The sequence below is a fragment of the Plecotus auritus genome (assembly GCF_963455305.1).
Source record: "Plecotus auritus genome assembly, chromosome: 12".
Lineage (NCBI taxonomy): Eukaryota > Metazoa > Chordata > Mammalia > Chiroptera > Vespertilionidae > Plecotus > Plecotus auritus.
The window spans coordinates 35681933-35753525 of NC_137778.1; the positions used below are offsets into that span (position 1 = coordinate 35681933).

At 47.1% G+C, this 71593-nt stretch overlaps 1 protein-coding gene and 1 long non-coding RNA gene across 3 annotated transcripts; one reads left to right on the forward strand and one right to left on the reverse strand.

Annotated features, from left to right (window-relative positions):
• Positions 1 to 1487: 1487 nt before the first annotated feature.
• Positions 1488 to 42864, reverse strand: SLC22A15 (solute carrier family 22 member 15). 2 transcript variants are annotated; one of them, XR_013959406.1, is made up of 13 exons: positions 42739 to 42864; positions 33204 to 33416; positions 25593 to 25725; positions 24610 to 24774; positions 22129 to 22258; positions 19486 to 19701; positions 15249 to 15389; positions 13225 to 13310; positions 7960 to 8080; positions 5942 to 6014; positions 3834 to 4022; positions 2561 to 3288; positions 1488 to 2269 (listed from the first exon to the last, which is right to left on the reverse strand). XR_013959406.1 is itself a non-coding variant. In XM_080647441.1 (12 exons), the coding sequence occupies exons 1-12, from the start codon at positions 42823 to 42825 to the stop codon at positions 3202 to 3204; spliced, it is 1641 nt and encodes a 546-aa protein (XP_080503567.1). In that variant the 5' UTR covers positions 42826 to 42864; the 3' UTR covers positions 1524 to 3201. The 2 variants fall into 2 exon arrangements, 1 of the variants encoding a protein (XP_080503567.1); XM_080647441.1 differs by having other exon boundaries at positions 1524 to 3288.
• A 54-nt stretch (positions 42865 to 42918) lies between these two features.
• LOC308237055 lies at positions 42919 to 49828 on the forward strand. The gene is made up of 3 exons (XR_013959407.1): positions 42919 to 43158; positions 46073 to 46183; positions 46538 to 49828. It is a non-coding gene; the product is annotated as an uncharacterized lncRNA (long non-coding RNA).
• Positions 49829 to 71593: the final 21765 nt, after the last annotated feature.

A 71593-nucleotide genomic window follows, 5' to 3' on the forward strand; every position in this document is an offset into this window, starting at 1 on the left:
CATAGAATATGCACATTTTCAACTGACTGCTATTGATACTTTGTTGAATACATTTATGCTTCCATCAGGAAAATAACTATATTATTGTCTCTATATCTTCACATTTTGATTTTATGACTCCCCCCAATTTTACGGCTTTTAAATATTTTTATGTTTCAACTTGCATTTCTCTGATTCTCCAGGGAGGCTGAGGAATTGCCTAGCAGTATTTTTTTGTGAGCTTTTCTTTCTGATTTCACTAATTTTTAATATAACCTGGATATTAATCTTTGTCTCTTAGAGAAGTTGCAAGTATTTTTCCCAAATCTATTGCTTTTCTGTTAACTTTGAGGTGTGGTTAGTCATATAGAAGGAAAATTTAAAGTTAGATGCAGTCAATCTATCAATCTTGTCTTTTTTTTAAAATAATTTGTAATTTTTTATTTCTTTTTAAAAAATATAGATATATTTATTTATTAATCCTCATCTGAGGATGTTTTCCCATTGATTTTTAGAGAGAGTGGAAGGGAGAGAGAGACAGAGAGAGAGAGAGAAACATCGATGTGAGCGAGTACATTGATTGTCTTTCCACATGCCCCGAACAGGGCCTGGGATGCAGCCTGCAAGCAAGGTACATGCCCTTGACCAGAACTGAACCCGGGACTCTTCAGTCCACAGGTCGATGCTCTTTCCACGGAGCCAAACCGGCTGGGGCTGATTTTTTTACTTCTCGCCTGAGAAATCCATCTATCCCCCAAGGTCTGTTATTCTCTGATATCGCTTTTAAATAGTTTTAAAGTTTTGCATTCTTTTCATTTAGGCCTTCAACTCATTTGGCATTTATTTTTGTTATGGCGAGAACCTAATTTTATATTCTTTGTTATAGAAACCCAACTGTTGCCACATCAATAATGAGCTGTCAGCTCTTTTCCCACTGATTTGTCATACCATCTTTAAAAAATGGTTTGAGCCCTGGCCAGTGTCCTCAGTGGTTAGAACATCGGCCCTTGCCCTGAAGGGTCATGGGTTTGATTCCCGGTCGAGGAAATGTACCTGGGTTGCAGGTTTGATCCCTGGCCCCGTTGGGGTGCATGCCAGAGGCAACCAATCCATGTGTCCTCTCTCAACAACAAACTGTTGTATAGCTTGGTCTTGTTCTGGGGCCTCTATTATGTCCTACTGATTACCTGTCTATTGCTGTGCCAATACTATAGCTTCAGAAATTGTAATATATGGGGATTCAAATCCTTCTGCTTGCTCCCAGAGCTGGGGAAGAGGACACCCGGGGACAGAACTATGGACTGCTCATCTGTTCAGCCAGGGGCAGAGGGAACCGCAGGGCCAACCCAGAGACAGAGTCCTAACTGGTCTTCAAATGGAACCACGTCAACACTGGCTGTCGCTGGGTACTGAGCCTATGAGTAAGGCGTTCTTTAAATTCTGGTTTCCCACTGCTCTCTAATGCGATGTGTTACTCTCACAATGCAAAGAGCGGGCGCCAAACGACTGCAAACCACAAGTGTCTTCGTTTGTTGTTTTATTTTAAATGCCCGACCATCGGAGAGCTCCTAAGTGTCCTTGCACATCCTTCCTCTCTTCCTCTCAGGTGGTGGGCAGGGTCCTTGTTTCCAGAGAAACGTGAACAGGACTCCCCAGCCTGGGGGGTTGGGTCGCATCTGCCCCGGCTTTACAACACTGCGCGGAGTTCCGTAACTTCCCTGAAGGCGAAACAGTGACTCGTACTAGTCCTTACGGCATCCAGGCCCACATTCTGGGCGCAGCAGAGAGAGAGAAACGTGGTTGAGGTGGCCCTACCTAGGAAGAGCGCAGTACATCACCAGGGGCATAAGGAACATGGAAACACTTCAGCAAATACAGAGGGCAGACTGATACCGTGCGAACCAAGAGGTTGGCGCTGAAGAACAGGCGAGTCCAGGAGCCGATGCCTCTGAGTTTCCAGAATCGGTCGCGGTGACATCACCTCTTTACTTCGAATGCAGCTTCTTTCTCTCTAAGACAGTAGTAGAGATGGCAATTCTGAAAACACAACTTTTCCTGGGTGGGAAAGTGATTTGAGGTCACATGCAAGTTTCATGGGGGCACAGATCTTTTTAGTGCATGATTTTAGGGACCTCAGCATGATTTTGATTTTCTTGAAAGTTAGTGAAACACCAAGTTTTCCTATGAAATGGCTGTGCCTTCCACTTGACCACACGGGGAAGGGCGGACCTCGGACTAGAAGGGTTCGAGTTCTTCAGCGTTGCCCCAGTCCCTCACTGCATGCATGACACTGGAAACAAAGCAAATTTAAAATTTGTGGAAGGTCACTTTCTCTTCTTCCTTATTAAAAATGGCGCCTTCCCCCGCCCCCCCCCGCCCACTTCCAACATCCAAGAGCTCAACATGTCATTTTTGTTAAGTGCCCTCCCCCGATAAAACCCCGTCACGTGCTGAGCGTGATTCTGAAGCCACTGCTGGCACTAGAATCTGAGGTGGAATTTTCCCAGAGGAGCACACAGTAGGAACGGAAGAAATGCCACATCGGAGTGTGGAGGGGGCTCACAGGGAATTGCAGGCACACCTCTGGCCGAGAACGCAGCTGGCTTTTCCTGGAGGATTATCTGTGGGACTAAAGGCACGCGGAGCCCAAGCCACCAGGAGGCTGCAAACCAAGCCGAGGACGCAGATTTCGGGAGGGGGCCTCGGGCCACACAGATGCTGGGCTTTCCTCTGCGCAGACCAGCGCGCCTCCCAGATTCCTGGCGAGGAGTGACCGGTAAGGGGAGAGGTCAAATAGGTACAAAGATGAATCGTAAAGACCTAACCCATGAAACCTTAAGGGTGTTTATCTTCTGTTACTAAAACGGTGAGAAAAACTTTTCACACATCTGCCTTTACGTCCTGATGAAGCAACAGCAATCCGATCGGACTTCTAGAAACAAGTGCGTTTGCCACTCTGGCTGTGGATTGGAGCGTCTGGCCAGAGGTCGTGATTCTGAGCTAAACCTGGATTTTGGACACAGTAACATCTATTTCCTCAATGCAATGATGGCCTCGCTCATGAAATCTCTTCTCCAGCTCGCTCTGTGCCTGAAAGCAGTCCCAAAGCTGAGCGCCTTCGGCCTGTGTCCGAGCCCAGCTCTTTTTAGTTCCCGGCAGGACCTGCCTTCGCCGGAGGCACAGAAGATGACCTCCTGCTCCGGAGGAGGAACCTGGGGCCTCTCACTTGATCATGTGAGTCCCTTCGTCCGCATCATAAAATTCTTCCTCTTCACTCTCACTCCCCGGAGCGCTGCCTTTGTCCACGGACTGCAACAGGAGAGGAGAGCGGCGTGAAAGGATGTCATGACGTTTCCAAAGTGAAAATTACTAACGAGTGTCTAACTGACACATGTCTTTCTGTGTTCTCCTAAGAATTAGCCCCAAGGTGTCCTAAGAAAGCTAATGAACCATCGATCATCTTTATTTCTCTGAAAAGCAGCTGCTATTACACCCCACCTTTGTTTCCAGCAGTTTTGCTCAGATCTGTTTCATCTAACCAGACACACTTCCCTCTCCCCCGCCAAAAGGAAAATTACCATCATCGGCCCAGCCCGTGTGGCTCAGTGGTTGAGCGTCAACCTATGAACCAGGAGGTCACGGTTGGATTCCTGCTCAGGGCACAGGCCCGGGGCTGTGGGCTTGATCCCCAGAAGGGGGCGTGCAGGAGGCAGCCGATCTAAGATTCTCTCTCATCATTGATGTTTCTGACTCTCTATTCCTATCCCTTCCTCTCTGAAATCAATAAAAATACATGTTAAAAAAAACTATCATCATCTAAGTGGTGATTCTGAATGCTTACAACACGGCCATACCTGTGGGACGTCCAAGGTCTGCAAAGACAGAGCTTCCTCCCCCAGCCTCCGGTAGGAGTACACCTGGAGGTCAGAAACGGTCTCTAGCAACGGGGCGTTAAGGGTTTCTGGCAATAATAGACTCAGCAGGCCCGAGGTCAGGCCCGTGGCTCCAAAGACAATGAAAGGTAAAGACCACTGCACATATTTCTGTGGGGCAGGGAGTGGAATGGAAACAAACAAAAAGTCAGCATTAGTTTCCCTGGAGATGACCTGCCCCGCCCACACCTCCCCACGGAATAACTGCAAACAAGTCTCTGCCCCGGAGAATGGCCCTGGGGCTGCTGCTCCCTCAGGCGCAGAGGGGAGTGAGAGTAACAGCACCGGGGCTCAGAGCAGGCTGTGCTCTGCGTGGGGCACCCACTGTGGGCGGGGCAGGCCAGCCCTCACAGCCAGAGTTCTCAGGGAACCTGGGGCTCAGCTTCTGTTCCAGTGGGGGCAGCTTACAGCACAGTGACCTCCACATACGCTTCCCTTAGGGAGACGCCCCCGATATTTGCTGCTGGCGAACTTGAACGTTCTCAACCCTGGAATCAGCCAAGCCATCCCTACATGCTCACGGGTTCACTCTGCACCGTAACTGAGGGCAAAGGTACAGACATCCTGAGGCGAAAGAGAAGCCGAGAGCACCCCACGCGTGCACGTGGCTGGGAACTGCCTGCACCGGACAGGGCGAGGGCCAGGGAGGGATGCGAGCCCGTGTTACGGAGATCCAAAAGACCAGCTCTGGAAACCCTGGAGCTTCTTTACAGGCACACAGGCTCAAAGACAACAGCGCAGATAAAACAGTGCTTGGGGGGCTGCCCGGGCCATGAATTCCTGCCCAGGGGCTGCTCGCATCAGGGCCTTGGGGTTGGGCTTCCTCGTCCTGAGGGCAGGACCACTGCTAGTGAAGGCGCCTCTCGGGTTACAGTTTTGCTGATTTTTCAAAAGTGAAGAGATGGAAAAGGAGGAGGGGGGAGGGGAAAGGGAGGGGGGACAGGACAGGGGAGCAGCAGGATCTCTGACCTCTGGCCGCCTCTGGGCAAACACACGTCCAGCACATGGACGTATTGCTCAATCAAAGTGAACGCACTCTCGCCTCTTTGCTCGGCAGGAGCCAACAGAGACCCAGAGCTGGTCTCCATGCTCCAGGGCAGCAGCTGAAGGTGGGTCTCTTTAAACATAAACCCCTCACGTCAGGCACGCTTTACAGAAGGGAACTCATATGAGTCCTTCGAAAGAAGGGTCTTGTAACCTCAAACGAAGCATGAGGCACGGAGAGAGATACGCAGAAAAAGCAAGTGCATTGAAACTCAAAACAAGGAACAGCTACGGTGCGTTTCAGAGACGTCCGGGACTAGGAAGCGGCGGGTGGTGAACAGTTGTCCACAGAACATCCACAAGCGCCGCCCCAAACCTGTCCCCCGGCGAGTCCAGGCGGGGAAGTCCTAGGTCAGACCCGGCAGAGAGGCCCGGTTTCCGCGGGCTCGAGCCGAACCTGAGCCCTTCCTGGCGGGAAGGATTCGGGCTGTCATTTAATTCTAACTCTTCGCTCTGACTGTTACGTTTAAAGTATTAACAGACACACTGCGAGGCGTATTTCTCTTCTGAGTTTCTTTTCCAAGTGCTGTGCCTTGGGGGAGGTATGCAACCTCTTCCTGCTGCACCCTCACCCTTCACGCAGGGTCGCCCGCCGCCCGCCGCCCGCCGCCCGCCTCCGTGTCGCTGTGACCGCAGGAACGACATACAGAGGGCGCTGAGCACGGAGCCGCACACGGCAGATGCCTCATAAGCGTTCGCTAACGGACTAGCTTGTGAACGGGGACAAGAAGGGACAAGCTGGCTTTTGCTGAGTGTCCGGCGAACACGGATGAGCGGAAAATCAGAGCGGGGTGGTGGGGGGGAGAGGTGAAAGCATCCCGGGTAGGAGTCCATCCGCCCCGCAGACCCTGCCTCTAAAAGGCACAGGTTCCTGGTACGTCGGACTGATGTTAAATGGCAGCAGTCCATGACTCTTTCTACCCTAAAGCACAGGCATTTCCAAAGCAGAGGGTCAGGAGAAACAGGGCGAGGAGGAACAAACCCACCAGAGAGGGGATGAAGGGAGCAATGATGCCACCGATGCGGGAGAACATGGAGCAGGTGCCAAGCCCAACGTTCCTGAAAGGCAGAAGAAAGGTACAAAATTCAGTGAGTTCTCGGGGGACAATTTGAAGACCCTGGGGTGTGTATGTGAGGGGGGGCACGGCTAGTGGGCCTAGAATAACATCCTGCAGTACACACGTGGGGTCCTGGAGGGCAGTGCCGCCCACGAGCCCTGTGGTGCTGCCGGTGTCTGCGGCTGACCGCCCAGCGTGGACGCCACTAGATGCAGCTACGGAGCGCTCCGAGTGGGACTGAGTATGGGGAACGGAATTTGTAACCTTTTTTTCCATCCTCACCTGAAGGTATTTTCCCATTGATTTTATTTATTTATTTATTTTTAGAGAGAGAGAATGGAGGGGAGGGAAGAGGGGGAGAAACATTGATGTGAGAGAGACACATCCATTGGTTGCCTCCCACACACACCCCTGGAAAGTGCTGACGGAGGGAATCCGGACCAGCTCACAGAGGCAGTTCTGTGAGGACTAAGATGCACCCGGCCCTTCAAATTTGTTTGTTTGTGATTTCAGGCCTATTTTAGGTGGGGAAACTTGGGGTGGAATGTGTTCTTTTTAATATAAGCATGTCCTACTCATTAAATCCACCTACTATGTATAGCTAATATTTACTTATTACTCTATGGGGTCGTCCTCTTTAAAATTTGTATATCTTATAGTTATTAACCAATGTTACCCCAATAAATTTAATTTTTAAAATATGTGTATTTTGCGCTAAAATGTAGGCTCTGTGAGAGCAGAGACTTGGTCCTCTTGCCTGTCATGTAGCTTGACACGGGATGGGTGACTTTATTAAGAAATGAAGTCACCAAAATGAGTCGACATCCGAGCACTATTTGAACGACCGGACATGTTCAGAGCACAGTCCTCGTCTCACGACTTCCATGAGAGGATTCAGCTCAAGTTAAGCTACAATTTCTTCACCAAGGAGCCGAGAGCCACCACACAAAGTTTCTGAGCTCCCCCTGCTTGCTGACCTGCCGCTGTCCGCACTGGGATGCAAGCATCTGGGCCACAAGGCAGGCTGTGTGTGGGACAGGCTGTGTGTGTGGGACGGAGGCTGTGTGTGGGACGGAGGCTGTGTGTGGGATGGAGGCTGTGTGTGTGACCGAGGCTGTGTGTGGGATGGAGGCTGTGTGTGTGACCGAGGCTGTGTGTGTGGGACGGAGGCTGTGTGTGTGGGACGGAGGTTGTGTGTGTGGGACGGAGGCTGTGTGTGGGATGGAGGCTGTGTGTGTGACCGAGGCTGTGTGTGTGGGACGGAGGCTGTGTGTGTGGGATGGAGGCTGTGTGTGTGGGACGGAGGCTGTGTGTGTGGGACGGAGGCTGTGTGTGGGACGGAGGCTGTGTGTGGGATGGAGGCTGTGTGTGGGACGGAGGCTGTGTGTGGGACGGAGGCTGTGTGTGTGGGATGGAGGCTGTGTGTGTGGGATGGAGGTTGTGTGTGTGGGACAGAGGCTGTGTGTGTGGGATGGAGGCTGTGTGTGTGTGTGGGACGGAGGCTGTGTGTGTGGGATGGAGGTTGTGTGTGTGTGTGGGACGGAGGCTGTGTGTGTGGGACGGAGGCTGTGTGTGCGACGGAGGCTGTGTGTGGGATGGAGGTTGTGAGTGTGTATGGGACGGAGGCTGTGTGTGTGGGACGGAGGCTGTGTGTGGGACAGAGGCTGTGTGTGGGACAGAGGCTGTGTGTGGGACGGAGGCTGTGTGTGGGATGGAGGTTGTGAGTGTGTATGGGACGGAGGCTGTGTGTGTGGGACGGAGGCTGTGTGTGGGACGGAGGCTGTGTGTGGGATGGAGGTTGTGAGTGTGTATGGGACGGAGGCTGTGTGTGTGGGACGGAGGCTGTGTGTGTGGGACGGAGGCTGTGTGTGGGACGGAGGCTGTGTGTGGGACGGAGGCTGTGTGTGTGTGTGTGGGGGGGGGGATCGGTGCTGGGGGAGGCGTACCTGATGACTGTAGGGTAGAGCTCAGAGGTGTAGATGTACACAACGTTGAAGGCGGCGCTGATGGTCAGCTTCCCCAGCAGAGACAAGGACCGACTGTTCACCACGGCGAACACGCCCGTGTCTGAGGAGCAAAGGGTGACACACGTGAGGTCGTTGGTGGAACCAGGCTTTTAAAAACGACAGCTCGTTCTGAAGGAGGGAGGGGCATTAACGCGATCTCGAACAGCCAGGAGGGACTGTCACTGAACCCGCATTCGGAGGGTTAGCTCACTCCACACGCATGCAGTGTTTCCCACTGTGCGGCTGCCCCCACGGTCTCACAGGCTGAGGTCACCCTGTGACCAAACCCGCACTCCCTCCTGAAGGACAGGGCTCCCCGAAAACGTCCCCACTGGAGGAAAGCAAGCCTCAGGGAATGGTCCGGTCCATGGACCACAGATGTTAACTGCGTCTCCTTTCTTCCCAACCTTGTTCAACAATCAGCCCCGTAAAACGGTGGTCAGGCCTGGCCGGCGTGGCTCAGTGGTAGAGCATCGACTTATGAACCAGGAGGTCATGATTCGATTCCCCGTCAGGGCACATGCCCGGGTTGTAGGCTGGATCCCCAGTGTGGTACGTGCAGGAGGCAGCCGATCAGTGATTCTCTCTCATCATGGATGTTTCTCTGTCTCTCTTCCTTCTCCCTTCCTCTCTGAAATCAATAAAAATATATTTAAAAATAAAAAATAAATAAAACGGTGGTCAGAACAAACGCTGGCAGTGAGCGTTCAGGCTGACAGAGGAGATGAGCAGGGGTGAGGGCTGAGGGCCAGGAAAACACCTCTTTCACTGGCTATCCTTGGCGTCCCATTGCAAAAATAAGGAATAATCCCATTAAATCACTACCAGAGTATGAAACCTTAATGTTCGGGAAAAAACGAGAATTAAATATAGAACCACTTTCAATCCTTCCTCCTTCCCAACTTAAACTTGAGTTACTAATCAATGATATTTGAGTTTCTTAATGTCCCGTTTTCACTAACATGAAGAAATACATCTTATGCCAGTTAACTTCTCTATGGAAAATACAACCCATTTTCCTGTGGTTCTTTCCTTTATTAGCAATACCCCCTCTGGGACTTTATAATTTAACTTGAGGCCTGAGGCACGAAATTCGTGCAAGGGGCTCAGCCCTTACAGCCCCGGGCGGTTCAGGAAGGTCATTCCGCGGTCCATTCTAATTAGCATATTAGCTCTTTATTATACAAAGTATATCCTATTGCATAGAAAATCTCTCATGCTCCATAATTTATATATATATTTTAATTTTAAGAGGTATTTTGTATATATCGTTCAACTAGCATTTGCTGACAATTGAGTGCGGTATTAAAAATATAGGATTGTTCCCTTTCAAACATAGTTACCCTCTTCTCTTCAACTCACCAGCTCCTACCTTCAAAATAACATATTTCTCCTGAGAGAAGAAAAGATGCTCATCATCTCTGCTGTACTTTCCCTGCTTCACTATCAAACGTCTCCAGTGAGTGACCACCCTCCACTTCCTCAGAGGCAGCTGCCCATCACTCACCACACCTGGCTCCCAATGCCATCCTCCCCTGAAATGCTTGCTGCTCTTGAAGGTCAAGAGCGAGGTCCTGATCACCAAGGTAACTGCCTCGCATCTCCTTGACATTTCTGCCCAATAGAACACGCCTGGCCCCTTCCTTGGGACTGCATCATGGCTCACACAAACCACTGTTCCCTTAAATAACTCAAATATGCAATGTCCTCTCCTTCCTTCGACCTTCACTGCCCCCATTTACCAATCCACTCAACTGGCAAGCTCCAGGCTCTCTCGTAGGTGCTTGCTCTTCCATCTGGTCTGCCCACAATATATTTCAATTTAGCGCAGGCGAAGGCGGGATCTCGTTTGCTCGCAGCATCGCCCTTAGTAAGATGCTCAGTGATGCTCACTCTGTATTTGTTGAGCGAATCGGTGGAAGGACCATGACAAGGATTATTGTTTTTATGAAGTTTTATTTTGATAAAAGAAATCCTGTAGAGGTTATTTTTCTTGTAAAGTTTTCCTGGAGTGGCCCTTAAAAGGCAGTTCCTTCTGTATTTCAGTATTTAACAGAATGTAGCAAATACTTATTTTGTTGTTGTTAATCCTCATGCGAAGGTATATTTTTCCACTGACTTTTAGAGAGAGTAGAAGGGAGGGGGAGAGACAGAGAGAGAGAGAAACACATCGATTGGTTGCCTCCTGCATGGGCGAGGGATGGAGCCTGCACCTGAGGTACATGCCCTTGACTGGAATTGAATCCGGGACCCTTCAGTCCACGGGCTGATGCTCTATCCACTGAGCCAAACTGGCAGGGCTGCAAATACTTTTACCTAGCACAGTGGTCGGCAAACCATGGCTCACGAGCCACATGCGGCTCTTTGGCCCCTTGAGTGTGGCTCTTCCACAAAATACCACGGCCTGGGCGAGTCTATTTTGAAGAAGTGGCATTAAAAGAAGTTTAAGTTTAAAAAATTTGGCTCTCAAAAGAAATTTCAATCGTTGTACTGTTGATATTTGGCTCTGGTGACTAATGAGTTTGCCGACCACTGACCTAGCAAAGAAAAAGTATATCCTACTGCATAGAAAATCTCTCATTTTCATAACTTATTTTTTTAATTTTAAGAGGTATTTTGTATATATTGTTCAACTAGCATTTGCTTACAATGAGTGCAGTTTTAAAAATATTACTTGCCATGCACTATTTAATCCTCACGAGAGGGACTAATTCAGAGAAAAGAACCCGTGTGAGGAGGAGGCCTGTCATTCCCTCTATTCTACAATATGTTTCACCTCCGCTGCTTGACAAGGAAATAAATCTTCATTTGCTTTAAAGATGGCGCCCTGCACACCGCGGCCCAGCACTGCCAGCCCGACCATCTGGGCTTCTCCTCCTGCCAGGCTCTCTGGAAGAAGCTGTTTGCGATTTGAAGTACTGGCTATATTATGTTAAGCCTCGAGGTGCTCCTGGAAAAAGATTCCTGCCTCTCTGCATCTACCCCGAGTTCTGTATCTGGACTCTTGTTAGCTAACAACTTCAACTAAACCAATAGTGCGGGCGGATTAAATCTTCAATTATTTTCCAGAAAACGGAGTGAGTCAGGAAAAGGTATTGGGCGGCACCGAAGCAAACAGGAATGTGCACATGTGCCTCATTGCCAATGACTCTGGGTCTGTTTCAACCCACACCAGAGGGCATCTGTCAGAGCTGTATGGAGACACACTACCCTTTCACAACAGGCCGGGGGCTGCCATACTGAAAATGGACATCACAGACAGCTTATCATCTACACACCCACGAGATCCAAGGCTGGACGAAGTGCCCCTCCCCTGTGAGGCTCCGGACACTTCCAGCTGTGGCGCATCTGGGGAGCCTGGCTCAGCCACATGGCCACACAGCATTTCCATCAGCCTGCCATCATTTGTTGAAAGATTACCTTTTCCTCAATGAATTGACTTATCTTTGTTAAAAATCAATTAACCATGTGTATTTCCTCTATGTATAACGGGATAAAATATTTCCTACAGGTGAATAAAATCTCAATCTCATCCTCAAAAAAAATAAATAAATAAAAATCAACTGGCCATATACGTGGATCTATTTCATACTCAATGCTGTTCCATTATCTATACAACCAATCCTATGCCAGTATCATACAGTCTTGATTAATGTAATTAGTAGCAATTTTTTTAATCGGGTAGAGTAAGTCCTCTAACTTTGCTTTGGGGATTCTAGCTCCTTTGGATTTCCATAACATTTTAGGTGTCAGCTTGTCATTATCAATCAACAAAAAGAAGCCTGCTGGAAATTTTATTGGGATTGTGCTGAAAATGGATTTGGGGAGAATGGATATCTTTTTTTTTTTTTTTTAATATATTGTTATTGATTTCAGAGAGGAAGGGAGAGGGAGAGAAAGACAGATGAGAGAGAATCATTGATTGGTTGCCTTCTGCATCAGGGATCGAGCCTGCAACCTGGGCGTGTGCCCTGACCAGGAATTGAACCGTGACCTCCTGGTTCATAGGTTGACACACAACCACTGAGCCACACTGGCCAAGAGAGAATGGGTATGTTAAACAATATTTTCTGATTCTTGATCATGGTAATCTCTTCATTTATTTTATTATTATTACCACCAGTTCATTTATTTAGTCTTTATATCTTTTCAATGTTTTACATTTTATAGTTTTCTATAAGTCTTACACATATTTTATAAAATATTTTCCTAAATATTGTATATTTTATTTTATTATATTATATTATTTTGTTTCAATTTTAAATTGATTGTTGCTAATATCTAGAAATAACATTCATTGTGTGTCACATGACTTTGCTATACTAATTAATTCTAGATTTTTTGGGGGGTGTATTCTTAAGATTTTCAAGGGAGACAATTGTGAATTAAGAGACTTCTTTCTTTCCAATTTGGATCCCTCCTCATTTCTTTATACCACCTTACTGTATTTGCTGGCAATTTCAGTACTATGCTCCATAAAAGTGGTAGAATGGACATCCTTGCTTTTTCCTGAACTTAGGGAGCATGGCTCAGGTATGCTAGTCCAGAACACAAGTGAGAGCAGCACTAGCTACACAATTTCTACCCGGGCCCGGGTAAGGTGAGATAAAGATGCCTCAAGGGACCTTTCTGGAGCTGTGTTTGCAGAGCAAAGTTCTCAGTATATAGAAGTACCAGTTTCCCGAAAATGTTTTCCTCATACTTTATCTGAGACTCAGGCAATGCCCATCGTTACCAGCAGCGCATGTTCTGCTTTTTGTTGCTATTCTTATGATTGGGAGTATTGATGGAGATACGGAGAGATGCCAAAGCCACCTCTGACCACCACCGGTGACTCCGAGGTCCCCGCTCGTGATGGGCTGGAATGACTGTAAGATGCTGCCCTGGACGGAGCTCCTTTCTGTACCGAACTGAGCGGTCCCCCCTCCTCAAATCTGCAGCCCTAACAGCACAGTGCTGCGGCCCAGACACCCCAGATGGTAGCTTAATCGCCTGAAAGAATTAATAGTGCACCTCGAAGCACATTATTCACCCGGAGAGCAGTTCAGGCGAGGGAAAAATCTGGCCTATTATACCCCACACAATTGCTCTGTAACATGCAATCACAGGAATGAAGCCTGGCATATGGTAATCTCCCGGCTAGATGGAGATTCATTGTCATCAACGTGCTGTTCAGAGCCCTTCAGTGGGAACCGGAAGGCCTACCTTTCTTTTCTGGAAGAAACATTACAATGAGACAAGCCAGTCCTCCCAGGCACAGAAATGCTGCTAAAGTCCGCCTCCGACCAAACCTGGATAAACAGAAAGCGATGGCCTGTTTCTCTTGAGGTCATGACCCACTCATCTGCCTCTCTCCCCAGCCTTCCTGTTAAACGTCCTGTTTCATGACACACGCTCATCTTTTCTTGAGGAGTGGGCGGGCGGCCAATGGGACTGCCCAGGACATAAAATAAACAGCCATCGTAAGACGAAGGGAAAGTTGCTGGGCGGCAGGACTGAATAATGTGTACGGGGAAGAACACCATTCTATTTGTGTGTGCACAAGGTTCTGGACACTGTTTTAAAGGCTTCCTACCTGTGCCCTTACTTAATCCTAATAATAAGCCACAAGGCATGTACTGCTTGTTCCATTCCCCCCTCTCAGAGAATGGAGCTACAACATGGGAAATGTAGCCTATTTTGCTGCTCGCTGTAGCTCATAGGAGTCCTGTAGCTCACTTCAATTTCTGGTTACTGGAATCTTAAGCAGTTCACGTTTTAAACACTGTCCTTTCTCCCTCTTAGAAATACAAACAGAAAAGTTTTCTTGTGGGTGGGTCAGAATTAAGTGACATTTATTGCCCATTTATTGGGAGAAGCAATTTCCAAATAAGGGCTCTAGACTTGGGAGAAAGACGTTCAGATAAGTAAGACCCCTGTTCTAGGGGCTGCAGCTTGCGAGGTCCTCCATCGGGAAATGCGGTGTTGCCTGTAGTTTTCATGACACCTTCACCAGGGGATGTTACAATCCCTCCTTTAAGGATGAGGACATGGAGGCTCAGGGAGGTAACCCGTCAAGGTCATAGGACTGACATAGGACTGACACATGGCTGAGCCTGGATTTGAACTCCGGCCTGCCTGACCCCAAAGCAGCAGCCCTTCCGCCTGTCCCCGATTTCAATCCTGACTCTGATGGCAGGAGCCGGGAGGCCGGGAAGGATGTGAGTCTCCCGGTCACCTGGTGTAATTTAACAGTCAGCGTCCAACGCCTTTCAGGCGACAGGCCCCGTGCGAGGCAGGCAGTAGGGACGCAAAGACACCTAGGATGCCCTCGTGGACAGCGTCCTGAGAACACTCTAAGTGGCCGTCAGAGGCGCGCACAGGAAGCCAGAAAGCGCAAAGGGGGGTGGCTGGCACGCTGGGGATGCTGGGACAGATCTCTGAATACGCTGCCTAACCCGGCTCTTGGACCACGATGAGCATAAGCTTCTTCACGAACAGAGTGGCAGCGGAGAACAGCTTTCCACTGAGCCGAACCTAGTCCCCCCATTCCCAATGTGCTGCGCCCACTCTCCGTGCACCAGCGCCAAGTGCACGGCGAGCGGAGTGCTGCTTGGGTGAAAGGGACGTTTCTGGAGAACGAGAAGCGGCACAGCCCAGCGGATTCCCAGCTCACACCGGCGGGCCTGCTAGTTGCCCTGCTCAGGGGCTCCGTGACAGGAGGGATCCGAGAAAAAAGGAGGAAAGGGTGCTCTACAGAAGAACTTTAAGAAGTATTTCAAACTGTGTCCACTAACAAGGAGCAGCAAAACAGGCTATATTCTTCCCCTCGACCAAGTCACGTGCGTCTTACGAGGTGGGAAACCCCTTTCAGTTCCTCCAGTTCTTTGTCCTGAACTAAAGGACAGCGATGGGGCTGGTGGGGTTCTATTTCCATCTACACGGAGCCACCAACCCCACTGCTGGGACGACCAGGTCACGCAGAGATGACTCCAAAGCCGTCAGGATATGACGCCTTTGAACACTGGATGGCAAGCCCCCATAAGCACTCGAAGGCCTAGAGATCCTGTACAAACATGAATCCTGACTGTGTTGGGTCAGAAGAGAATTCCAATCACTGTGGTATAATTCCCAGATACTATATGGTTGGCAAAGAGTCATATTTAGGGATATACACATGTGAGTGTTTGTGGGGGGGGGGGAAGAGAGGGGGGGCAGGGGTGGTACACGTCAATCTTCACCATACTCACCATCTGTGGTTAATCAAGTAGATGCAGAGAGGGTAGGAGGGGATCTCTATGAGGCCAGACAGGGCCAGGTTGGCGTAGAGGTTCCCGCCCAGGTCCCCTGCACTCAGAGTCAGGCCGTAGTACACCAGGCTGCACACGAACCTGCGGGAGGAGGGAAGGGACAGAGGGAACGCTCATGGGAATCTGCCGGGGATCCCAAGGCCGGTTCAGTACGCTGCCATCGGCCCCGAGCAGTGGGTCTGACTCTCCCACTCACGTTCCCATCCCGATCTACATTTCTGAGCTGGGAAACGACGAAGAATAAAGGGCCCTGGAAACCACTTGTGCAGACGCTGGTCGAAGCAAAGGCGCAGCTTGCTGAGAGAGAAAAGACCGTTTGGCCTCTCACCAGCATTTCTGCACCGAAGAGCAGACAGGGGCTCCAGTCTTACTTTATCTCATACAAGTTATAGGACACTTGCCTTAGGCCAGTGGTCGGCAAACTGCGGCTCGCGAGCCACATGTGGCTCTTTGGCCCCTTGAGTGTGGCTCTTCCACAGAATACCATGGCCTGGGCGAGTCTATTTTGAAGAAGTGGCATTAGAAGAAGTTTAAGTTTAAAAAATTTGGCTCTCCAAAGAAATTTCAATCGTTGTACTGTTGATATTTGGCTCTGTTGACTAATGAGTTTGCCGACCACTGCCTTAGGCAATTGCGTGAGATTATCAAAATGACTAGCAAAGAAGTCCCAGGAGAAAGCCGACAGAGAGTGGCGTTGAGGACGTGGGCTGGGAAGTGACTGGATCGCCAGCGTCACCTGTGGGCCAGAAATGACTGGCACTCCAACCCCTGCCAGGCCCTCAGCCCCACCCGGCCCTCAGCCCCACCCGGCACTCAGCGGTGCACGTGCTGCGGACACAGGAGAGGAGAGGAACGGCCAGGGGATGGTGGAGGCAGATGACCCGCTGGGGAACGGCCCTTTGGAAAGGTGTCTTGCTGCCCTGGCCGGTTTGGCTCAGTGGATAAAGCGTCGTCCTGTGGACGGAAGGGTCCCAGGTTCGATTCGGGTCAAGGGCACATGCCCAGGTGGCGGGCTCGATCCCCAGGAAGGGGCATGCAGGAGGCAGCCGATCAATGATTCTCTCTCATCACTGATGTTTCTACCTCTCTCTTCTCCTCTCCCTTCCTCTCTGAAATACCTCCTAGGTGGAACTGCTGAAACACCTCCGAGGTAGCAGGCACTGTCCCCGCCCTGAGCCCACCTCCCCTTCCCAGGAACCAGAGCCAGGCGCTAAGCCACGGCACCATCCCGAAGCCGCAGGTCGGGGCTTCCTCAAGCACAGGGAAGGGAATCATGGCAACGTTTGTGTCTAGGAAACTGCATTCTTAAAGCAAAATAGAGCAGAACAAACAAAACACCCCCCTGGAACGAGGCTGCAGGACACGTGCACACGTTCTGTAAACCGCCCATGCCTCTGCACGCAGGGCAACACTGGGCTGTGCAAGGTCGCCAGGTGGTTATGATGTCGCAATTCGCTCTGACAAGTGTTGATTACGGGTAAGTTCTCACGGGCTCCCTCTGGCTTTCCTTAGACAAAGTCTAATGAGCTGCGGCTCTGATGAGATCAAAGAGAAAGGGAAAGCTTTCTTCCCATCCCTGCCAACATGCGGAGTGGCCCAAGTGCCCTGGGCGACAGTAACAAGGGGAAGGAGGGAGGAGGAAAGGAGGGAGGAGGGAGGGGGACCTGCAGCCGGACTGCCTGGTGCTCATGCCTCTCTGGCCAGGGAGCCCGCGCAGCAGCTACTTCCGAGACTTCTTACTGCGCAGAGCTGTCACGCGTGTACTAAGGGCCACGAGCAGTGTGGCAGCCAGGACAGCACAGGTAAGGACGCAAGGTGCCACCGAGCTGTCTGTTTCCGTCCCCTAGCACCCTGCCCGGACAAAGGACACGAGCTGGGAGCCGTGGGCATGAAGGGAACCTTTCAAAGCCAAACCTACCACACAGCACAGGGGCTGCTAACCTGAAGTCCCACCTGCTCTATAGCAAACACGTTTGGACCCGTGCAATTTGCTGAAATATTTTAAATCCTTTCTCCCGGCCGTAGAGACCCTGCCCTCCATGATGCTGCTCCTAACGTGTTGCAGGTGCTTGTGCGTGTCTGCTCTGCATAGAAAACAGAAATCCCCGGGAAGGACTCCCAGCCAGGGAAGCACACGCCCATTTAAACCAAGCTGCGATGGTAGCAACCCGGGCGTGAGTGAGCAAAGCCAGCTCAGGGCGCCGGAGGAGCTGAGCTACCAGCTGGGGGTGACAGAGCGGGGAGGGAAGGCCTCAGCCCCAAGGCGGGCTCGCTTGCTTGTTTCCTCGATGGCAGAGCCGGTCACTGGGATGAATAAGGACAGGGATTAAAATCACTGCAATCCTCGTGATGGGCCCCAAACAAAATTTAGAATGCCCGCGCAATCTTTAACAGTATATTCAGGGCGCCAAACGACCATTTAAAAAGGCACCACATTGCCCTGACCGGTGTGGCTCAGTGCATAGAGCGTCGGCCTGCAGACTGAAAGGTCCCAGGTTCCATCCCGGTCAAGGGCATGTACCTTGGTTGTGGGCACATCCCCAGTAGGGAGTGTACGGAAGGCAGCTGATCAATGTTTCTCTCTCATCGATGTTTCTAACTCTCTATCCCTCTCCCTTCCTCTCTGTAAAAAAATAAAATATATATATATATATATATGTATAAAGGCACCACTGAGGGAGATAAGCCCAGAAACAGATGCTAACACAGGGAGTAATCACAGGGGGCGCTCTTTAATGGCGGGGACCACCGGAAGGATCCAGAGCTTTCTAGCACCTTCCGGGAGAACCGGTGTGTGCAAGGACACGTCTCTGTTATTGTGGATTTTACAATTCTGAGCCTGGGGGAGAGAATTTCATTTGCGAACAGTCCCTTTGGTTGTGTAAGACACGATATAAACAGGGACGTGGTCCCCGGGCTCCAAGTCCAGTCTGTTTGTTTTCTTACCTGTTTATATTTTACCCCCTGAAGGCCAGAACCCCAAAGTTAATACGCCTCGAAAAAGTAAAACATTAAAGACAGACGTTAAGTACTCCCCAAGAAGTAGGGGCTCCTTCGAGGCAGAGGGCCGGCCTGTCTGTGGGACACACACAGGGCGAGTGTGTGAAGCCCCAGGCACCTGCCCATGCTCTGTGAGGAAGGATCTCAGACTAGCAGCTGCGTTGTCAGGCTACGCTGCTGACGGTCCCCCTCATCTCCACACCTCCACGCTCGTGTCCTTTGTGCAACATGCCAAGCACCTGTGCCACGCCACTGGCACCGGGAGGGAGGGGCGGTCGGCGTGACCCGGCCCTGACCACACACAGGCGGCGGCCAGTGCTGGGTGAGTCAGTAAAGAGAATCCTGATACAGAAAAATATCGCCACAGCTTCTTATTCCCGATCCTCCCATTCCTCTTAGCTTTGGACACAAGGTCACGTTCCTATAAAACGATTCTCCTTTATCCCCACAGGACGATGGGGGTGTCCACTGCAGCCTTCGTGGTCAACACGGACAAACCACAGCACACAGTCCTCCGGGCCCGTGAACCTGATGCTGACACCCAGCGCTGGACCAGACAATGCCATCCAGGGTGCAGCCCGACACAACGTGCCATCCCACCGCTCGGTGCCGAAACCAAAGCCCATATAGAAACACTTCCGTTCCCGCTGTGCTTGCTTGCTTTCCTTCTTTAAAAATTTGATTTCAGAGAGAGGAAGGGAGAGGAGAGAGAGAGAAACATTGGTTGGCTGCCTCCCGCACGTGCCCTGACTGGGGATTGGACCTGCAAACAAGTATGTGCCCTGACCGGGCATCAAACCGCCACCTTTTGGCGTATAGGACGATGCTCCGACCAACGGAGCCACACTGAGCAGGGTCCGGTGTTTTGTTCGTTTTGGGGCAGGGTGACAAATATTTGCATCAAATATCTCAGGAGCAAAGATGTGTTTCTGCCATCAAGTCCGGTAAACCTGCCCATCCTTTCCTCCTTGAGTGGGAGGGTGTGAAACAGAGGCCAATGCCAGGCATTCAGGGAGGGGGCCTTGTTTCTGTGAAAACAGCTTTGTGCTGACAAAAGAGGTAAAATGTATGTCACCCTGAAGGACCAAATTACTAATAGACCTTTCTCAGCGGGAGCTGGAGATCAACACCCCCCACCCCCCACCCCCCAGCCCCCCACCCACTCGGCTATAGTTACCAGATGAACATCAGGGTCAGAGTGTGCCCCAGGAGGACCCGGTGCCGGAACAGGTCCAGGAAACTCCCCGGCCCCTTGCAGCTCCTGTTGGCCGGATGAGTGAGTGAGAACGTGCACTTGAGCTTGCGGTTCCTCTTGGCGATGAGGTACAGAGCCCCTTCCGCCTCGCTCAGTCGGCCCTGGGAGTATAACCAACGAGGTGATTCAGGAATGAATCTGAAAGAGACGTCATTAAAGGCTGTATGTTCGTACAGGCACACGTGCACAGGGCGGAGGCAACTCCCCTAGGCTGTGCTGTTCCCTCACCACCACGGATTCCACCGTAGGCCTAAAGCTGACGCTCCCACAGACACGGGAAGACCGAGGCCCAGGCTAGTGGCAATCTGATCTATGAATGGAAACGGAGAGCACGCTTCCAAAACAGCAGTGAAACCGGTAAACAGTGTGCAGTTACTTTTAAGACAATTTAATGTGAACGGCAAGGTCAGACAATAGCACTAAATATACCAATGCTTCATGAAGCACGGGTCAGAGTTATGGCTCTAAATCACAGCCAGGTGTTGTCAGAATAACACTGTGGAGATAGTAGGCGTTTTCAGTTCTCGAAAAGCCCCATAAAGAAGATAAAAATCTTTATTATCTCATCAGAAAAAAATAAATTCGTACAAAGTGTTTTAAAAGTAGTGATATGTGATCATGAAGACAGAGATTATTTGGAGGCCACACATAAAAACTAAACAGGCTTTATCACTATGCAGTTACTTTGGAGCATTCACTGCTTCAAAATATTCAAAGCAGCTGAGGATATTTCCTGCATCCCCCAAGATCTTATAAAACAAAAGTGACTTCCTTATTAACTTCCAGCTACAAAACAGCAGTTCCTTTCTACTACAGCACAACGTACTGGACACTTATATCGCCACTGATATCTTCCAACAGTTTTAAGACCCAGACATTACATGTATGTGTGTGTGTGTGTGTGTGTGTGTGTGTGTGTGTGTATAATTTCAGAGAGAAAGGGAGAGGGAAATATATACATCAATGATGAGAATCACTAATTGGCTGCCTCCGGCACACCCCACACTGGGACCCACAACCTCAGCACGTGCCCTGACTGGGAATTGAACCGTGACCTCCCAGTTCATAGGTCAACCACTGTGCCTCACTGGCCGGGCACTTATGTCTTCTCCTCCCAGTTCTGCACGCACTCCTAGAGGACTTTTCAAAGACAAAACTGTGGCAGGAGCACAAAGCCTTGTTTACTGAACACAACATCAAGTCCCTTTTGGATCTAATTTGACCTGATTGGCCTAAAATGAAACTCGTATAAGTCACATTGGCTACTGAAGGTGCTTTTCAGTAAGGGGAGTGAATTGGCAACAAATGCCACAGAATTCAGAGCTTCCTCGACAGCGAGTCCGTCAATGACCATCTATTGAGCCTTTTCATTCTGACCCCAGGGTGGCAGGTGCAGAGAGGAAAGACTATGGAAACAAAATGGCAGGGTCTTTCCCAGGAGCTCTGCTACTGGGAAGGGAAAATTCGTGTGCAACGTTGAACTGTCGATAAAAGCAGGAACTGGGGCCTTCTACAACATCCTGAAAAATCCCTCTACCTCCGTCCTCATTACCACTCGGTTATTATTACTTACACACAAGTAAATGATCAAGTAAAATATTGTTCTGTTGGACGTCAGGGGTGCCAATCATCCATCGGATCAGCTGGCCCTGGGCACAGTGAGGTGCTATGTGCGCTGCCTGCTGAAGTCTTTAGTAAATGTGCCACTTGAAATAGAGGCCAACTATTTCTACTCTATTCCTTTCTGTACTTGCTTTTGAACCTGAATAAAGAGCTACTAAGTTAAAGATCTAGCTGAGTGAAAATTCTACCACCGCTATCCCTCCCTGTCTGCCACGGAAGAAAGCTGGTACCATGGCCTGAAATTGCATTTATCCCCAAGATTTTGATGATTACATTGAGAGTCTGACACCTCCGGAGACACCCTTTCAGAAGCCCGGAACACTTGTGGTGAAGCAGCTGAGGTTGGTGGCTGGCCTTTCACGGTTGAGAGCACCAAGGGAGCACTGTGGGTAGGTCGTTCGTGAACCCTGCCCTGACCAGGACTCGTCCTTTTACTCTGCTGAGCCCATGCACCTTCGCTAAGGGTTCCTCCCATAGCTGAGAATTTTCCCGCATCCACACGCAAAGGCCCCAAAATGATACTCATCTGTAAGGTGAATCGTTGACATTATATATTACTATGAATAAGTCTTTTATGTAAAAAATAGATTTTTTAAAAATCCTCCCCTGTTGCACACCCAGCCCACACTGTGATCCAGCCGGAAGATCTTTAAGTTTGAGGCATCAGGTTAAAAAGAAATGGGACCCTGATGTCATCATTTGAAGGCTAAAATGCAGTTTTTGGAGAGGTTACTTTAAACAAGGGATACCTGCATTCTGAATTAATTTAAGCATCTCTCTTCCCAGAAGCTGCCAAGCATGGGAGCGCTTGTGGAATTTAGTTCTTCACCTGAGTCAGTTCAGGCAAATTCCTGCACGGGAATAACGCTGCTCACTGACCCGCATCCTCTGAAGGCATTCCTTCTGTTACTGAGCTTAAGCTCCGCGCAGAGAACTACTTACAAAGATAGGAGAAAGACGGCCGTCCCCTGCAGGTTCACCAGCACGGCCAGGCTCCTCCAGGAGCGGATGAAGTACCCCAGCAGGGCGCACTGGGCAATGCCGACTGCGAAGAAGAGGCCGCCGATCGACCCTGGTTCAGGGAAGAGAGACCCGTGACTGGAGAGGCCCCGTCTGCAGACCATTCCCAACCCGCGTCACAGAGCCAGTTCCTTCCTCCTGAGATGTCAGCGGGAAAGAGAAACCTACACAAACATCGAGCCTCAGACGATAAACTGCGAGGCCAGCAAATGGGTGAAAAAGGGGGTTAGGACAGATGAAAAATACACACCCACGCGGTCAAGACGGATTTGAAGGCTGTGCCTGTTGGACTGGCAGGCGCCCGAGCCGTGGCCGAGGCTTGGAAACATTGTTTGCTATATGACCAGGAGGTGTTTAGGTCGTGAGATTAGTGCAATACTGGGACTTCATTTCGTCACAGACGCTGCCCCTGGAATCCTTATCTTAAATCACAGCCTACCTCCCAACCCTCCCTCTAGCCCTCCCCAACTTAATTTATCACCATCAGATATGACACTTCATATTTATTTTACTGTCTGTCTCTCCCAAGAATATAAGCGCCATGAAGCATGGATTATTGTCAGCACACTAATAGGGAAAAAACCAACCATGGGATTGTTAGGAAACCCATATTTTTTTAAAATAAATGCTGAGGTGGGTATTAAACCCACCGGCCTGTCCAATATACTTGCAAAGTCTACTCCTCTGTCACACTTTCCATACCTACTATCGCTAACAGTACCAGAAGTAGCTACTATTCATATAACAGTTACGATTTGTTGAGCAGTAAGCCTTTTGCATACGTTGTCCTACCTAGACTGTAGGGACCATTATTAGCCATCTATGGAGTGAGGACAGAGCTCGGACAGTTAGGTGCTGCGGGTGGCAGGGCCGGGACTCGAACCCGGTCAGTCTGACTGGGGAGACTGCATTGCCTACGTTCCTCTCTCCTATCGGCCTTCTAAGGAAAGGTGGGCTTCCGTGGGCATCGCAAAGCAATGGGCTTTGTTGAACCTGTTAACAAAAATTCTCCACCAAAGTCCTGTAAAACAAATGTTTTATTCTGTTCGCAGATTATCCAGCTGTAACGAAAAATAGCGACCTGTATACTGTGGGCCCTGGTGAGGCAAAGCGGAACCAAAGGGAGAGCCAACGCTCAGCGTTCAGAACGTGTGGCCCGATAAGCAGGGGCATGGGCCAGTGTGATTTCCCTGGAAACGCAAGATAATCGATAGCTATTACAGGTTCATTACGGCGCATCCGAGAGCACCTGGTTCCCACAAATGAGGCCTCTGTCCCTCGGATCGGTTCCGAGTGCCAGCATCCACGGACAACAGTGTAGGCAGAAAGAAGAGGCCACAGGATGAGACCCTTCCTTCACTGTACTTACGATGTTCTGAAATGACCTCAAATCTATTCTGCCCCTCCTGATGAAAACATAAGCTCCAGCCCTGGCTGGTTTAGCTCAGTGGATAGAACATCAGCCTGCGGCCCCAGGCTCGATTCCAATCCAGGGCAGGTACTCGGTTGCAGACTCGACCCCTGGCCCTGGTCGGGGCGCATGCGGGAGGCAACCAATCCATGTATCTCTCTCACATCGATGTTTCTCTCTGTCTCTCCCCCTTCCTTCTGCTCTCTCTAAAAATCAATGGAAAAATATCCTTGGAGGAGGACTAACAACAACAACAAGGATGTTTTAGGTCTATACACTTACACTTTCTTGTAAATACTTTACTTAGCATTTTAGACATACTGCAAACGTTATTTTGTAATCAAGCGTAATTTTTCCAATTATTTTTTTTACTGTGAACAATTAGGCCACCTCCAATCAATCTCCTATTGCTGAGCATTCAGGTTTTCCCCACCCTCTTGCCAGTCAGTAGCCTATCTGCAGCCCCAGTGGTGTGCACAGCTGCTGGAGAGGAACCAGCTGGGACCTGAAGACCAAGGACAGAACCTGGGGACGGCCCGGATCCCAAAAGAGCTCCCGGTGCCGTCAGAATCCTGCGGTCCTGGGTGCGGCTCAGTGGGCGGGCTTTCCAGGAGCTCTCTCACACTCGCTCTAATTCTACCGTGAATTTGGCAACTCTCTGGTTCCACTGTTGCAACGGGACAGGAATAATCCGAACGATCTGGCAGCGTGGGGGCAGTGAATGCCCTTCAGGGACACCCACCCTCTCCCAATCATCTGGAAGCACTCTGAGGGCGGGGGCAAGCTCGCCCACCGTCTGAGGCAGACTTTCTACAGTGGAATTCAAGTGACTCATTCACGGTCAGACAGCACAAACTCAGGAATGCAAATCTAATGGCTGGACAGAGCACTTCCAAGTCCAAGTGCATCCTTAGACTGCAGGGTTAACCTGGTTCCCTGCAGTTTTCAGAAGCCGCTCACCACCTCCACATCCGCATGGACCCCAGCAGTACCTGCGAGTGCCCAGTAGGCGGCGCCCACACATTCGTTCAGCAGGACAAAGGCCACCAGGGACATCCCCCCATTCATCACGCCCACCAGGAAGCGGGTCATCACGAAGAACTCGTAGGAGGGCGAAAACCCATTCGCAATAGCAAATAAGATGTCAAGCGCAAGACCTAGAAAGAGAGGAACAGCATTCAGTGACCCACAGACGAAACAGCACCTGGTGGAAGTAAACAGTTCCATTCATTAGTTTGCACACGTAAATCTGTGCACACTGAAATTTTCTGATGGTTTGTTTTAAAAAAGGTTTCTCTTACAAACCATAAACAAAAACTGAGGTTTTCTTTCTTTGTCACAGGTTGATTTCTGTCTATCAAAAATGCTGCTAATTTTTTAAAAATTCTATTTCAGCCCTAGCCAGTTTGGCTCAGTGGATATAGCGCTGGCCTGTGGACTGAAGGGTCCCAGGTTTGATTCCAGTCAAGGGCACATGCCCAGGTTGCAGGCTCGATCCCCAGTAGGGGGCGTGCAGAAGGTAGCCAATCAATGATTCTCTCTCATCATTGATGTTTCTCTCTCTCCCTCTTCCTTCCTCTCTCAAATCAATTAGATTGAGTATGCCAGCTCATACTCAGCTTGTCAAGAGAGCTATGCTGAGTCCTGCAGAGCCCATTCAAAATGAATCAACAACACAAGATAGAAGGAAATGGACCCAGTAGACTGTCTCAATCTTTGCTCTCTTTAGGAACACGGCATAAATTAGAATTTGGGGGTGACAGAAAGCACCATCATCTCTGAAAAGCTTCCAATGCAAATATCTGGCCTTTGCCATCTATGCTGGCCACTTGAAAACCTTGGCCAGAATCCGCGCTGGCTGCCGTTCGGCCTCTTTCCAGTGTAATAAAAAAACAGTTCCGCGTCCACGTGGCAATTCCCCGGAACCTCAGGGAAATGTGTCCTCATTCGGTTCACGCACACTCCAGCGGGTTACCTGTGAGGTAGACCTTTTTCCTCCCGAAGCGATCGGAAAGCTGCCCAAAAGAGATCACGCCCACAAACACGCCGCTGAAGAAGAAGGAGCTGGCGGCGCTGACTTTGTACGATCTGTTAGCAATCAGAAACCACTGGAGGAAGGAAGAACACGGGAGACATTTAGGTCGCCGAAAAGATGGATGGACTCAGTTAGCTCCTAAAAAAACAAACGAACAACAAAACTTGTACACCCGAACTTCTCTACTGCATTAGCCACGGTGAGCCAGAACTCAGGGGAGCATCCATCCTGGGTGACACGCAAGGAGATCTTGTCTTGAGACACTGGAAGCCGTTACTATTATGACGTGCTCCCACAGTACTCATCCACATCCACCACAGCACTGGCACGGTGGACGGGAGCTAGTGCTGACCGTGTCCTTCATGCTAAGCCCTGCATTTCTCGAGCCCTGCGTTTCCATTTCTCTGACAGCTAACATACTACATGGCATGTAAGAGGCAACAGCTAAACATCCCTCTTCCCTAATAGATTCATGGGTTTAAAATCCTTTGAATCCTTTTCTCAAAAAGTTAAACATAGAATTGCCATATGATCCACTGATTCCATTCCTCGGGTATATGCACTAAAGAACTGAAAGCAGGGATTCACACAGACATTTGTACACTAATATCTGTAGCAGCATTATTCACAGTGGGCAAAAGTGGAACTGACCTAAATGGCTATGGACAGATAAACAAAATGTGGTAAGTTCACACCGTGGAAAATTCTACAGCCTTAAAAAGGAATAAAATTCTGACAAGCTACTACATGGATGACCCTGGAGGACATCATGCTAAGTAAAATAAGAAGACTGGAGAGCAAACTCAAAAAGAGTCTGGCGGCTTTGCTAGAAATAAATGGTAAAGATGTATTTACGCAGCGAGGCCAAAGTCCAGAAGTGGTCCAAAGAAGAAAGAAAAGTTACAAGTTCTTATAGCAAAAAGTGCATTCTTGAGAATTATGAGTCCTGCATTCTTAGCCCTGGGACTGGTCCCGGATGGTTCAGAGTCAGATGCCAGGTGGTGGGGATGAAAGGTGCCAGGTGGGTGTATACACGGAGTCCTCCAAGAGGTAATCCGATGGTCTGGAGACGTGTGTTTCTTAGAGGGTAATTAGCAGGTTATCTGGAGGTCCTGATGTATATCCAGGCACAGACATAAGACTGAAAAGTTAAAAAATGTTTCATTTCTCAGGCTGGTTAGAACAAGAACGGAGTCCTTCCTCCTGCCTTAACCTTCATAATGTTAATAATTTGAGCAGCTTGGTGAAGTGACTCCATTTTATGCATTTATTTGAGCCAAACTGATGACAACTGCCAAGAAGCAAAATCTCAATGGATTATATACTAGTAGATGCTCCGGAAAACATCCATTTCACCACTTATTTCACATCAGAATCAAAGGGGGAGAAGGAAGAGGTTACAGGAACTCGTTGGTGATAGATTAGGAGCTGAGAGAAAGCAAAGTGGGAAACCTCCGGGAGCAGCTAGAAAGCAAGAGGAATAGACACTCCCTGCTCTTACACAGGTGGCTGCGGGACACTTAACAATGAAGAGGACAGAGATGAAGATGAGGAGTCCTGGGTCTCCTGCTCTGGTGCGGTGAGGGGTGTGGAGAAAGGAGGTTACGCTGACATTCCAAAGGGATGTTATCACAGAGGCAAAACGACCACAGACAGGCTCAGTGAAGGTAAAGGCCCACCTTTGTCAAGGAAGATCCTGGCCCAGGACATGACGGCCCGCCATGACTCGCTTTCCGCTGGGAAGTTTTCATTCCTGACCATGCTGTGTGGTCCTGTGGGCTCTGAGTCTGCCAGGCCGCCATGCAGGCCTCCCCTGAGCTTGTCGGGTCGAGCGTGTGGCCCCTTTCGCTCACACTGGCTAGGAGGGTCAGCAGTGGAGAGGCTGACAGCAGGGGAGACACAGCAGTGTTTTCCTTTGCCTGGAGCAGTCACATCCCTGGAGACAGAGCCTGGAGAGTGGCTCCCAGGGGCTGGAGACGGGGGTGCCTGCTGACCGGGCACCCGTTTCAGTGAGGGTGGTGACAGGGCTGTGGTGCCGGCTGCACCGTGTGCTGCACTAAATGCCACGGCATGACGCGGACAAGGAAGGGGCCACGTACTAACCCTGACAGACAGACAGAATGTCACCACACAGGGTGGCCTGAACGGAAACATTTCTAACTAAAAGCAGTCACGGGGGGCAGTCACGTCCTAGGCGTGGAGCTTTTTTTTTTTTTTAATTCTCACCTGAGGATATTTTCCTTTGATTTTCAGAGAGAGTGAAGGGGAGGGGGAGAGAGAGAAACATCAACGTGAGCGAGATACATTGACTGGTTGCCTCCAGCACGCATCCCAACCAGGGACAGGAGCCAAACCGGCTAGGGCTAGGCCTGTAGCTTCTTTAACGAAAAGGTCTCTATTGTCTTTTTGCACCTAAGACAACATACCCTTGGAAGGTTAGAGTAATCCCCTTTTTGGAACCCCTCAGGGCACAATCTCCTACCAGAGCCCAGACGACAGAACCCCTCATTGTCCCCTTGTTCCCCAACTACCACCTCCCTGTGCAGTAAGCATTCATTGTTAACTACCCTGTACCCACCCATGGGAAAGGAGCCTGTGTCCATTCGTTTTACTCTCCATACAGTGTCAGAGATTTCCCCACTTCGCTTTCTCCCACCTCCCTAATCTACCACCGATGCCTTCATGTAACCCCGCCCCCAATATCTCCCCCTTGGATTCTAATGTATAAAATAAGCTACAAACTGCCCTTCTCAATCCGTTGAGATTTTGCTTCCCGGCAACTGTTATCAGGCAGGGGCCAGGACAGGTCCAAGAGCGGCACCTCTGCCTCTCACCTTCTAGAAGGTGGATTTGCTCGCCAGCCGGGTGTAGATCACCAGTCCCAGCTCAGCCTTCCCCTTGGCAAGGGGGCAGGCCGCCTGGCTGTCGGGCATAGCCTACCTGATCATAAAGAACGAGGAAGACTAAGGCAGCTTCCCTGGCTGCCCAGGTGGGCCACCAAAATGGGCTAACAAGACTGGGCACGTGTGAGGGATGGAGCGTCCTGTCACCTAAGGCCTCTGTGATGGAAGGCGGTCATTTTATGAGTGCCACAGCACTCCCAGCTTGTCAGCATATCGAGGCTGCGGGGCTGGAACACACAGCAGCTTCCCCACGCCCAGCTGCAGGATCCCGGGCGCTTGGCACCGCTGGGGAGCTGGGGGCTGTTTTGGGAAATACTCGGAAGTATCCTGATAACAATTCTAACTCCACTCCATTCCCCCACTGTCCTGTGTTACTCCCCAAAATATTCCCAGTTTGGGGCAGGAAAAATCTCACTTCGGGAGAAAATCAGGGGCTCAGAGGCCTTCTGTGATTAAGAGGAACTCAGGGTGTTTCAGGAACAATTTCATGGTGATTAACTAACTTGCTTCATCTCAACGCAGTTGTCACTCGGAATTACCACTTAATGGGTGAAGTGTGCAGTCTAGAACAGTCAGAAGCACAGGCGTAAGGAAGCAAGACATTTAAAAAATTAGCCCCTAAAGCAATTATTGCAGCCAATTTTTCAATAGTTTTACTATTCTGTCTTTTGACCCCAGGGTATGACGTGGGAAAATATATTAATCTCAAGACAATAATCAGTCAATTTCAGTTGTTACATCTACAATGATACTGAAGATTCCAGCCTTACTCTTTTTGGTTGCAAACATTAATTAAGCATGATAATTGCGTGTCTCTGTGATATCTGGTCCTTTCTCAATGAGTCAGAGCTCGGGGAATAATGGGAATATGGCAAACAGCAATTTGCTACATCAATTCACCCCAATGGCTATTAGCTCATTTTAAAATAGTCAAGACTCCTAAATTAGAGGGTGGTTTTTTTGTTTTTTTTTTTTTGCATTAATGCCAAGTTAATCATATCTACATAACCTTTTATAATTCACCCTTCCCCAAACCCTCCATGAATTGTTATCAGGATACTTCTGCAAGGCCTGACCTGAATGTAATAAGGGGCAGGTGAGAGTTTTAAATAAGCTGACAAACCAAATAGAACCAGAGGCAGGGATCCAGGGAACAAACTGACAGATGTCAGAGGGGAGGGGGGGGGGGGGGGGGGACTGGATGAAAGAAGGTGAAAAGAGCAGCCACAGAACATACATGCACAGCCCATGGCCACAGACGACAGTGTGGTGAAGGTCAGGGGAGGGTGGAGGGTGGGGCTGGGTGGAGGTGGGCAAAGGAGGGGAAGTGAGGGGGATGAAGAACATCCGTGTCAACAATAAAAAATAAAATAAATTAATAGTAAGTAAATAAATATAAAAAGAGTATTCTTAACACCATCTCCAGCTATAGAGTTCTGCAGGCTCTATCTGGATTACTTTTAAAAGTTTCTACAAGACTTTATGCTTGCTTTTTTAACTCTAATTTTATACCAAGTAAGTTCAGGAAGCAGCATATATTATCTATGTACCACAGATTGGGCATTAAGGATATTTACCAACTTAATGACAAGTTGGGGTACCAGCTTTAATATTGCCACTCTGGGGATTTTGAGGAGCCACTGAAACACCAGCGAGGTTATCAGAATGGAATGAACGCGAAGAAAGTGGGCAGAGGGCTGGGTTTGGGACCGCACTGCAGTGAGCGTGAACGAGACGGAGCGGCTCTGTGGCCGCGGCCTGGCCCCGCTGGCGATCACCGTTCCTCTTCCCTCTGCCACGGTTTCTCCGCCAGCTCCGGCATATTTGGGGGCGGCAGCAGGAAACCCGGGAGCCATCCATCCCATCTCTTGGAAGCACGCCAGGACTTGCAACGCCACCCAATCAGGGCTGCGGCGTCCAAGGTAGAGAGAGGGTGTGTGGACACACACATGAGTGGGGATGGCGCATGGAGGGCGGGCACCTCACCTGTACGTTGAAATAAAGTAAAACGACTTGGGGGACCTGAGATTCTGCACTGAGAGGTAAGGAGACGAGCCTCTCCTTGGAGCTGCCTGAATACACTCCGAAGTGGAGACGGGCAATGCTGTTCGCACACGGGCAGCAGCTGCTGGGGAGTGAACACCCAGGCGGCCCCTGAGCAGCACAGAGTCAGCGCTCATTTTATTTCATTCTCCTCGGTTATTTTTTGCTACTTCAGGAAACCTGTATGTTTATTTGGGCTTGACAAATTTTTTTCTAAGTTGTACTTTTACTGTTTTTTTCTTTTATTACAGTATAGTTGGCATAAGATATTATGCTAGTCCAGGTGGACAGCACAGTGATTCGACATTTCTATGCCTGACGATGTGATCATCACCGTACGTCCAGTGAGCGCCTCTCTCTGCACAGTTACTGCGGAATTACTGACTGTATTCCCTATGCTGCACATTGCCTCCCCGTGACTTACTTACTTCATAACTGGACGCTGGTCCCTCTTATGTCCCTTCCCCTTGTGACCCATCCTCCCAGCCCCTCCTCTCTGGTAACCATCCGTCTGTTCTCTGTATCTATGAGTCTGTTTCTGTTTTGTTTATTCATTTGTTTTATTCTTTACATCCCAAATATAAGTGAAATCATACGGTCTCTGTCTTTGTCTGACTTATTTCACTTAGCATAATACTCTTTAGGTCCATCTATGTTGCCACAAATGGCAAGATTTCATTATTTTTAAGGCTAAGGAATATCCCTCTGTGTGCATGTTTGTGTGTATGAACAACTCTATACACATAAACTTGACAACTTAGATGAAATGGACCAATTTCTTGACAAGCCCAAATGTCACAACTCACAACACAAAACAGAGCATTTAAATAGCCCTATAACTGCCCTAACCCAGTGGCAAACTCATTAGTCAACAGAGCGGCAAACCACTGCCCTAACTGGTTTGGCTCAGTGAATAGAGCATCGGCCTGTGGACTGAAGGGTCCCAGGTTTGATTCTGGTCAAGGGCATGTACCTTGGTTGCGGGCACATCCCCAATAGGGGGTGTGCAGGAGGCAGATGATATTTCTCTTTCATTGATGTTTCTAACTGTCTATCCCTCTCCCTCTCCTACTCCCTTCCTCTCTGTAAAAAATCAATAAAATATATATTTTTTAAAAGATTATGTACAAAAAAACAAATAAATAAATAGCCCTATAATTATTAAGAAAATTGAATTCATAATTTTAAAACTCCACAAGAAGAAATGTACAGGTCAAAATGATTTCAATGAAGAATTCTACCAAATGTTTAAAAAACGGACACCAATTCTACACAGTCTCTTCCAGAAAATAGAAACCCTTCTTAATGCATTTTATGAAGCTGGTATTACCCTGATACAAAAACCAGACAAAGATAGTACAAGAAAAGAAAACTACAGACCAATATCCATCATGAATATAGAAGCCAAAATCCTTAGCAAAATATTAGCAAATAGAATTCAGCAATATCTAAAAATAATTATATGTTATCCAGAGATTCAAGGCTGGTTCTATATTTGAAAATCAATTACGATAATCCACCCTGTTAGAAGCTAAGGAAGAAAAATCACATGATCATCACAATGAATGTAGAAAATGGTAAATTGATGTACAGGACAAAATTCAATACACAATCATGATAAAAACTAAAAAAATAATAATAATTTTGAATGGGAGGGGGGAGGGGGACTTCCATGGCGGGGAGCAAATGAAGAGCTGTGGGGAGCAGGCAAAGGACACGGTGTTTGAGCATTTTAACAGCCAGTACGGGTGCTTTGCAGCTGAGCAGGGGCCCTGCCCCTCCCGTCCCAGGGTTTCTCTCCACCAAGCTGTCCAGTCTCAGCTCATTTCCCTCCGGCGGCTCAGAAGGGACTGTCCTTGTAAGAACCTCCTTGGCCAGCACAGCCCCACGTGAGCGTAAGGCTTCCTGCCCACATGAAGTGGTCCGTTTGTCCTTGAGGTTGTACAGTCAGGGTGCCCCGCGTGGCCTGCACATGGGACTGGACTTCAACATGAACCATGGACGCTGCCGATGGGTCATTCCATTTCCCGCTACTTTGTTAATTTTTGTGTCATTAATAAAGAATCATGGGCCAAAACCGGTTTGGCTCAGTGGATAGAGCGTCGGCCTGCGGACTGAAGGGTCCCAGGTTTGATTCCGGTTAAGGGCATGTACCTGGGTTGCAGGCACATCCCCAGTGGGGGGCGTGCAGGAGGCAGCTGATCGATGTCTCTCTCTCATCGATGTTTCTACTAACTCTCTATCCCTCTCTCTTCCTCTCTGTAAAAAGTCAATAAAATATATTTAAAAAAAAATAATAAAAAAAAAAAATAAAGAATCATGGGAGTTTTACTTCACCTTTCCAAAGGACACTATCATCAAAGTACAGCTCTTCTGGAGTTTGTATCTCACTACGCTTCTCCCATTTGTAGAAGGAAGGAAAAAGAATATGCTTTCATAGAATAGCCTCCTTTAACTCTCAGATTGACTAGCAAGTTATCTGAAGATGTGGCTGAAATTTAAATCAACAAGACAAAAAAGTGGTTCCGTTTGGACAAGGAGACGCCTTCGCTTAGTGATCACCATGGCTGGTTTCTGTTCCACTGCGGCCGGCTCCCGGGCTTACCTCGGAGGCGATGGAGGTGAAGCTGCCGCTGAAGTGCACGTGCTTGTGCATCTCGCTGCCGTTGGCCCTCAGGAGCCAGTCCCCCAGCGCCTGGTCCTCACCAGCCCGCTGGCTGCCGTGGCTCTGGTTCGGCAGGAACTCGGCCAGGTCCCAGCGGTAGGAGGGCGTGGCCCCCACTAGCGCGATGAGGATGGCCTCCGTGGCCACGTAGAGCTGGGGAGCAAACACACAAAACCAGCTATGTAGGAAACGCAACCCATAAGCTCACGGAGCTTGAGACATCTGTTTCCTGCTTTTGTGTGTTTACGAGACACAGAAACGAGACATAGGGAAAACAAAGGACAAAAGCGTTAAGAGGGAGCTTCGTGATGGACTGACGAAGCCATCAGCAACCACACTGGTCAAGCACCTGCCGCTTTTCCAAGGGTTTCCTCCTACATGCTGAGGACGCTGCACCTCGTGGCTCACACTGGGGAGGAGGGGAAACACTGCCTGCTGATCTAAAGACTAGCATGCCCGCTCTCCTCCTCCACACTGCAGCCTCCGTTCAGGCAGCAGTACCGGCGGCCAGGAGTGTCTTGGCCTTGAATTCACGATCTAAACACGGAAGACTTTTTGTGGCATAGTTCCATGTCTCCAAAAACAATGTACACACACACACCACACACAAGGAAGAGTGCTTTGTTAAAGCAGGTAAGCAGAATATGTACCTGACTAGGTTATATTTTAAAATATAGTATAAAAACTAATCACACAATTTAAAGAAATTCAAAGTTCCAGGAATAGACACCCCCTTATAACCTTTGGCTGGACTTAACCAGTTCAATCTGCACACAGCTGTCTACCCTCCACCACCTCTCACAAGGTTTCCGCTGCCCACTCCATGCACACGTATGTGCACACACACACACCCCCCAATTGAGCACACAGGGCCATGGCTTCATGCCACCAGGAGGATCAGAGACACACAGCTCTTCTATGCGGTGCAGCCTCCATAAAACGGCACCAGCCTGTCTTCTCGGACACACCGGGCCATGCGTGCTTTTGCTACAGGAACAGGAGTCGGGAGGCAGGCAGCTCTGCCACTGTGACAAACGCCATGGAAGGGGCCCCGTGAGGAACAGGTGATGTGTAAACTGCGAAGAGATCACTGTTAGGTCCTCCGACCCAGAGCACCTACACGGGTCATGCGGTCGTCTGAAGTCAAAGGGTAGCCTCATCCAGTCACGGGGATGCTCCACCTACACACGGAATGCAGGGGTGGCTTTCCCCTTCCTCCACTGTGACAGTGTCACAGAGCTCACCGCCCCCCACGCCAGTACAAATCTTCCCTCACTCTTCTCTGCTGTTACTCTACGACTACCAGGCACACGCGTGCCCATGTATTCCTGTCTAATGAATCGCACCCATCAGCAGATGGGCCTTCGAGGCACAATGAGAAACCACCATCCATTCTCCTTCCGAGTGGGACTAACAACACCTCAAATAAATCATTATCTTCTCAAGTGCTACCTCCAGGGAAGGCGAGCAGGAGCCACAGATGGCTGGGGCTTCTTCCCTCTCCGTGTAATTATTCCGGGAAGAGTGACTAAAACGCACTAGGGGACTGAAATTTTAAAAGTTTCAAAAAGTGAAGGTTTTCAAAGTAATTTTATACTTAATGGCATCACAAGCTTTCCTAATACCCAGGAAACCAAAAACGTCTCCCATAATGATCTCATTACAATATCTCGTCTATGAAGTCATGGTAGGTAGGATGTTTATGTTGCAGCAGGAACAATGAGCTACACAGCAATTAGTGAATCATTCAAGGCTATTGACAACAATAATAGCAAAACCAGGATGGGCCTGGGAGCCACCTAACTTTGGGGCCAGAGCTTTTTTCAGAGACTAAAAGAAACAGAAAAAATCAACGGCGACTTTATTCTTGTCATCGCTGTTCGTCTTCCGGGCACTTGGTCCTCAGTTATCTAAGTGACTCAACCAAAAGCATCATATGAGCGAGACCATATCACTAGGGCAAGACCGCAGGCCCCTTACCCAGCACAAAGTGAGTGTTCCATAAGTATTTTTAGGGTGACTTACTAATACTATGTAGTTTTTGAATTTAAAAAACTTTAGCGCTGGCCGGTGTGGCTCAGCTGGTGGAGTGCCATCGATTCCCAGTCAGGGCATATCCCCAGGTTGCAGGTACAGTCCCTTTCGAGGTGCATACGGGAGTCAACCAACTGATGTTTCCCTCTCATGTCGATGTTTCACTCTCCCTCACCCTTCCTCTCTCTCTCAAATCAATAAAAACGTATTTTAATAAAATAATTTAGTCATTGTGTTCTGAATGGTGTCTCTTAAGTCTTGTGTCCTCCTGACTCTCATCGCTCCACCAGACCAGTCTCCCCGAGACCCTCATAAAACTCTTCTGGTCCAAACATATTAATGGATAAATAACAAGTGGCCTAGCATTCCAGATTCCACCACATGGCCCAGCTGCTGCCTCACCCACGCTCAGGCTCTCCGCTGGCCTATTCAATTCTCACTGCGCAGTGGGTGGGAAAAGAACGTGGAATCTGTAAACCTGAGTCTGGAGCTCAGCTCTAGCAAACTTCCAGCAAATCGAAACCTCAATAAACTTCATGGATTCTTCTAGAAAGAATGGACACATAGTAGTACCCCTTTATCTAACTCATTCATACCTAGCTAACCTATTCTGAGGGTCAAGCGGGATGCGATGTTTCTTCAGCCAGCAGTACACGGAGCAGCACCACACAAATAGCGCGTATCAGCACCTCCCAGATGCAGTTTGATCCCCGAGGCCGGGGAGGGAGCTGAGAGTCTGCATTTCTAACAAGCTCTGCCGAGGTCCAAGCTGCAGGTTTGGGCCACACCATGTGTAGCAAGAGTACAGGTTATTCCCTCTTCCACACTTTTCCCAACCGTATGTTTTTCCACCTGAAATGACCTTCCCATTTCTCCCTAAACCCAAGCCTCCAAGTTCAGCTCAAGCTCAGCCAGCCCTCTTTCTGAGTCAGTGAACCACTCTAGACTACGCTGATGTCTCCTTTCTTCATTCTCAAACGTGCAGTGCCTGCATTGTTTACTGGGGGAATATGATTTCGGATCACTGTATAACGGTGTAGAAACATAATGAAAGGTGAGGATAAAAAATGAATTTCGAAGTAAATGGATGTTTAGGAAGTTTACACCTAGTAGCCTCTATTTCACTCATAAAGTTGGAACAAAGAACATCAGGGGAGAATGAGAGGAATGGGGCAAGGAGAAATTTGGGCTTGAGAAGAGTGGTAAACGTTCAGCTGGGAGAAGTGAAGGCCAGGGCCCAAGAATGACCCCAAGCATGGGCTGTGTGGGTTTGAGAACTGAAAGAGAGCAAACCACCAACCTGTATGTGCGACAAAAGAGGACTGAATAAGCAAACAACGGGACAGCCAGACCCTGGAACACTATGCTACAGCCATTAAAAAAGACATATTTGCTCACTTATGAGCTCAGCAAGGCATTCACAATATTGTTGAGATGAACAAAATCAGGTTAAAATATACATTTTTGCAAAAAAATATAAATGTATATATTTGTGTAATAAAAATGTCTGGCAGGTCATACATCAAAAGGTGAGCATGTTTTAGTTTGGGGTGGGAGTGTTCTGGTAATTTTTATCGTCCCCCCTATGTTTTCCCTCTTTCCTATAGTCATATACTATTTGTTGAGTAGCATATGGTCCCCATGAATGCAGATGTTAGCTTCTGTTTGAGGGTTGGGTCAAGGAAGTCAGAGAGAAGATTCCTGAGCTGTGTGTGTCTTTGAATATGATTTCGGATCACTATTTAATGGTGTAGAAACATAATGAAAGGTGAGGATAAAAAATGAATTTTGAAGTAAATGGATGTTTAGGAAGTTTACACCTAGTAGCCTCTATTTCACTCATAAAGTTGGAACAAAGAACATCAGGGGAGAATAAGAGGAATAGGGCAAGGAGAAATTTCACAGTTCCAGTGTCTTTGATCGATGGCTCTTCCTTGGAAGGCAGCGTCTAACTGTGGTGAAGAAGCAAGCTAGTATTCTGAAACCTCAAGGTCAACACTGACACAATGCCCACTCCTGGGCACTGGGCAACTTTAAGAAATTCTGGACTTGCAACCAATGAATTAAACATTTATGATCCAGCCACTTCCAAGAGCGCGGCGAGGACAAGGGGTCGTCCGTGAAGTTCACTCGATCACCTTGCAGCACTGTCACAGCGTGCGAGCCTAGTGCTTCTTCTGCCACATCCACACTTCCTGTCGTCATATTTTTAGTGACTTCCTGGGGCTGTCTTGGGAGATAATACTTTCTCTGACAGGCACATGTCAAGCAGCTGTGGGTGGCCCTGGCCAGACATGCTGGTAGAGGTGCTGTAGAGGAGTTGGGCTAGTTGCTTTCCAAGGCACATCCAATTCTTGAAATGCTCCCTAAACCTCCAGAAGCCTCCTGCACCTCCATCCACCCCCGCCTCCCACAGAAATCCAGTGTCTCATAGATTTGCAGCTTCACCCGCTTTACGCCAGGGGGCAGTGTCTGTCTACAGACAACAATAGCTTCCTGAGGACATCCTAAGAGCAAGGGCAGCGAGGTGTCTTTGACTTATGGTGCCCCACTCACCTAAACTAAGGAAAGGCACGCCCAGCAAACCATCCCCAGATTATAGTCCAAGCTCCGAGCCACTGCCTAAGGGCAGACGGAACTAAATTAGAGGGTAGCGGCCGCATAAAACTTGCTCAGACTAGCAGAGAGCCCTGGTAGATGGTCACATGTTGCAGTCATTGTAGCAAAACTCACTGAAGCTTCTCCTCATGGCTGAGCCCCTGGTGGTGGTGAGAACGCCCTGGGCACGAGAGCTGGTCTCCATGACCGCAATACATAAAGGCCTTCGCGTATGTGTATGGCACGAACTTCAGCACCTGCTCATGGTTGCCAGGTTGGAACCATCAGCTATCCACCTCAGTGATGCCTTGGCAAAAGGCAGGCAGTCTGCCTGTGAATTTCTGGGGAGCGTGGGACATGGCGACCAATGCAGGCAAAAATGAAATGTAACACAAAAATAAAATGAGTAAAATACGAATCGTGAAACCAGCGCCACAATTAACATTGTATCACCTTGCTTCAGGTTTTTAAAACATAATATTATGGATAAAGAGGAAATCTCCTTGCAAGTCTCCCCTCCTTTCCCCTCCCCGGGGTCACTCTCTCCCCTCCTTCCCAAGAGGCAGCCAATCTCATGAACTGGGCGTGGCTCCTTCTTGTGGTCATATTTCCATGTTGTTCATTCACATTCACGCACCAAATACAGTATTGTTCCACATGTTTCTAAAATCTATAATGAGTATGTGTCACATTTATATATTTTGCTGTGGTGTTGTTTTTTTTTTTTTTTTTCCATTTAACTTTGTGTTTTAGAGACTCATCCATGTAGCTGTGTACAGATCTGGTTCATTCATTTTCATTGTTAGGTTCTAACAAATTTATACCACACTTTAATTATCCAGTCCCTTTTTGAGATCCATTCAGGGGGGCTTCTAATTTTTATTACAAACCGCGCTACAATAAACATCCTCCACCTGTGTCCTTATGCACATGTTCCAGAGATAGTACAGGGCGTATACTTAGGAGTCCAACTCTGGGTTTTGATTTTGTTAGACAGGACCAAATCGTTCTCTAAATGGCAGTAGTTTCTACTGCTCGTTTGCATCACACTTGTACGGTGAGACTATTTAATGTGTGCTAGTCTAATAAGTGTGAAATGATATTTCATAGTCATTTCAATATGCCTGCCCCATATGACTACTGAAGGCAAACATCTTTACATGACTGTTACAGTTTCATCTTCTGCAAAATGCCTGCTCAGTCCTTCCACTTTCTAAAACACCAGGAGAAGGTACTTCCTGCGTGGAGGGTGTGGATGCACTGGGAGTGTCGGGGTTATTAATAGCTGACATAAGAATAATGCATTCGGGAACAGGAGTACCGTGCCTCAAGCTGAGGTTCGCGGCCGCATCACAATTTTGCTGGTGAGACGAATGCTTGTTACAGCTTACATGTTCCTGTTGGTTAAGGGATGTTTTAAATCCTGTGCAAATTATACTACAACCTTTGATTCGTGATCATGAGGGGAAGGGAGGCGCTGGAGTCTCTGGCTTAAAACAAAGAAATAGCGTCCATTTTCACTTCCCTCTAAAGAGATCCAAAAACAAAGAATTCTACTCCAGCCTTCCTCCTCCAGACAGCCTGGCAAACACGCACACAAACAGTGATGATGACATCAACTCTGAATCACCATCAGAAAACAGAACAGTAACAAACAGAATTACTCATATTTAAATACCACAAATAACCCAGGGAGGGAATGTATATCTGGGGGGTAAGACGTTTTCTAAGTGTAAAACGGTAAACCCTACTGCTTGTTCTTAAGACAATTGAACTGGCCACGTTGTGGTGCATGAGGTGAAACTTACTCATCCAACTGAGCCACACCCTCACCCGTCAGGCCTGGGCTGTGGGCTTGATCCCCAGGAGGGCGTGTGCAGGAGGCAGCCAATCGATGTTTCTCTCTCACATCGATGTTTCTCTCTCTCTCTAAAAAAAATTTTTAAGACTTTAAAACCACATACCACTATCACAGGGCATTTGCATCTCATCACACGCAAGGGAAATCTATAAAATCTACATATATTCTTCATGTGTCTCAAAGCTGACCACTATGAAGATGCCACAGATCGTGCTTGCAGGAGTGTGCGGGACAGTCTCCCAGCAAAGGTAACTGAGTACTGAGGTCACTTCTTGAGGAGCCATATGACCATATCAGTAATCCTAGAAAACAGTTAACCTGAAGGCCTTTAGAGCTGGCTTTGTACCGTGGTTCTGGCCTCTTATTTGAACGTGGATGTGTTTGAAGTAAAGGGAGTTCAAACCATTTAAGGAACAGTAACAGTCCCAGAAGGCAGAACACGCCACAGGGTCTGTGCAGTTTGCATCTCTGTCCCCACCCCTGGTTTTGTGCTTCTCAGCTGTGGCTGGTCATCACCAAATCTCAGGTGCAGAGACTTCTGCTGCCGCTGAGCTCCCTCCCTCCGCCATGGTCCCATCCACCATGTGCAGGGCTCTCTGGCAGCTCCTCCCCCAGCCCCACCCCCACCCTCGCAGTACTGATAGCAGTTGCTCTGTACCTTCCTTGGGCAATGGTAGACAAGTGCTTTGGTTTTAAAAGCAGACATCAACCTCCTTCCTTGAAAACTGCAAAGGGCTCCTGACTTCGCCCTCTGTTGGAGGAAGCAACCCCCTCACGAATGATGATGGCATCGTGCTACAACTGTGCATGGCGCCCCAGCACTGGCCCTCACAGGCCAAACCTCTCCAACAGCAGACAGGATAGAGGGGTCTTTGCGGACCTCCACACCCACATCCAGGAAAACTTGGGGCGATCCTAGGACCACTTGGCTCACTATCTTAAAGGGACGGTTGGGTCCTCATACACGTGTGACAGCAGTGAAGAATGAATTCCCTTTTGCCTGTATTGGGACCTCTCCTGTTGACACTGGCACAGCTACAGGCACCTCCCCAGCCCACACCTAAAAAATAAACAGTCACTTCATTCCCAACATTCAAGATCTAGTTTTTCTAGGGCAAATACTGACCACATGGCAGGCCTGGAGATCCATGAACAGTCATGGTCATGTGCTTAGACCTCTTTGGTACCAAACTAAGCAACTGAGTCAACCATAAAGAAAAGTGAGGGTAACTTAACGGGCCCTGAACCCCGAGCAGTGGCCTTTTTAGGGCCACACTCCACTCAATACAGACTTATTCCAGGCTGCTGGGTACCTGGCCCGGCAGGTAAGAAGCTAATGCAGCTGTGGGCAAACTACGGCCCGCGGGCCGGATCCGGCTGTTCTATCCAGTTCTCTTGCTCTCCCCTCCGCTCCTTTACTTTGAATTTATATTAGTTCACACAAACACTCCATCCATGCTTTTGTTCCGGCCCTCCGGTCCAGTTTAAGAACCCATTGTGGCCCTCGAGTCAAAAAGTTTGCCCACCCCTGAGCTAATGGCACCAAAGGCGGAGTGCAGGGATGGGGAAGGGGGAGCGGGATTTCTCAGTGAGGGATTATGTTCCTGGAATTCTTGGTTAGAACAGGAAAACAATTTTCTCGAGGAGAAAGTATGACAAATGAAATCAGGCATCATGGTGACTATTCTATTCTGTTTTAAACACACTTTTGTAATTCAGCACAAATACTTCTTCCTCGTAGGAGAAGTACACGTAAAGCTAAAACAAACGTAACAAAATACTGCATATTTATCAACTGAGAACTTGCTTTGCTAGAGAAAGAACTGACGTCATCTACCAGTCCATTTGAACAGTTCTCCTAGCTGGTGATGAAATCAACTGAACTTTCAAACATTTTAATGGAAAACAGAATCAATAAGTCCACCCTTACCTCTCTCCACCCCATCTTCCGATTGAGCAGTTGCCTTATGCAAGGTTTAAGCAACTGATGAACTGTACTTCCCTCAGAATTTCTAGCATTACATATTAACTGTACTTATTTACCTGTCTGCCTGCCTCGCCCCACCCCACTAGAATACAAGCTTCATGGGACAGGGGCTTTGATTTGTCCACCATTGTAGCCCCTGCTGAGCACACAGTAGGCACTCCAATATGTGTTGAATGAAGGAGTAAGTAAAATGGTTGACTCATAGTAAATACTAATAAAAGGATTTGTGAATAAAAGGTCTTTAAGAATATTGGGAGAGGTAACTGATGTCAAACGGACCCTTTAAGCAGGCAAAGGAGTAACTCTTGCCTACAAAAGTGTACTTGCAGTGACCTTGAGCATGGGGAACCCAGGCTTTTAGGTTGGGGTGTGCAAGTGTTCTCTGGGAATTCTGTACAGTGAAGAAGTGGTTCCATTTTATAATCACACACTGAGATGACACTATACGACTTACTCAGTCTCAACCGACACTGGCCTCTGGGTAGAATGACCCAGAAGAACTTAAGAAAAATAAACCTATGCATTGACAACCTCAGGAACAAGAAGCAGGGCGCTAGGCTGTCTCCACTCCAAGGTGACAGCCTACAGGTTAGAGCAACAATTCGCTTTCGCATTCACAGTGGGTCAGAGGCAACAACAGAATTTTCATCCCTTAGTAACAGGCTGGTCTGCTGTAGTAGCCCCACCCCTACCTCCCAACTACCCTCCCTCCTCGCGCCCCCCCCACACACACACCCCACCCCACCCCCACCCCCCCACCCCAGGTGAGGGCTGGATGGGCCCAGGGAACCGCCAAAGTTGCAGGGTCTGGGGCGTCAGGCCGGCGGCAACCTTGGCCTGCTGGGGGACCCAGCCCCGCCCTGGCGCGGGGTGACGCCGGGAGGCTCCCCACGCCTGGGGAGGGGGGGGGGGTACGCTCTACGTCCGGCCCAGCGGGGAGGGGGGGCCGCCGGAGGCGGGAGACAAGGGGCACAGTCGGGGCGGCGGGGACTCACCTGCAGCAGCACGGCCAGCAGGAAGCACAAGTACATCTGGTAGATGCCCATCTCCCCCACCACCTGGAAGGCCTCCTCCACCTCCATGGCGGGCCGTGCCCTCCCTCCCAGCACCCGCACCGCACCGCACCGGCTGGGACTCGCGGGCGCCGCTGGGGAGCGCGCGGGGCGGGCGGCGGCGCGGAATCCCGGGAGGGGGCGCGGGACGTGCGATCGTGCGATCGGCTGTAAGCCTGGTACCCGGCCGGGCGCTTCCTGTTACGGAGCTGTGTCTGAGACAGAAACAGAAACAACTGGTGCCTGCGGCTCGGAGAGGAAGAGGAAGTGGCTCCCCGAGCGGCATCCCTTCTGATGGAGAAACCGGCAACCGCAGCCGGGGCTACCCCAGGCCCCGCTTAGGGGCGCGGAGGCGCGAGAAAGGTTGGGCGACCTGGTGGCGGCTCAGCATTATTTGTCCTTTTGTATAAAGCAGTGTAATGTAGAAGGGGGGAGGGGGCGTTCTAGATCCTTCGTAGAAGAGTGCCGTTCAGCATTTCTTCCCAATCCTACCAGCCTTGCCCAAGAGATAGATTTGCTTATGCAAACACGCAGGAGGTGAAGAGGAAGCAGAGAGGAAGGATGAATGTGCGGGACAGAGGCGCTGGCTGCCAAGCTGGGTGAAGCATAAACAGCGGTGTGGGTGGGGAAGGTGACAGTGGGTGCAGGCCCCACAGCCAGCGGCCGCCTGCCTGGCCCCTCAATCCCCCGCCTCCTAAGGCCGGTTTTACCAGCTGCATAGTATCCCAGCGTCCAGGCCATGACCCCCAGTACAGTACTGGGCCTAAGAGGCGACCCGCTAATGTTCTAGCCTCGATTTTACGTCCTTTCTACCTACTGACCTTGTCTGGAGTTGGCTGTAGGATTATGGTAACTTAGTAAAATGAGTTGGAAGTGTTGGTAAAACTCTCCTTGAAACCAGCTGGACTCCTTTTTTTTTTTTTTTTTTTTCCAGGGTGAGCCTCCTTATGACAGAGATAGGTAGGTAGATAACGCATAACTTTGTGTTCTTGACTTACTTTTAATTATTTTTTTTCCTAGAAATGTTTGTTCATCTTTTTCTCTTAGGGTTTTTAAAAAATCATGCTCTAGTTGTATTTATGACCCATTTTTCCAATCTTAATATTGTTCATTTTTATTGTTCCGTTCTTATCAGTCTCACCAGGTATTATTTTTTAAAGAACCAGTTTTGTGATTTTCCTACCTATATATATTTTTTGTTTTCTATTTTATGGATTCTATCAATTTTTTCCCCTTCTTTTGTTACTCTGTCATTTTCTTACTAGTTATATGACTTGAAGGTTTAGCTTTCTTCCTTTCAATTTTCTTTTTTTTTAAGAATAATTATACTTAAGGCTATATGCATTTCTTTCTGGGTACTACTTTGCTGTGTCTCTCAGTTTTATCATGTAGTACTTTCATTGTCTTTAGTTTTTTGGTGTTCGTTTTTTTTCTTTTAGAGAGAGAAGAAGGGAGAGGGAGAGAGAAACATTGATCAGTTGCCTCCCGCACTAGCCCTGACAACGGATCAAACCCACAACCTAGGTATGTGCCCTGACCCGGAATTGAACCTGAAGTCTTGGTGTACCGGACGACACTCCAACCAACTGAGCCACCCAGCCAGGGCATTACTCCTACATTTTTAACATCCACATAACTATACACTGTTTCACAATGTTTATAGTAATTTCACATATCTATTCTCTTTTCACACTCCTAAGAACTTACACAAGACTCCAGGAGTGCTTTATCTGAGAAAACTTAGGGGACATGAATATGCTATGTTCTGGAGAACTTTGACAGGTGGCTCAAGAAGTGACTGTTGTAGTGTGAAAGCACTGACGCAGGCGATTTGTGTGAAGTGTTTTAATAAAAAACGTCTATTGTTAAGAAAAATTATCGGGCACTTGGAAGAGGCCTGTATGTCCTTCACTGCAGTAAGGAAGCATTGTTTAACAGGCCCACCGGGATTATTTAACTCTGTAGGGGAATTTCCCTGTGTTTGACTTTGCTATTTACTGTAAGTCAGAGTCCAGGTACTGTGCAGTTATGTGTAAATTTGTAGATTTTTGTTTGGTTGAGATATAAATGATTATACTCAATAGAAAAGATAATCTATTATTCCATTCCCTCTAAAACATTAACTCGTTTTGTATCTGATCTAGCAATCTTACTTTAACATTCTGGGTTTTTGTTTTTTGTTTTTCCTTGAAATAACCACTTCCTCAAATGCTCTTAGAATCAGCTTTACCATCCTACTAATTCTTTCATTAATTAAAATAAAATCTCTGATGTGGGTTCATTCTATATTGGTAAGAGTCACATTTTTAACTTTTGAAACTTTTTCTTTGACATTGTGATGTGTAGGAGTGAAAAAATTATAAATTAATATGTGATCTACAGATAAATTAATGAACTAAGTATTAGGTAAAAATTGGATTATTTCATCTTACCCCCTAGAAGTGTGTATATTTTAAGTGGGCCCAAGTATAAAGGAGTTGGTTATTTTGAGAACAGAAAGTGCAACCCGGAGAGTGTCAGGATGAGGTCTGGTGGTTGCTAGAGGCTAGGTATGCAGTGCTGAGGAGTTGGAACTTTTTCCTACAGGTGATGGGAACCGCTGACGTGCCATAAGCTGGAGGAGTGTGGTTTTTAAAGATGGTGTGACCGCAGTGGGAAATACGTACAGCACCCGTTGCAACACTGTTGTAATGTCCCAGGGAGGCCTCAGGCCCAGTGAGGGCGTGAGGGCTTAAACCAGAACAGTGACACTGGGGATGGAGAAATAAAGCCAAATTTAAGGTAAAAACTGACAGTGATTGCATTTTGCAGAGGCAAAAGAGTAATGAAGAATGACTCCTAGGTTTCTGGCTTCAATGACTGGGAAAATGGAAGTACTGTTAACTGAGACAGGGAACACAGAAAGTGGAATAAGTTGGTGGTGATAGGTTGGAGGGCCTATGACTGGAATAATGGGACTGAGAGGTGTTCCTTTTATTTTTTTAAAAAAAATTTTTGAGGTGTTGCTTTTTTATTTTTATTTTTTAAATATATTTTTATTGATTTCAGAGAGGAAGGGAGAGAGAGAGAGAGAGAGAAACATCAGTGATGAGGGAGAATCACCTATCAGCTGCCTCCTGCACACCCACAACCCAGGCATGTGCCCTTGACCAGAATAGAACCCAGGACCCTTCAGTCTGCAAGGCTGATCCTCTATCCACTGAGACAAACGGGCAGGGCGAAGTGTTGCTTTTTTAAATGGTCACTACCCCTTTAAGATCCTGCCTTTCCCTCTTAGCCCACCCAGGCCCAGCTGGATTTCCGTGCCCCAATTTACTGTCATGGCCAGAGCTTCTGAGCATGCGCTGAAGGAAGAGCTGGACTAACCAACGCTCTCTTGGGGCTCAAGGTATTACATCTGTGGCTCTCAGCAAAGAGCTCCATTTTGAGAACATATTTTCCTCATCTAACCATTCTTTTCTCATTTTTTCTCTTTCTTAAGTCTTTGCTACCATAATTTTACAGTACCTCTTTTATAACTCAAGAGTAATGAACATCTGGGGTTTTTTAAATAGTAAAAAATTACAACACAATGTTTAGAATAGGGTATCTATCCAATACACAGTTTTGGGGCTATGAGAGGAAAAAAGGTTAGCTTAATTTGTTGAATTACATAAAGCTTTGAAGCAGTCATACTCAATCATTATAGTTTTATCATAAAACCTGCACACCTAACCACTGTGTCCTGTCTTTTGCTTCACAGGTAATGTGGTGTCCCAGAAGTCTACTGAAACTTGCTGTGAGAGATAATAGACTTCATGTATGTTAAGCGTTGTATCAGATCCTTTGGGAATCAGTGTTGTACACCAGCCTAAATGTACCTGGAGTTACTGTCTTTTTAAGAAATCTGAAGAATGTTGTTCCTTCTGCAGGAACCTTCATGCTGAGATGACCCTATATTGTTAGTATGTCACAGCAAGATGCCTTAATGAAGATAGAGTGCAGATAACTGCCAACATTAAGTTGATATAAACACAGCAAATACAAAGGGAATAATCAGATCACAAGGAAGCCAGATCCTGTGGGTAGATTTCTGGGAGGAAGGAGCAAGAAGACAAAGGGAGGAGAAGCAAAAAGAAAATGGACTTAGCAGTGAGATGGACATGTCTCCGTCATCTTGCCGCTCAAACCAACACCCATCATTCAAAAACCATCCTTAAGTTGGTGAAATCCTATATAATAAAAGGCTAATATGCAAATCGACAAAGTGGCAGAACGACAAGTCACTATGACACGCACTGACCACCAGGGGGCAGACACTCAACGCAGGAGCTGCCCCTTGGTGGTCAGCGCGCTCCCACAGGGGGAGCACTGCACAGCCAGAAGCCAAGCTCATGGCTGGCGAGCACAGCCGTGGTGGCGGGAGCCTCTCCTGCCTCCGTGGCAGTCGGACATCCCCTGAGGGCTCCTGGACTGTGAGAGGGCACAGGCTGGGCTGAGGGATCCCACCTCTGAGTGCACGAATTTTGTGCACTGGGCCTCTAGCATATATAAAAGACAGATCTAAGTTTAAAGTGGAGAAATAGGCCATTTCTATGTCTCAAACCTTAGCAATAAAACAAAAGAATATGAATAGAGGTAGGTCTAAAATTCAGGCGTTACAGTGGAGAGAGATGAAATATGGGGGAAATTAAGTATGTTTGAGTGTAGATGGTAGAGTGTTTTGTTTGCTAAGAGTCCAAATATACATGTTGTCCCAAGAGGCACTGAGCTTAGATAATAGGACATTCATATAATTCAACAAATTCATTCCTGAGTGCCCAACTTTAATGAAAATGTCAGTGTTGTTGTTGCTGTTATTGCTGGTGTTTCTTACATGGGAGAGTTGTACAACTATGTAATACAGGCCAAAATGGTGAGTTTACTATACTCAGGGATCAATACATTGAGGCTGTGATTTGATGGGGTGGATGAAAATGTGCCCTGTAGAAGGAAAAATGCCTCAGCGCTCCCTATAATTAAAATCTGGATGCTTCTGGAACTGCCTGAACCTCTTTAGTTAGTTAAGTATTGCACAAAGATGATGGTAACCTGCGTATCAAGAGTCTTAGCTCCAAATGGGCTGTATAAATTAAAACCAGCAATCCACATTGCTTTCAGAAAATAGGAAGCCAAAGTCGATTTCAGAGAATCAAGTTTGCTACACTTGACCTACTCAGTCTCAGAAAGAGAGGTCGCCAATCCTTAACCATTCTGAAACTCCTAAGTATTAAAATTCATTCAACAAAGGCTTGCTGAGCAGCTAGCTCTACTGGGCATTGTTTTACAGCATTAAACCTGCAAGGCCTCTCTCTCCCAGTCCCTGGTGGTGCTTGCATTTCAGAGAAAATTTTCTTCTTGGCGGAAATACTGGGTGGGTTGGGTGGGGCGAGAGCCAGGAGAAGGAGGAGGAGTTGTTGACTATGGAAATTACACACTTGTTGCTCTGTTATCTGATCATGAAATCAACCTCAAGTCAACACCTAACAGCATGAACCAAGTAGATTAAATTATAAAGGAGTCTTTATCATCCATTAAGTCTTCTAAGGGCTCTTGTCCCTGTGTTTATCAGCAGTAAGAAGAATGTAGCCAAATCTTGTCTCCCAAAAGTGAAAGCCACTTAGTAGAAAGTTACATGAATGCACAAATTCACAAAGAGAACTTGCATGATTTTCAGAACCAAATGAATCCCTAAGGTGCTGGCACACAGCTATTTGAGCCAAAAGATCGTGTTACATTTTAAACCATATAAACTCTTCTTCTTCAGTCTTCATTTGCATGAGAAAAGTGTCTTATTCTCAGCCAAACGAGCAAATCAAATCCTCCTGTCAATTTTCTGTCCCAGCACAAGATTGTGAATATTCTGTTCCATTTTTCTCTCCCACCAGGGCTGAGATTCTTCCTTTAACCTTTGTTAGTCACAGGACCTTTTGCCAACCTAATGAAAGCTAATGGTTTATCTCAGGAAAATAAGGGTGCTGAGAGGGTGCCCTCATATCCACAGACCTTCTTAATGTCATTTTTAAAAAATCGCTGAGTCCAACTCCCACATTATAAAAATGATAGATTAAGGCTACAGGAGGTTAGCTGATCTATTTACTGAAAGTCACACAGTTGGCAGAACAACACATAAAACCAAGTTCTCAGAAGTGTGTGGGCTTTTTGTTTGTTTGTTTGGTCTTACAATCTGAAACCACTCTCAGGTATAGGCCCTGCCTCTGAACCTCTTTTTTATCTGGAAATACTAATATAAAACAGCATTATCTTTGTAACACATTGGTGCTCCGATTCCTTTGTAAACAGAGTAAATAGGTCAGTTTTAGGGTGGGGCTTTCGCTGAAGAGGCACTTCCTCCCTGTCTCCCTAGCCAGGATTCCAGTTGGGATATGTAATAACTCAGCAACGTGGCTACAAGCACAGACCCATGAAGAAAGAGTTCTCATCTGTTGTGTTGGAGGCCAAAGAATGGACTAGGGTAGCTTTCCTTTGTAGATTGTTCCTTACTCAACAGCCATTCTGCTTTTGACCTGAAAAACAGCCACGGAGCTCCTGCCCCGTCAGGCGTATTTCTTGTTGGTCTGTGAGAGGGTAGCATATGGCTAATTACAATTTACACCTTCTGAAGTGCTCTAAGGATCCACTAAAGGCTGTTTTGTCTCTAGCACTTTTTGCAGACAGAGCAGTAAATGGTTGTGTGTTTTGTTCTTTTTTTGTTGTTTTTTGGGGTTTTTTTTGAGGTCCCTTTTAATTTCAGATGATGATGGAGAGGATGATCTGTGTGGGCTGCTAATGGATTCTCAGCCTGGTCTGCTCAATGACTGTGTTCCTGATGTGTCATTGTCATCACCGTGTCCTGGTGACCAGCTTTCCTTTTCTCCCCTCTCTCCCCCAGGGGAGACATGTTTATGGAGGACAAAATGAAGCACGAAGGTAAGTGAAAGAAGAGATTTTCAGAGCAAAATGTCTACGGCATAAAATGCTTTCGTACAGATGAGAATAAAGATATTTGAGTCGTTCTGTTTCTGTTTTTGTTTTTAAAACATACCCTGTTTATTTCCAACTCTGTGTGGTTTTGTGAGATAAAAAATGTGCTCTCTTGCAAGGAGATGGGTGTCTCTTGAAACAACATATAATGGAAAGATTTTTCATTAATTTAGTTTTTAATTTGTTGGGTATTAAAATACAGCTGGTAACTAGACATCACTTAAGCAGAGAAGTTTTCTATTTGGTGAGTGGCTTGCACGGGGAGTAGATGTTCTGACCCAGATGTTCTATTTGAAGCTGGATGGAGCTCTCTACTGTCCTTGCCAACAGGTGACCAGCTGGCACCAAATATAAGCATGACAGCTTGGGGCACTCAACTGAGACCCACATTTCTATTTTCCTTCATCCAGAGAATAGCTAAAAACACGATCTCCAATTCTCTTACTGGCATGGGGCAGTGCAGAAATAAATGAGTTTTCAGTTAACCATTCTAAATAAAAAATAGGTCCAATCATCTACAATTTTAACATTTAAAGTTGGTAGTAGTGTTTTAGGAACTAAGGTAATGTATGGACTAAAATTTTGTGAGCCCCATGAGTTCTTCACCATATGAACAAACTTAAAAAGCTAATAATATGGGCGATTTCAAATTTGAAAATTCAGTCTTGAGACCAGTCAGTGTAAGTAGGTTGAACATAAGGGAGACCTATACCTCCCTGAGGGGGATGCAGAGCTAGGTGAGAAGACCCAGGCCTTCTCCTTAGACCCTACATTGCTTGCTTTGACTGAGACTCAACATAGCTATGATACTCACAATATTTCATATGTGTGCCTGAACTTTAATGCTTTTCTTTTAACTAACATTGCTTTTATAGTTTTAAGGGTTCCTTAAAAAGTACCCTCAAAGGATGGTTAAAAGGAGAGGGGGAAAGATAATATGGCCAGCAATTATGAGAGGTCTGCCACAATAAGGCTCAGACTGTTCGACCTTAGAGTCAGATGGGCAAACAGGCAGGTGAACCTGACATACCAACCCAGCCGTGGGCAAACTACGGCCCGCGGGCCAGATCCGGCTGTTTTATCCGGTTCTCTTGCTCTCCCCTCCGCTCCTTTACTTTGAATTTATATTAGTTCACACAAAGACTCCATCCATGCTTTTGTTCTGGCCCTCCGGTCCAGTTTAAGAACCCATTGTGGCCCTCGAGTCAAAAAGTTTGCCCACCCCTGCACCAACCTGTTCTCAGCCTGGTCATCCCTCAGCCTTAGCCTGCTGCTCTGTCCTCAGACATTTCTACCAACAATGTCAGTGTGGGGCAGAAAGGCTTCTGGAATTCTGTCACAGTCATGCCTTCCTCCTGCTACCCCCAGCACCTGTCAAGGTCACGTTAGGATTATACGTAATGTATAATGTTCCCAAGACAATTCTAAAATACTTCCATACAGGGAAACAAACATACAAAGTTGCATGAAACAATCTTTTACAGGAAAGAGGCTGCAGGACTGGTTATAGCTTTTGGGGGGTTAGTGGGGGGGAAAGAACTTTTACTATGATTGCTTATCATTTCTTTTTTTACATCTTCCACTTTTCATCGTATTCATTTTTTTCCTTTAAATACATGAGCATATTTATAACAACTTTTGAAGTCCTTGTCTGCTAATCTGCTAATTCTGGTATCTCTTCATTTCTGGGTTATTTCTGTTGACTGATTTTTATCTTGGTTATAGGTACCAACTTCCTGCTTCTCATCTATAATAATAAAAGCGTAATATGCTAATTAGACCAGACAACCTTCCGGAGGAAGCCGGGCTGCAAGGGAAGCCCGGGTCCCGGGTGCTGGAGGGAAGCCGGGGGAAGGAAGGCCTACTCTTGCACAAATTTCGTGCATTGGGCCTCTAGTATATAATTTATTATCGAATGCTAGAAATGGCGAGTTTTCATTATTGAGCGCCAGATTTTGTTGTCTTAATGGGAGAGTGTTAGGTTTTGTTCTACAGGCGGTTCATTTATTTGTGCATCCACTTGACCTTCGAAGCTTGTTCTTCAGCTTTGTTGAGGTGGGTTTGGCGTGGTCTTTACCAGAGGACTGAGTCTTCTGTACAGGCATGGCTCCAGGAGCCTTGGGCCTGCTCCAGGTGTTCACAGTAGACTCGTCACATTTGCCTTTTCTAGATCCTGGAATTTTTTTCTGAGATCACCAACGACTTGTCCGTCCAAAGGAACTTTTCAGTGTTCATCTTCCTTGATCTGTTGGTGGCATTTAATATTGTTAACCACCCCACCTTCTTGAAACACTTTCTTCTGAGATGTCTGTCTCTTGACATTCTCCTTATTTTCCTCTTACTTTCATAGTTATTTTGCTGGTTCTCCTTCCACCCTTTGAATATTCCTTGAGCTTTTTTTTTTTTTCAGCCATCTTCTATTTTTACTCTATAATAGTCTCTCTTTCTCTAGGGCAGTGGTCGGCAAACGGCGGCTCGTGAGCCACATGTGGCTCTTTGGCCCCTTGAGTGTGGCTCTTCCACAAAATACCACGGCCTGGGCAAGTCTATTTTGAAGAAGTGGCGTTAGAGCCCTAACTGGTTTGGCTCAGTGGATAGAGCGTCGGCCTGCAGACTCAAGGGTCCCAGGTTCGATTCCGGTCAAGGGCATGTACCTTGGTTGCGGGCACATCCCCAGTGGGGAGTGTGCAGGGGGCAGCTGGTTGATGTTTCTAACTTTCTATCTCTCTCCCTTCCTCTCTGTAAAAAATCAATAAAACATATTAAAAAAAAAAAGAAGAAGAAGAAGAAGTGGCGTTAGAAGAAGTTTAAGTTTAAAAAATTTGGCTCTCCAAAGAAATTTCAATCGTTGTACTATTGATATTTGGCTCTGTTGACTAATGAGTTTGCTGACCACTGCTATCCCATTGCTTCTACTACCATCTATTTACACTGAAGAAACCACGTGTGTGCATGTACCACTCAATCCCAGACCTCTTCCAAGCTCAGACTCCTCCATTACCAGCCACTTCTTCAATGTCTCTTCTTGGATATTTTGAACACATCAGGTTCTAAAGAGACCTCATGAATCCAGCCCACTGCCCCCCACCTGCTCCTCTCCCAAGGTTCCTGTCTCATTGAAAGGCACAATCCATTTTCTCATGTAAAAAAATCTAGAAGTCATTCTTGAAGCATCACTCCCGATGAATCTAAATCATCCCATACAATTATTTTTCCTTCTAAATGTCGCTTGTTTGTGTCTCCAAGATCTCGGTTGGTCCTGCACACCAAGCATGGTTCTAGAGAGGAAGAGAGACCCGGGACATGCTATAGAGTGTGGCCCGCAGCCAGAATGCTTTGAAAGAAGCAGAACATTTTCTATATCCTTAGAGAACAGTTTAGGTAGGAATCGGGAACCTGGGAGGTGTCAAGGTAGGACACAGGGTGCAGCAGAAACCTGGGTGAACCTCTAACCATAGGTCAGATGGACCAAGAATGCATCAGTAGACTCTGGGGTAGATCAAGTCCAGACTAATCACATCATATTATCTTGTACAAGATCTCAGCATACACTTTTGGAAGTGTGACTGAAGTGACTGAAATCACATTTCCAACTTTCAGAAGAATGGAGGCTTGAAACTGAATTTCATTTATATAAAAAAAGAGAATATTCTGTTTCTTTGTAGAGGAATAGAAATCATACCCAATATATGAACTACATCATTGATAAAGACGATATTTAACCTAAATTGTGAACAAGGGCAAATGAAAAGATTAAGTAGGTTCTGTAATAAGGGAATCTCTATTGCCACCACCTCACCCAAGCCACAATCATGTCTTGCCTGAATCACCCCCTAAATGTTCTCATATTTATCTCCAATAACCACTCCACACCAAAACATGAGTGATCTTTTTGAAATGCAAATTTTGTCCTATCACTCCTCTGTTTATAATCCATTAACAGCTTGTCTTTGCCCGTAGAGTCCAAATTCATTTACCAGGCCCACCAAGGCCCTGTGCTATCTGGCTAGTTCCCCTCCAGTCCTCTCTTCTTCATTCTCATTTTGCTCTCTATGCCCTGGACTTCTCTCACCTCCAGCTAATCCCACAGGACGCCTTCTGCCTGGATTACACCCTTCAGTCCCTCTCCACACACACACCAACCTGACCACCTCCTATTCATCCTTCAGTTCCTTGCTCAATTGCCACTTCCTCTTCGAAATCACCTTCCCTTGTCCACTTCAGTCTGAGTCCTCTTGGGAGCCACTCTCATTTGCCCCATGTCATAGCACTTCACCACCACTGTGCTCCACGAGGGCATGGCCAGGGTCTCTCCTAGCCTCCATCCCCAGGACAAAGCCTTCCCCCCGACCCCCGCACCCCCCTAATGGGGCTGTGTGGCATAGAGAGGGCATGCAGTAAATGTTGGGTGAAGGAAAGGAGTCCAGAAAACTCATTCCCACCAAAGCATTCCATGACCAAGGTCTAAAGTGCTCCCTGGAGGGTGGAGGATATCCAGATGCAGTTCCCAAACCTAAAGGAGAGCACTGTCCTGGTAAAGCTCCAATGACCGGCATATTCTTAGCTGGAAGCTTTCCAGCTCCTGACACCTCAGGCTGTCCACCTGGAGAAAAGGGAATAGAGAAGTCTGCTGCTACCCTTGAATCCTAGGCCATCTGCCCCCTGCTTGTCTCTCCGACTTCATCCTGTTTCATCTCTCCTTCCCTCCCACTGTGCTCAGCCCGATGGGTTTTGTTTCCTTCCGTGGAGCACAGCGAGCTCTTGCCCACCTGGGTCCTTTGAGTGCTGTCCTCTGTGGGATGCTCCCTTCACCTCCACCTTGCTCTTTACAAGGTGAGCTCCTTTGCAACCCAAATGCCACTTCCCAAGAGAGGCCAGCTCTGCTATGCCCTGTCACTGCACGCTCTGTCTCGTCATAGCATTTAGTCACACATGGTAATGTATTTACTGGCTTTAGTTCATCTCCTTTACTAAGAATCTATAAATGAAGGCAGCTGTCTTGTTCATTGTGTTCTGCCAGATCTAGCACAGTGCCAAGGGCATTGTTGGTACTCAACAAATATTTGTTGAGTAAATGAATTAATGTTTATAATAGGCCATGAGCCGATCATTATAGTTCTTAACTATCATATCATGCATAGCTTGGCAAGGAAAATTGGAATGCTTTGGTTAACATTATGGGGGCTTGGTAAGTCAGACACAGAAGTAAATCTGAAGTCACATCTGGATGGATTGCTAAACCAGAGGTGGAGGGATATTGGGAGGTTATGGAAGGACAAGGGGGTGGAGAATCCAAGGCTAGAGAGTGGGGTGAAAGGTAAAGAGAGGAAAGGTGAGGGAGCAAATGCCATTTACAGCACCTAACCCTTTGAATTGTGTTCCCTTTAGACCTTTGTCTTAGAGGTTTCTATTTTCCATGCCTTAAACCTGTAAAATCTAATGTGATTGAAGGGGGGCAATGCAGCCTCTAGGTTAAATTTGGCATGTCATTGGGATCCTGTCTTGGTTTTCCTTTGCTGCCATAATAAATTGTCACAAATGCAGTGGCTGAAAACAACTTCACAGAGAAATTTGCTCTGTTACAGCAGAGGAGTCCCTGGAGGCTGACCTCCAGGTGTCAGCAGGCCTGGGTCCTTCTGGAGGCTCCAGGGAGAGTCCGTTCCCTGCCTCTTCTGGTTTCTGGTGGCTGCTGACATCCCTTTGCTTGTGTCACATCTCTCCATCGCCTTTTCCGCTTTTGTAGTCAGGTCTCCCCCTTCTTCCCTTTTTTGATATAAAAAAGGTAGCATTCACGGGTTCCAGGGACTAGGATGTGTATTTCCCTGAGGGCCATTACTTAGCCTATCCTGGGTTAATTTCAAATCTGAATGTCTATAATACTACCTCTTTTTTTAAAAAAAAGTTTATTTGTTTGGTTTTGGTTTGGTTTATTTTTGGCGCCCTAGCCTAAAAGGTTTTTGTTTTTTTCTTAAGAGCTCTCACAATTTCCAATGCTAATCAAACCTCAACTCTAAGTGTAGTGCCTCTCATGTCTCACAGTCCCAAACTTTGTTTTTACAAGAAAAAGGAAGTATGTTGTAAAACAACAAAACAACTTTAGTTTTGTTTCACATCTGGCCTCTCTTTTGAAAGCCCCTCCTGTGAAACTAAACTGAAATAAATATTTATCTGATTCAAGTTTTTCTAGAGATGTCGAAAACAAAACGTGGAGAGATTTCCGTTCGGCAAAGTGCTGAGCGACATGTTTTAATATGTTCCTGATCTAAACAGATCCAGACGGAGAAGAAATTCACTGGAGGGAGTTTCTGCTTTTCTGCTTTGACTCAACAGAACTGGTGCTTGACGATCAACTTAGATGGAATTTGCCTTTAGGCCTTTATCTACCTGAAAACCTGTTAAGTTACCTGTTCCCTCCCCTCCCCCCCCGAAAGTACTTACTCTTAAGGAGAGAACTTCCATGACCACCCCCTGAAGGCACATAATTAGGAGCCTGATTCCAGAGCCTGGAGCTGCTCTTTGAAGGAGATCTTAGGTTCTGGAAAGAATCCAGTCTTCTCAGCTCAGTTGCCATAGACATGGCAACTTTCAGCCCAGTGCTGTTCAAATGTTTAAATACATAACTTAGCCCTAACCGGTTTGGCTCGGTGGTTAGAGCGTTAGCCTACGGACTCAAGGGTCCCAGGTTCGATTCTAGTCAAGGGCATGTACCTTGGTTGCGGGCACATCCCCAGTAGGAGGTGTATAGGAGGCAGCTGATTGATGTTTCTTTCTCATCAATGTTTCTCTCTATCCCTTTCCCTTCCTCTCTGTAAAAAATCAATAAAATATATTTAAAAAAATAAATAACTTAATTTTTTTAGTAGCCACATTAGAAACAGCAGAAAGAACAGTGAAATTCATTTTAATGATATAGCTTATTTAATCTCATATATCCAAAATATCATTTCAACGTGAGTAAATAATTATTGAGAGATTTTACATGCTTTTTTTTTTCATTCCTCACCAGAGGACATTTTTTTCATTGGTTCCAGAGAGAGAGAGGAAGGGAGAGGGAGAGAGAAAGAAACATCGATAGTTGCTTCCCGTGCGTGACCAGGGATTGAACCCACAACCTGAGCGTGAGCCCTGACTGGGAATTGAACTGGTGACCTTACAGCGCACAGAACAATACTCAACCAACTGAGCCACACCAGTCAGGGCACAGCATTGTTTTTGGCAAGTGGAGCTGAGGCAACGCAATCATCCATTACTGGAACTACGGGCCAGTAAAATTTATGTGAGGGATGCTAACCTTGGTCAAATGATTGCAGTGTGCCAGGATGTCTTCTAAGTACCTGGTGTGTATTAACACAATTACCCTCACGGCAATGCTATATGGTATTTATCTTATGCAGAAGAGATTCAGATTAAGGCAGTGTAAGGTTCGAGGCGCAGGAAACGGGAGTCGAAAACTAATACATATTAAGGGGGAGGTTTATTCCGCAGTAACGAGCGAGATTCCTTTCGGAGGAGGCAGAGAAACCAGGAAAACGGGGGCGGGAGGAGAATAAGGAGGGACCCAACCTGACTGCCTCCTGCAGAAGGAAGAGACAGTAACCCGTGCATGGGTGGAGAGTCCTTTTAAGGGAAGGAACAGGAAGGGGTTGGGCCTAGGGCAGAACGAGAAGGGGTGGGCCCCAGGCCACTCGGCACGCGCTGATTGGTGGTTCAATGTCGGGATGTCTTAGTGGCAGACGCCAGTAATGTCATAACTCCGCCCACCAGTTGCGGGGAGGGAGGATCTATCAGGCAGAGCTTGTGCAGACAATAGGAGGCAGGGCTGGACTTGAACCTAGGCATCTGGCTGCAGCAGCCAAGCACTGAACCGCCTGTGGCACAGGGCTGCCTGCCTTCTGTACTGTCTCTTCCTGAGACCTGCCCTTGGTCTGACCATTCCCACCCTCCCAGCCAGTCCCTTCTGCTATGGGCCTTCTTTTCCTCTTCAAGGGGAGACAGCTTCTTGTCTAATGGATGGAAACACATGTTACCTGGGCTCTGAATGGTTCTTCCCTTATAGTCAGTGCGAGGGTGTCCTCCCGGCCACTCAAGCCTTCAAGGTCCTGCTGTGAGGACCTGGGGCCTCAAGCAGCCTCTTCCCTAGTCTCTTGAGGTTTGTTTTCAAATAACCCGAGACAGTCTGGTGGGTCCCTCCTGTGGGTCCCTTTCCCCTGCCATGCAGGCACCCAGTCCTGACAGGACCTGTCAGAGACACACGTGGTGCGTGTCTGTCTGCCAGCTGGCTTTAGAGCACGCGAGTGTCAGTCATTGCACTGGGCTGAGGACTCAGGTCTGACCTGCACTGAGATCCCAGACAACTAAACTCTGGAGTTGTTTTTCTTATTTTTATAAGAGTTTCTATCTTCTCCTAATTTATATAGGGTGTCCCAAAAAAATGTATACACACACATTGAATAATTCTAAGGGCAGTGTTTATTAAAATACATTTCATTTTCAAAATCGAGCTATCAGCTGTTAAAGTGTGCGCACATTTTTGGGGGGGACACCCTGTATATCTCTTCTCTTTCAGGTTTGTCTCTCAGCGCGTGTCCCCCTTTGCAGCGTTCTCAACTGCCTGCCACAGATCCGATGTCCCGTCTTGGTAGAACCAACTGTGCCTAAAGAAGTCAGCAGGTCCTGAGCCAAGCACAGGATTCCATGAGCACCATGCAAACTATTTTCAAATTTAAATGCAAACGTGTGTTGAGGCATTAAGTGCCACACTGGCCTGCACTGTGCTGTGTTTCTTACCTCATCCCCAGGGCCACCCTGCGAGTGAGCAAAAGTGTCCGCATTATGCAAACACAACTCAGGGCCAGTGAGGGCCTTGCCAAAGGTCAAACAATTAAAAGGATGCAGAGTTGGGATCAAGCCCGGGCCTTTTGGCACAACTTCCGCCAAGTCCTCCATTCCTTTTGTCGTTGCTGAATTGCGGGCTCTAAATTGCCAGTTAATTAACCTCTGCTTAAATGGTACTTGATTTCCTTCTTTTCTAAAAACGAGTTACTTACCATTGGAAACTCTTTCTGACCTTAGCATATTCAGTGGCCTGGTAGAGAATAATTAGCAAATGGAATTTTTTTGCCAGGAAAAAAAAATCACTTTATAACAAACAATTACAATTCAGTTCGTTTTAAACAAATTTCCACCCGTCTGGCAGTGCTGTCCGGGGAGGAGGACACTATGTGATTTAGCAGACATTTACCGGACCCTTTACAAATAATAGCTCCCTTGGTCCCGCAGTAGAAACTGATTACGTTACCTACATCTTAGGAGGAGACTGAGATTTGTAAGTGGCACAAGCAAGGTTTGAGGCCTAGAAGCGTGTGTCGAGTCCCGGGGTATAAGCACTACACCACCGTTCCTTCTTTGCTAACTCATGTTCTGTGCTGTGCTGAGCAAAGCAAAACCATAGCACAGAAGAGGGGATAGAAGCAGGGAGGGGCCCGGAGACCCTTCTCTGGCAGCAGAGAGGATCCAGCTGTGTGTGTTTAGAACACCTTACACCTAACTGGAGCAGGTTGTTAAATCGGGGGAAAGCTATTTCATAAGGAAGTGGATTGATGTGTCTCGTTTGTGGTTATGAAATGGAAAGAGAAAAAGAGAAATGCATTTTGCTTCTGTGTTTAGAGTTCAGAGCATGAAAAGCACCCTCAATTCTGCTTTTGTCCACAGAGGGGAGCAGAGGGTTCAGCACAGTCTGCTCCAGTTCTCCCCTCCATTTCCACTTCCTCTTGGTTCCGGCCTTAGGGTTAGTTAGTTCGCAAGGGGAAGAATGGGGTAAAACCAAAGAGATGATGACAGATTGGTTCACACGTTTTCTTTTCAGAGGTTGCTGAGAGAGTTTCAGACAGGATCACATGGTTATAAGGAACAGAAATACACCAGTTTCCTGGAAAATCCCCCAAATCCCAGAAGCTGGGTCTCTCTCTTGACATCTCTGCTGCCCTCCTCTCTCCCCTCAGCCCTCCCCTTCCGTTTTCTCTCTCTCGGTGTCTCTGTGTCTCGCCACACCCCTTCGCTCTACCAATCACTTCCTTGTCCTCTGTCTCATGGAGCATAACCTTTACCTCCTCGGAGCATTAGCTTTCGTGTGATTTCGAATCAGGTTGACATCAGAGCCTCCCCTACCTTCAGCTGCACTGCTAACCCGCTCACACTCTCAGCTTCCCAATTCCTAGTTCCTCGAAGATCTACCGGATTGGCCCACCTTTACAACACAGGCTGCACAAGCCACAGGCTGGTCTATACACTGGTGGCCTTTGGGCAAGCTGTCCGTCACTCATCAGCTGTCCAGTCAGCGTAGAAAATGTGTGCCTCAGCTACAGGAACTAGGTGGAGGCGGGACTTTCTCTTAGAAGGCATGTGGGTGGCCCTAATCGGTTTGGCTCAGTGGATAGAGCATCGGCCTGCGGACTCAAGGGTCCCAGGTTCGATTCCGGTCAAGGGCATGTACCTTGGTTGTGGGCACATCCCCAGTAGGGAGTGTGCAGGAGGCAGTTGATTGATGTTTCTCTCTCATTGATGTTTCTAACTCTCTATTCCTCTCTGTAAAAAATCAATAAAATATATTTTTTAAAAAAAAGAAGAAGAAGGCATGTGGGTGGACAAGCTCCACAGCCGAGCCCAGAGCCAGGCAGGGAAGCTCACTGCCTGGAGCCACACTTTAAGTGCAACCTCCGAGTTTGTGTCACTGACCTCACTCCACATTAAAAAGTAATCCATGTCCTATGGTCCGTCCAGAACAACATCCTTTGGATGGGCTCCAAGGTAGATGCTTTGATCTTAGCTTCAACTACGGCTGAGCAGGCTGATGGAGGTTTTGTAGGGAAAAACCTGCCCCTTTCATTTCTGATGGTATAAGTGAAGGGCCATTGCACCATGTGTGACCGGTCTTCAGACCAGCTTCCTTATCCAGAGACACACATCATACAGCAATATCCTCCTCAAAGGAAGACGTGAGAACCAGATCCGCACTGGAGCGCTCCTCCTGACACCTGGCTCATGTGAAGCACTCCATCAATGGGATTTGTGAGCAGCTAGACCCCTTTTCTCAGGATATCCTTCAGGGCGTATACATTTTACGGAGAGGAGGACATTAAAATAGAGACTTGGTAAGTATGGTCTGCATTCTACTAACTATTTACTCTCTGGCCATCTTTTGATACCCTGAATCCCAACAAGAACAACGGAAAAAGAGAAAAACTCATTCTCAATGAATCAATTTAACAACCATGTTTCAGTCAGACAGCTTAGGTACGAACAACAAAACTCAGTTCTTGCAGATACAGGCAGGAAAATGATACGGAACAGATGTTGGGCTGCTCGCTGACTCACTGGGAGAGCTAGAGAATCCGGTCAGAAATGACCAGGAACAAATGAATGGGTGAGGCAGTGAGAGCCACCACCACCATCGATTGCACCCCTGGAACTGCCTATGGGGAACCCGCTGCTGCGCTGTGGATAGTGGTGTCCGGGCCATCCTACCCCCAGCATTGCTGGCCTGGGAACCACTGGGGCTGCTGCAACAATCCATTCTCCACAGCCCCTGCTTCTTCTTTAAAGACTTTATTTTTTTGAGTGGTTTTAGATTTACAGAAAAATTGAGAAGATAAAGAGATTCTCCAATTACCTGCTGCCCTCACAAACGCATAGCCTCCCCCACTATTAACATCCCCCACCAGAATGGTAGGTACATTTGTTACAACTGATGAGCCTACCCATTATTATGCTCCAAAGCCCGTAGTTGAGATTAGGGTTCACTCTTGGTGCTGTACATTCTATGGTGTCTCTTTTTATAAGGCACTAATCCCATCAGACCAGGGCCCCACCCTCATAACCTCATCTAGCCATAATGACCTCCCAGAGGCCATTCTCCAAATCCCATCACACTCAGGGGATGGGGCTTCAACATATAAATTTTGGGACATAAACATTCAGTCTGTAACAGGTACTATTTTCAGTAATATTTATGAATATAACATTTTCTTTTTTCTCAAACTTGGAGGGAAAAAATCATGCATCTATTCATTGATTAGGTAGTTATTTTCTTTTTAAAACAATTTTTATTTATTGATTTGAGAGAGAGAAACCTCGATTTGTTGTTCCACCCATTTATGCATTCATTGATTCTTGTATCTGCCCTGATGGGATCAAACCTGCTAGCTACCTTGGCAAATTGGAATAATTCTCTAACCAACTGAGCTCCCCGGCCAGGGCCTAGATGATTATCCTCATTATTTTGGAACATCTACTCTGTGCCACACCTGTGCTCTTCCAGGACTCACGGAGCTCCCTGCAACCCAGTGTCAACACCCCCTTAACCTGCTTTCTCCCTGGCTTCCATGATCACCTATTCTTTTTCATGTGAACTCACTGAACAAATTTCCCAAGAGTTTTTAAATACCTTTTCCCCTTAGATCTCCACCTTTCTTCTAATGTGGCGCAGCAAACAGAAAGGACCACTGCTTTGCGCACCCCAGGTTTCCCAGTGTGACTTCCCAGCAGCTCTGTTTTTGCAATTAATTTTTACCTCCTCAAAGGAGAGGCCCCCTCTGCCCACAGGTACTATATTTGGCTGTTAGGTGTTTAATAATTAATTGCTTAGATTCACAATTTTTCTCCTCATTAATTCAGCAGGCATCCAGTTCACTTGTAAAAATGATTCCTATTTCTTAAATGGCCATACTCTGCCCCCAAAAAACATACATTTTAAACGCATATCTACATAACATTAAAAATTATGTTTCAAACAGAAATATGGAGGGGTTCCCCATCCCACCACCCTGATAAAAACAGGGTCAGAAACTCCTCAGCTCTGGGAGGAAGATAAAAAGGGTCGGGAAGGGTGTGTCCACACCACAGCTGTTCTCAGATGCACAGACCACTTCATCCATTCCTCTGTTTGCTCCACAAGTCTCCATGTTAGTGGTTCCCAGTCATTGTGACACGGGGCACGTATGGGCAGAATCGGTTGTGGGGAACACTAACTGTAGTTGTTACTTATATGGCTTTAAGTAGGCAAACAATTGACTTTCCCCACAAATTAAGGCAGAGTCAAGGTTCCCCCTCAGTACCATCGCCCTAGGAAGTGGGAGGCTACAGACCACACCAGGTTCTAGCCTGCCTAAGCTCACAGCCACGCTCCACCAATGACAAGCTGAACACCTTTGGTCAAGACACTCAAGATTAATAAGCTTTCAGTTCTGCATCTATAAAATCCTATATATTAAAAGTGTAATATGCAAATCAAAACGGCTGAACAACCGGTGGCGTGTGCCAGCAGGCAAAGGGAGGCATGTGGGTGGCAGCGACCGGTGGCAGCAGAGGGGCCATGCAGGCCTTCCCTGAGCTTGTCAGGTTAGCATGTGGCCCCTTTTGTCCACAGTATAAATCAAATATGGGATTGCATTGCTTGATGATATAAAGGGCACACAACTTTGAAGCAAGGAAGGAAAAAACCTTAGAAATTATGTCATCCAACTCTTTCATTTTTAAAGTGAGGAAACTGAGACTCAGGAAGACAAAATGATTTGCCCAAAGGTAGGATCAGGGGCTTAATCTTAATACCTGGTCAATAAGTCTTTGTTTAAAAAATGAATAAGGGATGGTTGTATTCTGCATTTTGTTATTTATTTCTACGTTAATGTACTGGTGTGAGTCTCGGTTTTGATTAAAGACTGCTTTTACAGCCCTGACCCATATGGCTTGGTTGGTTGCGTGTTGTCCTGAGCACTGAATGGTTGCCAGTTTGATTCCCAGTCAGGGCACATGCCTGGGCTGTGGGCTCCATCCCTGGTAGGGGGCATGCAGAAGGCAGCCAATCGATGCTGCTCTCACATTAACGTTTCTCTCTGTCTCCTCTCTCTCTAAAAATCAATTGAAAATATTTTTTAAAAACACCAGATGGTGTTTACATGTCAACTAAAAACTATGAGAGAAGAGAAACCAAGATGGCGACATAGGTAAGCACCTAAACTGCTGCCCCGCACAACAATTTCAAAACTACAACTAAAAGACAGAACGGACGCCATCCAGAACCACAGGAAGGCTGGCTGAGTGGAAACTCTACAACTAGAAGGAAAGAGGAAAGCTCACGGAGAAGGAGCGGCAAAGAGCTGAGGTATGGAGACACACGCGCGCAGAGAGGAAGGGCGGCGGAGTGCCTGGCTGGCTTTCTCTGGCAGAAGGGGAAAGGAAGCCCCCGACCACTGAACCCCACTTCCGACTGCACTGAACCTCAGTTCCGGGCGAAACCCTGTGGACCCAGGCTCATACAGGGGGAGTTTGGACTGTCGGGTGGAGAGAAAGGCACACGGAGACTCAGAAACTCGGAGACTCAGAGGAGCTGCGGCGGCAGTGGTCTGGAGGTGCGAGTGTGCACAAGGACTGACTGCGGAGGTTACCACAGGCTGTCCCTGGCAGAGGGGAGTCAGAGGCTTCTGACTGCACTGAACCGCAGTTCCGGGTGAGCCCCTGGGGACCCACACTCTTACGGGAGAAATCTGGACTGTAAGGCGGAAACTCGGGAACCGCGGAAGGCAGAGGTCTGGATACTCACGAGCAAGGGCAGGGCTGACGGGAAGCCAAGACTGTCTGCTCCGCCCTGAAACTCCGCCCCTTCCAAGCTGAGCACAGAGGCCTTTGCAATCTGGCAAGGCTAATCCTATAAGGCTGTCTCCAGCACCGAAAAACTCCCAGTGTAGACACAGCTGATCCTCACAGCCAACTGGCCTGCAGGTCAGTTCCTCCCAGTGATACCAACAACAATCAAGACTTAACTACAACAAGGCTGTACACACAGTCCACAAAGGGGTGCACCAAGAGTGTCCACTTCAGGTTAACTGGGGAGGCTGACCCACTGGGCCATATAGGAAACCTAGCACACAAAGCTACCCTACCAACTCAAGGAAGCAGTGAAAAATGGGGAGACAAAAAAACATCACAAATGAAAGAAATGGAGGAAAACAAACGACTGGATATAGAATTCAAAACCACGATTATAAGGCTTTTCAAGAATATCCTAGAAAAGGCCGATAAATATAACGAGACTCTCGAAGATATGAAAAAGGACCAACTAGAAATTAAACATACACTAACTGAAATAAAAAATATTATACAGAGACCCAACAGCAGACTAGAGGAACGCAAGAATCAAGTCAAAGATTTGAAATACAAAGAAGCAAAAAACACTCAACCGGAAAAGCAAAAAAAAGAAAAAAGAATCCAAAAAGTTGAAGAATAGTGTAAGAAGCCTCTGGGACAACTTCAAGTGTACCAACATCAGAATTATGGGGGTGCCAGAAGAAGACAGAGAGCAAGATACTGAAAACCTATTGGAAGAAATAATGACAGAAAACTTCCCCCACCTGGTGAAAGAAATAGACTTACAAGTCCAGGAAGCGCACAGAACCCCAAACAAAAGAAATCCAAAGAGGACCACACCAAGACACATCATAATTAAAATGCCAAGAGCAAAAGACAAAGAAAGAATATTAAAAGAAGCAAGAGAAAAACAGTTAGTTACCTACAAGGGAGCACCCATATGATTGTCAGCTGATTTCTCAACAGAAACTATGCAGGCCAGACGGGAGTGGCAAGAAATATTCAAAGTGATGAATAGCAAGAACCTACAACCAAGACTACTCTACCCAGCAAAGCTATTATTCAGAATGGAAGGTCAGATAAAGAGCTTCACAGATAAGAAAAAGCTAAAGGAGTTCATCACCACCAAACCAGTATTATATGAAATGCTGAAAGGTATTCTTTAAGAAGAGGAAGAAGAAAAAAGTAAAGATAAAAATTATGAACAACAAATACCTATCTATCAACAAGTGAACCTAAAAATCAAGTGAATTAAAAATCTGAGGAACAGAATAAACTGGTGAATATAATAGAATCAGGGGCATAGAAAGGGAGTGGACTGATAATTCTCAGGGGGAAAAGGGTATGGGGGTGCAGGAAAAGACTGGACAAAAATCGTACACCTATGGATGAGGACAGTGTGGCGGGAGGTAAGGGCAGACGGTGGGGTGGGAACCGGGTGGAGGGGAGCTATGGGGGGGAAAAGGAGAAACAATTGTAATAATCTGAAAAATAAAGATTTATTAAATTAAAAAAAAAACTATGAGAGAAGTTATCAGAATTTTTCAAAACATTTGGGTGATTTTGTATATACACATTGTAAGAGGAGGAAAATTAGGATTTACTAAGTACTCACTCAGAGTGTCAGTCACTTTCACACACAGTGTCCCGTGTAAACTACATAATTACCCTGGGAGGAAATCTATCCATCAGGGTTTGGTGCAGAAAGCTACTATGGCTCATTTAAACACAAAGGGAACTTGGTCCTTCGAAAGTCCTGAAAGAGCTAAAGGAAGAAGCTTTAGACCTCCAGGAATAATGGCTCCCCGATGCCAACACAGTCCGGCCAAGGGAACTGCTCCCTCTGCTACCCTTGGAATGCCAGGAGCCCAGAAGATTCCACACCTACTGCAGCCTCTGAGCGTCTTCCATCAAAGCCATGCCTCTGGGACATGACTCCAACCAGGTCTGCTGGCCCCAGAGGTGTGCTACAGCTGCCAGAGTCACACCAGCCAAAGTCAAGGCCCTTTAAGCTGTTGCCTATTTTCCCACTTGATAGAGTTTCAAAGTCATTCCTCAATGTGCACATCTGATTGGATGAAGCTAAGTCACATGAAGAACCTTCATTGCAAGGGGGTCCGATAAACATATAGTAGTCTTTCATTTTTTTAAGCCTCTGTAGGACAGAAAGTCGTATTAGAAGGAGGTTGCAACAAGTACAGTGCACATTAATGCGATACCTTTAGGTTCCCCACTTCCAGGGAGAATGTCAGAAAGGAGGCATAATAGACTGGATGCAGAGGAACGAAGCTACCACCGTGATAGGGGGCCCAAGGAGCCTCGGGGAGGGTAAAAGACTGTGGAGAGAGCAGTCCAGACCCCAGCTGTCCCAGTAAGCCTTATTTTAGCAAAATACATGCTTGCACAGCCATGTGCCACATAACAACATTTGGGTCAATGATGGACTACATGGTCCCATAAGAAGATGAGCTGAAAAATTCCTATCACCTACTAACACTGTAGCTGTGGTAAGGTCACAGTGCAACCCATTACTAACGTGTTTGTGGTGCTGCTGGTGTGAATAACCCTACTGCACCGCCAACTGTATAAAAATATAGCACTTACAACTATATACAGTACAAGTACTCGAAAATGGTAATAAGCGACTGTGTGGCTGGTGTATGTATATAGTATACTGTACATTTAATCATCCTTTTAGAGTGGATTCTTTCTATTTATAAAAAAATTTTGCTGCCCTAACTGGTTTGGCTCAGTGGATAGAGCGTCGGCTTGCGGACTCAAGGGTCCCAGGTTCGATTCCGGTCAAGGGCATGTACCTTGGTAGCAGGCACATCCCCAGTGGGGAGTGTGCAGGAGGCAGCTGACCGATGTTTCTCTCTCATCGATGTTTCTAACTCTCTATCCCTCTCCCTTCCTCTCTGTAAAAAATCAATAAAATATACATTTTTAAAAATTAACAAATGTTGCTATAAAATAGCGTGCCATATTAGGCGGGGCAGCAGCCTCGTACATCTCAGGTTTACCAGGTCTCTTGACTGCATCATTCTCTCTTGTGCTCGATTTAATCTCGTGTTGTTTTATAAATTTAGTGTAGCCTCAGTGTACAGTGTTTATAAAGTCCGTATTAGTGCCGTCATGTCCTGGGCCTTCCCAGGCACTCACACCCACTCACCCAGAGCAGCTTGCAGCCCTGCCAGCTCCATTCAGGGCAGGGGTCCCACACAGGTGCACCACTGTTTACCTTTTGTACTGTATTTTTTATGTCCCTTTTCTATGGTTAGACATGTTTAGATGCACAGATACTTACCATTGTGTCACAGTTGCCTACAGTATTCGGTACAGTAACATGCTGCACAGGTTTGTAGCCTGGAGCAATAGGCGAGACCATAGAGCCTGGGTGTGTAGGAGGCTGTACCATCTCGGTGTGTAAGGGCGCTCTGTGATGTTCGCACAATGATGAAATGGCTTCCATATGCACTTCTCAGAACATGCACCTGTCGTTAAGTAGGGTATCACTGTTCATAGAAACAAGACCAGCAGTCTAGAAGGAAGTCCTAAAACCGGCAGTGCAGTTTTAATTAGTTGAGTATAGAGACTAATTAACATGCAAATGAGGAGCTTACCAATATTAATCATCTGTTTTACTAGGCAGCTTTTACTAAAGAGTTTCTAACGAGTTTGCAAATTAAGTTTCTTTGACATTAAAAATCAGCTAAATGCCTGTCTGAGAATAATCTCTTCTAATGCAAGGGCAGGGAGGGGGGACTTTTTTTGGATGAAAAACAGCAGTGTTTAAAACCAATTCCCATGTTGGCAAGCGCCGCGCAAGAGTTCTGAGGCAAGCCCTTCCAGGCTCTAATTGAAATCATTTCAGCAAGAGCGGCCCCAGAAAACAGTGGGAACAAGAGACAAACAAGAGTCACGATGGTTTAAAGGCGCATGGACTAGAAAGCTGCATCACAACATTTCAGTTGGCAATTGGCATTGTTAAAACCCCCAAGAGGTTACCCACATTTTAAGAACTATTTTTATGGCCTTTATCGTATTTGTATGTCGGGCATGCTGATGATTGGGTTGGACCCTGACTTATCAGAGATGACTGGAAGTATGGAGATGGATTGCAAGGTTTTCCTGTGGTTGCTTTACTTTCAGGATTCCTTTCCATTTTGTTTGTAAAGAAGTGTATGGGATGAGGGGGAAAAGGAGACATATGTAATACTTTCAATAATAAGGATTTTTTTTAAAAAAGAAGTGTATAGGAGCTTGGGCTCAATTGCATAAATCATTTTCAGTGTCAGCTAACTTCATTATTGTGCCATTCAGCCAAAAATACAAAACAATACAATACAAAATAGCACAATACCTTTAGGTTCCCTACTTCCAGGAAGAATGTCAGAAAGGACATTCTGTAAAGGAGACAATAGAGTGGATGCATGTCTCTGAACCTCTACTCCAATCGACACACACTTGCCCTTTAAAAAACGTTTTCTCTCCTATCACATCCCTATGGAAATTCAAAGGAAGCTTTGAAGTGACATACTTTCAATCAGCTCACAATCTGTGTTTCTTCTCAAATTTCTGCACCTCTTATGCCCTCCCCCCCTTTTTATAGCTATCAGCTCAAAGTTACCAGGCTAGACAGATTAGTTACTGGGACAGTGTAGATATCAGCAGTGATGTTGGCTCTCGGTTCTTGAATCCAGCAAAGAATTCAGAGCCAAGAACTCTAGTGCAAGAGGAAGTTTGTTTACACACAAAGTGAAAATATGCTCGAAGAGAAGATTTGAGTGGCTGCTCAGAGAGCTGTCTTGGCATTTTAGAAAGAAAGTCAGAGGCAGAAGAAGTGAACCAGTTGGGCTGCATGGACTCAGGAAACAAGTTACAGAGGCAAAAGAAGGGCCCTTAGAGACAGGTTCCGGGAATTAGTCCAGGACAAGCTGACACTGCCCACTGCTCCCCTGGTTGCAAGTCTCACGGTATCACTTAGAGCTTAGGAGAAAGCAAGCAATGATACATGCCTGAAGAAAGAAGGTGTGTGTGTGACAGGAGAGAGAGAGAGAGAGAGAGAGAGAGAGAGAGAGAGAGAGAGAGAGAGAGAGAGAGAGAGAGAGAGAGAGAGAATGAGAACGCACTGGGTCCTTTGTCTTAAGGGTTTTTATGTTTTCTAAAGGCAGGACTTTTAGGGGAGCTCTCAGAGAAGCATCTCAATAGAATATTCACCAACTTTCTGGGTGTGTCCTTTAATATGCTGATTCACCAAATGAGCATATAGGGTCAGGGATGTGGTCTTTAATGATTGGTTGGGGCTAGGGTAGGGAGTCATTGGTCATTGCATCTGGTCCTGATGTCAGCCATGGTGTCGCTGTCTGGTTTTGCTGCTTTTCTGGGCCTGGAGCTGAAATACAACTGAGGCCCAGATGTTGTCTCTAGTTTGACCAAAATCCTGTCTCTGTGGTCAACAGATCTGAGGCTTTATTCCTCAGATTATTTGATGCTGATCAGAACCTCACTGTCCTGAGGGCTTAATGCTTACGGGAGTGGATGTGCATGGAGGGGGAGGCAGGTGAGCCAGGGTGCTGTATGAGGTCAGTTTGAATGGGCTATTTGTCTCTGTTTCCCCATTCCACTAGCTAAGGAATTTCCCTGGTTTCTTACTATCCTTTCTCACTGAGACTTGGGCCTAGAATGGAAAAATACCAGGTGACCAGGAAGGCAAGTTAAGACCAGGTGACCAGAAGGACTGCCGCCAGGTAAACGGACCAAAAGAATGTCGCCACCTCTCCACTCCCTACTCAAAAACACAGAGGCCACTGATTTTGTCTCCGTTCTGTCTGCTTCCTTGAAACTACTGATCAGCATGTGCAGTTGATTAAGATTTGACCGCTATATGACCTTGCTAGGGTGGCAGTAATGAGTGGCCCGCCATCTTGCCCCCCAATACAGGCATGAACATAGTTACCAGGCAGTGAAGCTGGAAAAGAAAATCACACAATCCCGAACTGGAAAATTCTGCAAGCCCACCTTTTTAAAAAGCCCACCTTTCTGCCGCAAGGCACCATTGTCCCAGTTTGTAAAAGCAGCCGAGCAGAGCCACTGCTTTTCTTTCCTCTGTGCCGACTCCCGTGTGCTCGAGCATAAGCTTAATAAAATCTGTCTGGAAATTTCTCTGGGCTTTTCTCCCAATTTCTATTTTGAGGAACCCAAGAATCCCGGCATCTGTAACATTACTGGTGGTCTCCTTATTCATTCATTCATCTGCTTGATAAATATTTGTTGATGGGGCTGAACCAAGGTGCTGAGCACTCCCTACTGTATCAAATACTTGTGGGATGCACATGTGTATTATCAGCAGTTTCAAGGGACATACAGTCTCTTAAGAAAATAAAACATGTTCCCAATAAAGCCTGCTTTGAAGAATCATGTGATAAAATAATGAGTTGTATATATCATGTGCTTGCTGTAACTGACTAAACAATCTTGTGCAAACGTTCTGCTTCAATCTCCTTCCTAATATAGCAGCGACAGTCCTAGTGAGATACAGAGATGAAAAGGATATGATTGGTGATTATTTTTATGTGTTTTTTTAAGAAACAAGATGCTTTTAACAAATTTTTATTCATTATTTATTTCAGAGAGGAAGGGAGAGAGAAAGAGAGAAACATTAATGATGAGAATCACTGATCGGCTGCCCACTGGGGACTGAGCTTACAACCCGGCATGTGCTCTGACTGGGAATCAAACTGTGACCTCCTGGCTCACAGGTCAATGCTCAACCACTGAGCCACTCTGGCTGGGCTATTTTTATAAGTTTGAAGTGGCTGATGCAGCCAACACTGAAGACTATCCCCACCTTTTTCACCCTAGAAGAAGACCTTTCAGCAGTCTGTGGATATGTTTACTTGCTGACTAGCAATGATGATGAGCCAATGAATGGCACTCACTTAAAGATGTCCAGTCTAGGAGCTGTGGCCTGTATTGTTTAGTCTTCTGTTATAATCTTTACTTGTCCGAAGCCTTACTTCTTTTGGTCGGTGCGTATGCCAAATATCATGGCTGGTGGAAAACACTGGTAGGTTCAAATTCATTTAAATTCATGGCAAAAAGAAAGTCTTTAATCATAGGCACAAGATAGATTTTGGAAAAGAAAAGAAAAAAA

Excerpts from the sequence above, each read along its gene's own strand:
- SLC22A15 (XM_080647441.1), bottom strand. The coding sequence starts at position 42,825 with ATGGAGGTGGAGGAGGCCTTCCAGGTGGTGGGGGAGATGGGCATCTAC. Across the intron at positions 13,311-15,248 it reads TACTTGATTAACCACAGATG|GTTTGGTCGGAGGCGGACTT; the intron begins GTGAGTATGGTG and ends CTGTTTATCCAG. Across the intron at positions 6,015-7,959 it reads CTCTACCCTACAGTCATCAG|GAACGTTGGGCTTGGCACCT; the intron begins GTACGCCTCCCC and ends TCTGCCTTTCAG.